The 67417-nt window shown below is 43.7% G+C and overlaps 1 protein-coding gene across 2 annotated transcripts; it reads left to right on the forward strand.

Moving 5' to 3' along the window:
- On the forward strand, nt 13930-38816 carry LOC8076264 (auxin transport protein BIG). Of its 2 annotated transcripts, XM_021465461.1 has the most exons (14): nt 13935-14293; nt 18450-18556; nt 19348-19513; nt 19611-25633; nt 25734-26345; nt 26445-26625; nt 27232-27466; nt 27584-32116; nt 32205-32427; nt 33334-33732; nt 34208-34351; nt 34602-35627; nt 35786-36289; nt 37795-38816. In XM_021465461.1, exons 1-14 carry the CDS (start codon nt 14080-14082, stop codon nt 38602-38604), a joined length of 15177 nt encoding a protein of 5058 aa, XP_021321136.1. In that variant the 5' UTR covers nt 13935-14079; the 3' UTR covers nt 38605-38816. The 2 variants fall into 2 exon arrangements, with proteins under 2 accessions (XP_021321137.1, XP_021321136.1); XM_021465462.1 differs by lacking the exons at nt 35786-36289; nt 37795-38816 and having other exon boundaries at nt 13930-14293; nt 34208-34423; nt 34602-34733.

The following is a 67417-nucleotide window of genomic DNA, read 5'->3' on the forward strand; positions in this document are numbered from 1 at the left end:
AGAAAAAGGATACACGGACGACTTGGTTCGAAACTAGCACAGCTACCGTTCCCCGGCAACGGCGCCAGAAAGCTTGTTGGGTATTTTAAACGCAAACAGAAAAAATCCGCAAGCGCACGGATACCGATGTAGCCTTCACCCGGGAGTATTCCAGAGTATCGATTTTCCACAGGGAACGTGAGTGTACTAATTAAGATCCAAGATCGCCCAAGGATAACTATATGAATATTTTTGGTGGGAAGAGAGGAAGTTTCCTGAGAGTTCTCTAGTTGATCTAAGAATCAAGAATTACTTCAAGATTATCTATATCGGGACATCAGAACACTAACCACGGAAAGAGATGAGAAGGGGGCTAGGAAGCTCCGACTACGGTCCTACAAACACCGATCCGAACGAGGTGGAATACGTCGACCGTTAGGGCTGTCACTACCCTAAGGCTACCACAACAATCCGCAGGATTGGGTGCAATTCCAGGTAATTGCAAGACTAAACACCACGTCTAATCTATTAATTACTACTCTAATGTTTCAAAGATTAGAGCACTTGATGCAAGCGGGAATCCAATAAATAACTTGAATGTAAATAAAAGTAATTAGAGAACTCAGGAGTTATGAATTGAAGAACCTGGAGAACGATGAAGAACGAACCAGATGCTGTAAAAGTATAATGTTGAGGAAGATCCGACAGATCCGGCTCCTCCTCCGCTCTCCTCTTCTCTCTCCCTATTTTCTAGATTACAACTAGAACTAACTAGAACTAGAACTAGAGGAACTAGAACTAGAACTAGATGAACTAGAACTAGATCTAGATGAACTAGAGGTAGAACTAGAAGAACTAGAGGGATCCTCTCTACTTGGATGAAGAATTGAAACCCTAACTTTGATTCTGTAGAAGAGGTATGATCTCCAGGGGCCAGGGGGGTCTGGTTTTATAGTCCCTTCAAGTGAATCTGGGCCGTCAGATCAAACCGACATTGATCGCACGGTTTTCCTTGATCCTTTAGGTCGGTGGAGCATAATACGCGAAACGGGTCCGAATTGGACACTGTAGCTGGGCGGGCGCCGAGGAGAGTTGGGCGGGCGCCCTGCCTCCGAGCCCGATCGGCCTCCCGTTCGTTCCCGTGGCTTCTGGAGTCTTCTAGATGGTAGAAAATTGTGCGGCACGTTAATATCTCTTTGTAAACCCGACGTGTGGGCCTTTCTTCCATATTTCCTGATAACCTCCTGCAGAAATAGACAAACACCAAAACTTGTGGAATTCTATCAGATAAAACCCTAAGTCTAGGTGTTGGTTGCATTTGGATTCTTTTTTATGATTAGTTGATGATTAAATGTGAGCATTAAGGACCGTCAATAATGTGTCATAGCCACGATAAATTCTTAACTCATCTATGAAGTCCAATGACGAGTTTTCTAGTAAATGAAGATTAGAGGCTAGACGAGTGATAAGTGAAGTACATCCTACTGGTCCCTGAAGACTAGGTACACTAAGCCAATGAGAAACTAAAAGTGTAACAGGTGAAGTGGGTACTTTATTAATAGCAGCATATAAAAGTTGCAGATCTCCTACTCTTACTTTCCTAATATCATCATGATAGAAAAGATTGTACCCAAGCCATTTATGGAACATCCTAAGAGTGGGGTGTTCCATGTCACTGGTTCGGGCTTGACTATAAAAATTATCTCTAGATATTTCTCTCCAGAACTGGTGTCTCTCAAAATTGGGTAAGTCGGAGTCAATGTTCAGGATGCATCTTAAAGAGAAACCAAGATGGTCGCTCAGCTCTCTCCAAGACAACATAATCTCCTGTTTGAACATCCGAAAAACAATTCCCCCCTCATAGTATTGTAAAGTGCACAGAAATTCGAAGGTGAGAAGACGAGAACCCAGCTCAGTTATATTCCAAAAATTTGTCCAACCTATCATCTGGAAAATTAAGTCAAATTCAGTGTCCATACCTGTTTCTTGTAGTAAGATTGGATCAAGAGTAGGGGTGTGAATAAAATCTTTGTTCTTCAGTTGCTGATAGACTTCCTTCTCCCTTCGGGTCTTCAGTCCAAGGTCTCCTATCTTGAGAAGGACCTTGACTTGCTGAGCGGATGAAGATGACGGAGCTTGTGTAGGCGTAGGGTCGACGCTCATCTCTGATGGGTGTGAGGAGTGTCGGGCTGAACTCCTTGTACCAATGTTCTTGAGAGTCTTCCCTGCATTCTTCACCTTCTTAAACATCCTGTAAACAAAAGTTGGCAAAAACACAACTAGTGGAAAATGTGAGAGAAAATGTTAGTAGTCAGCTGTCCGAAATGTCAGTAGTCCAGGGGTTAGTCGTTCAAGTTTCTATTTTGGCAGAGCCTCCCCTAAACAACTTTTACTTTCGCTTGGACAGCGGGATCACTACTTACTTGGTGATACTCACTCTCTCACAAAAACTATCAACTTCTTTCCCACTCTTCTCTTTCTCTCTACTCTCTTCTCACTTCACTACAAGAGCTCCTTCTGGAAACTGATACTTGTGTGGTTTTCTGGAGTGCTTGTGTGAAGAAGATGGAGGTAGAAGGTGGCTATATATAGGAGGAAGAGTGGGCAGGGCGGGCGCCCTTGGTAGGTGGGCGGGCGCCCACTTGTGATGCCCATCATGGCTGCCCTTTCTCCACTCCCTTCTCTGCTTAATTCTCACGCAAGATAATGTGTCATGGGTGGTGGTTGGCCGGTGGAAAAGTGTTGTTAGTGGAGGTATGTTGATGGATGAAATAATGTGATGTGATGGGATGTATGTGAGGTGTGGTGTATGACATGTGGGACCCACGGAGTGTGGGTCATGCTTCTAGAAGGTTACTATCATTAAATATAATGCAGGAAAATTTATGAGAATTAAACTTAGTTGAAAAGATAATGGAAAATATTTTTGTGCCTCCACAATAATTAATAAATATGAATTGTTACACACCATGAATATTATTTATATGGGGCTTTTGATTATTATAATAATGCTATGAATAAATGTGACTAATGCAAGATTTAATTATACAAGAATTTAAATATGAGAAAATTAATAATGCGGATAAATATTGATTTACCTCCCGGTGAGGGATTGGGATTTTTAGGTCTCCCAAGCTGGACCTCCAAATCTTTTAATCTTCTGAATTACCTTCCTCTGGAGATGGTGTCTCTAGTGGTTCTTCATGAACTTCCTTCACTGTAGAGTCTCTCTCTGGTCTGGGTTTGAATGTGAAGTGTTCTTCTTGTCCGTTTATGTTGAACTTGATTTCTCCTTTCCCGCCATCAATGTGGGCATTGGCGGTGCTCAGAAATGGCCTTCCAAGGATAATGGACACTTTTGAGTCAGGACTCATGTCCAATACTACGAAGTCTACTGGCACCAGGAAATCTCTGATCTTGACTGAAATGTTCTCGGCGATACCCAATGGGTGTCGTACCGATTGATCCGCTAGTTATAGGCACATTGATGTTGGTTCTAGGGTTGCATGCTCAAGCTTTTTGTAGACTGATGCTGGCATCACACTGACACTTGCTCTGAGATCACAAAGTGCATTGTTGAAGTGTTGGTTTCCGATCGAGCAATCAATAGTGGGACATCTGGGATCTTCCTTCTTCTTTGGTGGTTTATTGAGGATGGCCGCACTACATTCTTCTGTCAGCTTGATAACCTCAGTGTTGGGCAGTGGTCTCTTCTTGTTAAGAATATCTCTGATGTACTTCGCATATGTAGGTACCTGTATGGCATCCAGCAGAGGTATGTTGACATATAATTTCTGAATGACCTCTACAAACTTACCAAGGTGCTCATCCGACTGTAGTCCTCTGTTTCTTCTAGGAAATGGCAAATAGTTGGTGTCGTAAAAATCTGTCCTCATTTCTCCGGTTCTTGGTGGTTGTAGCAGATCTTCTGCTTTAACTGGACTTTCTTCTTCTATCATTGCTGGTTGCACTGGTGCTGATGTTCTTTGTTTCTCTTTTGGGTATGGGGGATCTCAGGTGGCTTTGCCTCCTCTAGTAGTTATATTCTTTACCTGCTCAATGTTAGTAGCAACAGGCAGTGCAGCAGCTATCTTTATTAATTTAAGCTCTACCCTTTTATTAAGAGTTTTGCTCATCAAAGGCAGTTAGTAGAAAATCTATTTTATTGTGTATATCTTTTAGAGATGATTCATCTGTATCTATCCTTTGTTTAACTTCATCATTAATTTTGGTTTGTTGAGCAATTATTTCTTTTAATGAAAAGTTGCTTGAAAGTATTACCTGAATTCATACCTTTGCTATTGGGTTGACTCGAAGTTGGCTGATATTTGTATGTTGTCTCAATGGCCCTTTGATCTTCTTTGAACTTGGCCCTCTGGTCAATCCAATGGAGCAAATTTTCCATCTTGGTTGATAATGCATTTACTTCTTCTAGTATTCCTTCAGTTTGATGACATTGTTGAGCTTTATCTTGGAACCAGCTTTGATTTTCTGCTATCTTATCCAAAAGTATCTCTGCTTTTCCAATTGTAAGCTCCAAGAATGATCCTTTAGCAGATGCATCTAGGCACTCATGAGCCTTCTGGGTTAATCCATGGAAGAAGGTCTGCATAAGTAACCATGTGGCCATTCCATGGTGAGGACAATCTGATATGTATCCTTGAAAACGCTCCCATGCTTCTGAAATGGCTTCTGTCTTCTGCTGTTGGAAACTGACAATATTTCCTCTTAAGCCAGTTGTTTTGCCTATAGGGAAAAACTTTGATAGAAAGGCATCTGACAAGTTCGCCAGTTGTGGATGTTATCTTGATGAGTGTAGAACCACTTCCTCGCAGTTGTTTTGCCTATAGGTATTTATAAATGTAAAGGCTCTCTAGAAAATAATCTATTCTATCCGCAAGCGCACAGATAAAACACCTCATTGTAGCATTTCACTAGGATAAGTATTCCAGGTATCGTTATTTATAATTTTGCTTAAGAGAACAAAAGAGATGAAATTAAGATAAGGACAAAATCTATCAAGGCATAGACTAGGGATAAACTTGCAAGAACATGATTACTAATGAGAAACTCGTCACACAGTCACTTACTTTAGCAGGGGGTAAACCATAAAGATAATGATAATGAATTATAAGTTCAAGGGATAAATAACACAGCGATTAGAAAATAGACTACTCCTCATATTTGTAGGTGATGTCAGATTAGCTAGAGAATGGATTCTAAGTTATCTTCTATCTACTAAGTCATAATCTACTCTAGTTATCTACAAGATCATATATAGCATAAAAGACTCTTCATTCATGTATAAGGAACATTGCTAAAGTAAATCAGAGCATCGCAAGACTTACTCCATAATACCGGTTCTGCCTGTCCTATCAACGGAGGGTGGACTATATAAGAATCAACGAAGCTCTCACTATCGCGAACTACCACACAACCCGGCCAATAGGATACATTTGCAGATAAATAACATCTAAGCACCACGCTCACATGTGATCTATCACCTAACTCTCTCGCGTCAAGAGCTAAGCACTTTGCAAACTTATACATAAACTCATTATCAATCATAACTATATCAAATATAGAACTAGAGCAAACTAAGAACATAATAATTAGAGACATAATGCAATTAGAACAAAGAATTAGAGAAAGATATGAATAATACCAATCTTTATTACCGAAGATCCGAATCCAGAGTGTAGTGCTCTACTTCTCTAATTGCTATCTAATCAAACCTCTAAACTTGAAGGATTAGGGAGTAGCTAATTCTAATTCTCTGTGAGAGAGAAGCTCTAAACCCTAACTTTGATGGCTACCTCTGAATAATGATTTCTTCTCTTCTCCTAGGGTGGAGAGGCCTTGGTTTTATAGTCCTTTCAAGTGAATTTGGGCCGTTGGATCAAACCGACATTGATTGTATGGTTTAGATTGATCCTTTAGGTCGGTGGAGCATAGTCCCGAAACAGAGTCCCGATCCAACTCCTGGCCAGGGCGGGCGCCCAAGGGGGGTGGGCAGGCTTCTGGACTCTTCTAGATTGAAGAAAATTGCGCGGCACGTAATTATCTCGTTGTAAACATGACATGTGGGCCTTCTCTCCATATTCTCTGATAACCCCCTGCAGAAATAGATAAACACCAAAGCTCGTGGAATTCTGTCAGATAAAACCCTAATTCTAGATGTTTGTTTCATATTGATCATTTTCCATGTTTATTTGATTATTAATTTTAGTACTTAAGGACCGTCAACAGCGACGCACAGGCGCTCCGATCTGTTAGTGTTACAATCTCACTTCTACACTTCCTCCTATTTGTTTTTTTTATGCAACTTTTGACATTGGCAAAATGTCGTCTTTTTGTTAGTGCAGCATCTGATGTTGATCCGAACAATGTCGCTGGCCAAAAAACGGCCGAGCCGGCGGTTGTCGTCGAAGACGCCGCCCAGCAGACCACCTAGGAACAAACCGAGGGGCAGCCCACGGTAGTGACTGCGGCGGAGGCTGCCGAGGCGGACCCAGCTCAGGCGAGGACCAGAGCGAGCACCCCTGCAAGGGATGATGGGGCTGCAAGGACGCCTCCCCCGAGCAGTGTCGCGGAGGAGGAAGACAGAGCCCCGACTCCCCCGCCCGCTGAAGAAAGAAGGACCCCAACTCCACCCCGGGAGGAGGCTTCTTCACCAAAGGGCTCCCCTGGTCGGGGTAAGGGTCCTGTGATACCTGTTACTACGGCTGGGGGTAGCGCGGAGGCTGAGGAGGCCCAGGCGACCTCCGACGACGAGGTGGAGGAGATCCAGGGGCGTCCCCAGGATGGTCGCCAACACGTTTACGTGTGGCGCCGACGTGGGGACCACTTCATCGGTCATGAAGAGCTCGTCGAGACCGAGGAGGCAGCGAGAGTAGAGCGCGCTGCCAAGCGGCTCGTTGAAGAAGTCAAGGTAAGTGCTGTTGTGTTCTGCCTGAAATTTGTATGTATTGTCGTTTGCTTCAATATATGTAATTCCTGCAGGGCGCAATGAAAACGGCGAAGTACCGAAAGAGGTGCTTCGACCAGATCGAAGGGATCGTGGCCGAGAATAAGGCCCTAACTGCGGAAGTGGACCGCCTTCGGTCGGATGCCGAAGAGAAGGCAGCCGAGAGGGCGGCGCAAGAAGAGCAGCTGCTCGGTCTCAATGAGCAACTAGTCGACAAGGATCAGGAAAAGAGAGGTAAGTCGCCCGTTCCGAGCAGTTGTATTTAACTGCGTGGTCAGTTAGTTGATCAGAGATTACTTCTGCAGATCTGGAAGAGGAGGTTGAGCGCCTCCGACAAGAAAAGGAGTGGCTCGACCAGGATATTACCGGCGCACTAGAGGTCGGGCGCCAGGCTGGCGAGGAGCTGAAAAACAAGAATCGGGAGTTGGGTAGGAGCCATCTTCGCCCTTTTTGATTACGCAACACTGTTTTTCCCATGTTTATACTGACCCCTGGCTTGATTTTCTTTAAAAATTTTGTCATAGTGCTTAAGGTCAACACCAAGAAGCACTTCGACGAGCTGGTCAAGGACCGGGACTCCTGGAAGACCAATTGTATCAAGATTTGGAAAGGAGTGGCCCCGGTGCTTGACCTGATCAGCCATGAGCTCCCTGAAGACCAGCCCCGCGCACCGAGGATGACCCTGGTCGAGAAGGCGCAGCAAGCGTGGGGTTGGCTTCAGCAGTTCGTCAAGGACGCCGGAGAGTTCGCCGTAGCGCACGTCCTCAGCATGGTACGTGCCCACTACCTTCTGGTCGACTTGTCCTGGCTGGAGAGGGGGTATCCCAAGGAGGTCGGTCCGCAGGAGGCGGATGAACTTCGCGTCGGCCTGCTTGACTTAGGGTCGACAATAATCGGCGACATAAACCTCTGTGGGACGGCGACTCCACTTAATCAGCCTGGATCGGATAGGTCGGCCAGAGAGTTGTCGGGGGCGTCCATTGCGGGAGATGGGCGGTCGACGCCTGCGGTCTCGACCAGCCAGACGCCGGTGGCCCCGACCCCTTCGGCAGTACAGCAGCAGAGCCGTGCGGGTGATCAGCCCGATCAGTAGGCTTTGTAAAAGTAGTCTGTAGTAGTAGACTAGTGACTGCCCAGAGGGGTGTTTTATTGTAAACTTTGTGTATAAAGTTTGTAATAAAACATAATTTATCGTAACCATGGTTTTGAGCGTTGTGAATGTGTTTGAGTGATGTATCACTGAGTCAAGTTGATGGCCCTTGAGGACCTTTGCCCTAGGATGTTGTTGTGGTACTTGTCTAGTAATCTGTGTATGAAAAAGTATGTAGTGAGAAAGATCAAATTTTATTACTCATCAAGAAAGGATTTACAAATGAAATATACTGGAACTTAGGGATAGAAACGGCGCAGTTTGTCTATGTGCCAAGAGTTGGGCAGGCGTGCTCCGTCTGCGTACGCCAGTCTGTAAGATGTAGAGCGTGTGACTTCGGCGACCACAAAGGGTCCTTCCCAAGGTGTGTGTTGACGGTCCTTAAGTACTAAATTTAACCATCAAATAAACATAGAAAAGGATCAATATGCACCAAACATCTAGAATTAGGGTTTTATCTGACAGAATTCCACGAGCTTTGGTGTTTATCTATTTCTACAGGGGTTATCAGAAAATATGGAGAGAAGGCCCACATGTCATGTTTACAACGAGATAATTACGTGCCGCGCAATTTTCCTCAATCTAGAAGAGTCTAGAAGCCACGGGAACGAACGGGAGACCGAACGGGCTCGGGAGCAGGCACTACACCACAACACTTTTTCAGCGTCAGTCATCTGACGCTAAATGATATTTTTTGCGATGCGCGATCTGACGCTAAAGATACGTAACAGTTCATCTGACACGCTAAATCTGTATTTACCGATTTACTGTCTGACGCAATAGGTATCTGTATTTAACGCCGAACCATCTGACGCTAAAACCGTGTATAACGTCGCTCTGTCTGACGCAAAAAAATAAGTGGGGCCAACCTACCTCAAGCGCGCCACTATGCAGCCAGCTTTCAATGAATCGTGTGTAAAATTTGGTAGAGGCCCGCTAAAATTTGGTCTGGCCCATGGCATTACAATGAAAACCCTAGAGGTTTTCCCGATTCCCGCCGGCAGCCGCCACATCTCCACCAAATTGCTGCCCCGGCCTTCATCTCGCCCTGATGCACTGCCCTCCCCATATCTCGCCGCCGCCTCGCTCTCGGCCCGACGCGCCGCCCACCCCTCCCTCCCACCCCACGCCACCACGTCGCTCTTGACCCGCCCGTGCGCAAGAGCTAGGATCCCCTCCTCCCCGTGCGGCGCGTGCTCGCGACACATCCCTGCCGCGCCATCAGCGCGAGGGGTGTTCGAGCGGAGCCTGCGCCGGCTGCCGTCCTTGTCTCGCCCGCTGCCGTCCGTCCCTCCCGCTGCCAATCTTCCTGGTCCTGCCCCACGCCATCTGGAGGAGACAGAGGAAGCCCCGTCTGCTGCTGCTCCCTTCCTGCCTGGCTGCAACTCCTACCTCGAGGACGCGCTGGTGAGAACGCGAGACGAACCTACAGCGGCCCCATGCCCATTGAAGCTGGAGACGAAGATGCAGACACCAGGAAGTCTCACGTGAGGTGAGATAATTTTTTCCCTCCATTCCCCTTCTCCAAGGCTGTAAAATTCGTGATCTAAAGGATCAAGCTCCACCGACCTTGGGCGCCCGCCCACCCCCCTTGGGCGCCCACCCTGGGTTGGACTCCAATCAGAACTCTTTTCGGGGACCAAGCTCCACCGACCTAAAGGATCAAGGAAAACTGTGCGATCAATGTCGGTTTGATCCGATGGCCCAAATTCACTTGAAAGGACTATATAACCAAGGCCTCTCCACCCCTGGGGGAGAGAAGAGAAGAAATCATTATCAGAGGTAGCCATCAAAGTTAGGGTTTAGAGCTTCTCTCCCACAAAGAATTAGAATTAGCTACTCCCTAATCCTTCAAGTTTAGAGGTTTGATTATATAGCAATTAGAGAAGTAGAGCTCTACGCTCTGGATTCGGATCTTCGGTAATAAAGATTGGTATTATTCATATCTTTCTCTAATACTTTGTTCTAATTACATTATGTCTCTATTTATTATGCTCTTAGTTTGCTCTAGTTCTATATTTGATATAGTTATGATTGATAATGAGTTTATGTATAAGTTTGCAAAGCGCTTAGCTCTCGACGCGAGGGAGTTAAGTGGTAGATCACATGTGGGCGTGGTGCTTAGATGTTATTTACCTGTAAATGTATCCTATTGGCCGGGTCGTGTGGTAGTTCGCGATAGTGACAGCTTCGTTGATTCTTATATAGTCCACCCTCTGTTGATAGGACAGGCAGAACTTGTATTGCAGAGTAAGTCTTACGATGTTCTGATTTACTTTAGCAATGTTCCTTATACAAGAATGAAGAGTCTTTTATGCTATACATGATCTTGTAGATAACTAGAGTAGATTGTGACTTAGTAGATAGTAGATAACTTAAAATCCATTCTCTAGCTAATCCGACGTCACCTACATATATGAGGAGTAGTCTATTTTCTAATCGCTGTGTTATTTACCCTTGAACTTATAATTCATTATCATTATCTTTATGGTTTACCTCCTGCTAAAGTAAGTGACTGTGTGACGAGTTTCTCATTAGTAATCATGTTCTTGCAAGTTTATCTCGAGTCTATGCCTTGATAGATTTTGTCCTTATCTTAATTTCATCCCTTGTTCTCTTAAGCAAAATTATAAATAACGATACCTGAAATACTTATCCTGGTGAAATGCTACAATGAGGTGTTTTATCTGTGCGCTTGCGGATAGAATAGATTATTTTCTAGAGAGTCTTTACATTTATAAATACATTTGTACACTCTGGCACCATGCTGGGGATGACAACCTAGTATCTAAGTGGTGTTAGCTAGTGTCAACAGTGTGGATAACTTGTGCATTCCTTCTTGGCTTGTTTTCCACTTGAGTACCAGATCACCGACCACGACGGAGCGGTCTTTGACGTTCCTGTTGTGGAACCGCCTAATGGCTTCAAGATACTTTGTTGTTCGAAGACACGAGATTAGGCGCTTTTCTTCTGTGCAGTTGATTTCGAGTTCTCTGGCGAGGTCAGCCGAAGACTGGTCGAAATTTCAACTCTTGGAGATCCGAAGGTCACGTCGGACGGGAGCACTGCTTCGGTGCCATAAACCATGAAGTAGGGTGATACACCCATGTTGCGAGTGGCCTGTGTTCGGAGACCCCAGACCACAGCAGGTAACTCTTTCATCCAACGTTCTGGTGCTCTGTCGTTCTCAGTGTACAACCTTTTCTTCAAAGCATCAATGATCATTCCGTTTGCTCGCTCCACTTGACCGTTGGCCCGCGGGTGGGCTACCGACACGTACTTTATGACTATGCCTCTGTCATCGCAGAAGTCCCAGAATGTAGTGCCGGTGAACTGGGTGCCTAGGTCAGTAATTATGCTGTTAGAAACCCCGTATCTGTGTATGATTTGATTGAGAAAACTCCACGGCCTTCTCAGAAGTTGCTTTGACCAGTGACATGTACTCGATCCATTTTGAGAATTTGTCGATTAGCACGAATACGAATTTGAAGTTGCCGGGGGCCGGCTTGAATGGCCCGATCATGTCGAGGCCCCAACAGGCGAACGGCCAAGATGATGGAATCGTCTGGATCTCGTGCGCAGGTACGTGAGTTCGCTTGGCAAGGAACTGGCATCCTTCACAATGCCGGACTAGTTTTTCGGCGTCGGTAACTGTCGTTTGCCAGTAGAAACCTGCTCGGAAAGCTTTTCCCGACCAGTGTTCTGGAGGCGGCGTGGTTGCCGCAGGACCCGGCGTGTATGTCGTCCAGTAGCTTGATGCCATCGTCTTGGGATATACACTTCAGCAGTACTTCTGAGCTTACGTTCTTACGCATAAGTTTGCCATTGACCAGTATGTAATTCTTAGACCGCCGAATAAGGCGCTCGTTCTCCGTTTTGTCTTGGAATCCCGACCCGTCCGATAGGTACTTGATGAAAGGAGTGCGCCAGTCATGGCTGCTGGTTGTCGGAGTAGTATCGTCTATGAGCATCGCCTCATTGGATGACTTACCGACCAGGTCCGTACCGACGCTTGGGGTGTGAATATCTTGAACGAAAACACCTTGCGGGATCTGGGCCCGGGATGATCTTATCTTCGACAACGCATCTGCTGCCTGGTTCTTGTCCCGGACCACGTGGATGTATTCGACGCCGTAAAAATTAGATTCCCATTTCCGGATTTCTTTGCAGTAGAGGTCCATCTTCTCGTGAGTTGTATCCCATTCCTTATTTAAGTGGTTGATGACCAGGGCGGAGTCGCCGTGGACGTAAAGACGCTTGACTCCGAGTTCGACAGCCAGTCGGATGCCATGCAAGCATGCTTCGTATTCGGCGACGTTGTTGGATGCCGAGAAGAGAAGCCTAAGGACATAGCGGAGTTTGCCCTTGTTTGGTGATACAAAAAGTATCCCGGCGCCAGTGCTATTGATATTTAGGGACCCGTCGAAGAACATTGACCAGTGGTCGGAGGTATCCGGAGGGGGGGGCTCGTTGAGGTCCGTCCATTCCGCGATGAAGTCGACCATTATCTAGGTGGCCTATTATTATTGATTACCAGGTTATTTATCTAGGTGGTTAGGTTATTATGCAAAGTTTTAAAAAAGTTTAAGTTTTTAGTGGTTTTTAAACTAGTTTAGAATTTTAGAATTTCGGATAGAGCTGCCGTGAAGGACCTTCGGGCATGGCCGTTGGGGCTCGCGGTCGCTGGGGCATGGGCCTTCGGGCCTCCGGGGAGGTTGTGCTAGAGAGCGGCATCAGGGAGGCATCTGCATCGGGATGATTTAACGAGGAGGAAAAAAAAGAAAGAACGTGAGAAGATTGAGAAAGAAGAAAAAAAGAAAAAAAGGACAATCTAGTAATTTGATTCTTTTTTGCCATGTGAAGCTGTCTTGTCAAAAAGATTAGTTCCCAAAAAATTTCAAAATTTTCCGTCGCATCGAATCTTGTGACATATGCATGAAGTATTAAACATAGATGAAAACAAATACTAATTACACAGTTTATCTGTAATTTACGAGATGAATCTTTTGAGTCTAGTTAGTCCATAATTGGACAATATTTGTCAGAAACAAACGAAAGTGCTACAGTAGCCAAAACCAAAATTTTCTCTCAACTGAACAAGGCCCAAAACAGCTCATTTTCTACTAAAAAGCTCTAGTAAAGTTGTTTTTTTAAGGGAGAATTGGCTGTGGGACATGTAGAATAGTGGCCATTTGCCAGCGGACACTAAGAAAAATTAGATTGCTCAAAGACACTCCGTTTCTTGTCAAATTTGCTGGCGGTCACTACGTCTAATCAAACATTATTACAAAATAGATATAAAATCATATCAGTGTTAGAAAATTATACTATAGAGCATGATATGTTAAGCCTAATTAGTCCATGATTTGATAATATGGTGCTACACTAAAGTTACAGTAAATATGTGCTAATAATAGATTACTTAATTAAATTTAATAAATTTATCTCGTGGAGTACCGAGGACTTCTATAAATTATTTTATTGTTACTATCCAAACACTTGATGTGCTATAAAACTTTATAGTTGGGATTTAAGACCTAAGGCCTTGTTTAGTTCGTGATTTTTTTTAATACTATAGTATATTTGTAATTATAGTAATTAGTGTCTAATTATATTTAAAAAATTCATCTCATAAAATATATATATACGGTGCAATTAGATATTTTTTAATCTATATTTAGTGCTCTATATGTCCAAACATTATTATATGTAATGAAGCGAAAAAAACTGAAGAAGCCCTAAGGTGCAAAGGGGATTCTTTGTCCAATGAAATCTACCCTTACTCACGAAGGAAGACAAAACCAAAAAGCAATTTGTGGTATGATGATAAAATAAAAAAACCACTCGTAGCATCACCTTCCTCCGGTAGTCGCATGCTCTCTCCTCTCCTCTTACTCTATGACACAAAACCCTCTCATCACAAAGGGCGTAGATCCGAGGCCTGCTCCTCTCTCTGTATAGGGGCCGCTGCCGATCGCAGACCATGGCGGTGGCTGAGATCTCGGCGATGCTGGACCTCCTAGTTACTTCCGGGGAGCCGGAGCCGCCGGTGCGCCGCCTCCTGTCGCCCGCAGCGCGCCCGGGGCTGGAGGCCCTAGCGGGGGCCCTCGCCGCCGGCCAGTGGGCTGACCCAGCCGCCGCCCGCACCGTTCTCGCTGCCGCCCGGGCCGTCGTGTTTGCTGTCCTCCCTGCCTCAGGTGTGCTCCCCGATCCCGCCCGCTAATTCCTTCCCGTCTGTCCATCGATTCCGTGGAGCATGGTGGTGGGTGGTGGCTGTGGAGTGTGGACCATGGGTGGTGGCTTTGCTGCTACTATCGCGATTTATAACTGTTGGGGTGTTATACTAGACGTGATGTTGCTGCTTTACCTTTTATTGTGTGATCTTAAATTGTTTATGGTTATTAGAGAGTAAGAAAAGTATCGCCTTCTGTTTGATCGATGAAAGCTTGATATTCATTCTTGTGGAGCAACTTAGATACCCTAATTGATTAATTGATTCGTTTACTTTGGATTTTGATAGGATGTTTTAGTTGCTGATGAAAGCTTCATATTCATTCTTGTGGAGCAACTTACATATCCTTAATTGATTAATTGATTCATTTACTTTTGATTTTTATAGGACGTTTTAGTTGCTTTGTTTCTCGTTTGTATTTTGATATGATGTTTTAGTTGCCTCATTTCTCTTTTGGAATTTGATATGATGTTAGTCTATAATTCTATAGAGCAGACTGCACCCTCTCTTTTTTATTAAGAGGATGCAGGGCTCGAACCTGGGTCTAACCGGTCACCCACGAGAGCACCTGCAATTCTATAACATTTTAATATTGTTTATAGTTCAAAGCTGTTTCACTTATAGCTCAAGCTTTTCTTCAGTTAATATTTAGTATCAGTCTCAAATTGTTTGTTAGTAAGGTTTAGGCATCCTGAATTTTTTTTTTCTGTTTCACTCTTTTAGGGCATGGTCCACATGCATTCTGCTTCAGTCTGTCATGTTTGTGTGATGTGAGGTTTAATGGTTTATAGTTTTGCTTGTTCTTTGTCATCATTGGGTGTCATGAGGTCATGAATGCTTCCTTTTTCTCTATACATTTTTGTGAGTATTTTGATACTATGACTATGAAGAGACCCATTAGAGCTAGTTTTAGTCACTTGAGAACTTTATGCACAGTTGCACTAAAAATGCATGCTTCATGCATGGATCAGGTTCACTATACTTCTCCCTGTGGTTGACGAATCATTATTTACCTTTACCTAATATTGGACTGGTGGTTGCTTGGTTAGCAGGATGAGTTCTCAGTGGTACAGTGGCTGAACTGCATCATCAGCAGTCAGTGTAGATTGGACACATTTTTTCTTTACCTATATTTATCATTTGGTAGAAGATGATGCAATGGTGATCCGTGGTTCCCATTTCTTGCCAACTATGGAGCTAGGTGTTTAGATTTTGGAGCACTGCAGTAACTAGCAAGACTAAAATCCTGTTTTTAGACTGATTATTCAGCAGCTTCCCACAAAAAAAAAGCTTCCAGGAAGCTGAACAAGTTGCTTCTATTGTGCTTTTTTTTGGTCCCAACGCTCCTCAGAGATGATCTGGACTCTGGCTTTTCGTAGAAACAGTCCCCAGGCAGCTTCTTAGCTTTTTCCACCAGTCCTGCACACAGCCGCGTGCCATCCGCCTCCTCCAACCGTGCTAGACTCTGCCTCCTCCCACCGCACCGGCCTCCGGCTCTGCCTCCAGTACCCTGTTCGTGCCACTTCCCATCAGCCTCACTGTGTCCAGCAAGTGGTTTGGAACTATCATTTTGAAACCCATCAGCCTCAGTGCCTCCAGATATGCAATGAGTTTCCTCATGTTTCCCTTGTTCCAGTGTGATCTCTATCATCTTGAAACCCTAAGACTTCTAATGTTTGGAGAGAACTTTTGAGATTTGGATTGAACCTTGCAATTTTTTTGTCACCCTTTCAGCATTGTTTTAAGCTTGTGGATTAGCCCCTTGGTGACCTGAGCCTTGTTTACTTTGCGGTATACCTGTCACTGGGCATCCAATGTCCATCCCCAAATCCGTATCCAGGCTAAACGGGTAGGGTATGGATAAAAAATCTTTCACCCATTAGAAATGGGTAGGATATGGGCGTACCCACTTGTAAGAGGGTATGGGGAGGGGAAAACCCATTTTATCTGGTCACTTTCAATTCTCGACCTAGTTCCTGCTGCCGTTGCCTGCATGCAAGGGAAGTGTCGCGTCGCCGCTCCTCAAGCTCTCAGAAACAATGTTTTCTGGTCGGCTGGTCGATCCTGGTCGACCTGGGACCGACCAGGCGATTAATCGCGATTAATCAGCGACCAGGTCGATTAATCGACCCTGGTCGTCCCCCTGGTCGTCCCTGGTCGTCCAGGCATATCAGCTGGTCGACCTATATATATACCTCTATATATACACTATATTATACACAATAAAGGAAGCATCAAGACTGCATTACTGTAAACCAACATTCCTCTTCATCTTCAACTCTTTTTGATGTAAACCAACATCTCCTTCTTAACTATTTCTGGAGAACTGGGACAACCAACAGCATCTCCATACCCCCCACATATCTGCCCAGTCAAAAAAGCCCAAAAACAGAGCACACAGCCTGGTCGTCCATGTCCTAATCGGACGATTAATCGCGATAAGTGGACGAATAATCGGACGACCAGGTTTCTGGTCGACCTGGTCGGGTCGGACCTCCTAATCGAGCACTCCTGACCGACCAGGACGATTAATCGCGATTAATCGGACGACCTGAAAACATTGCTCAGAAAATGGAACGCTGGCTGCACCCAGGCACATCAACTTGTTGGTGAAGGGGTACGTGAGGGCTTTGACCAGGAGAGCATCGACAGCATGCTGGACACCATGTTGTCGGACTTCGATGCCTTGGTGATGGGCTTTGTCCCCAACGCTGCCAGCGACCCTTTCCTTTCAAGAAGAGCATGCTGTCCATATGCGCCTGGGCGTGGCACTGGAGGTGGCCCGGATAATCTTCCTGGACGACCAGCGGGGGTTCCTCGACGCTGGGACCATGCCGTGCACCGTCGTCCAGGTGAAGGCCGAGTTCGTGACACCCCCGGAGTGGCGGAGTACATGAAGCACATGATGACAATGGAGGTGGTCGTTATCAACACCATGGGCCACTTTCTTCAGCTTGTCATGCTGCAAGCAGCTGCTCAGTGAGCTCCAGTGCTGCTCCCTGCTGTGTACAGCATGGCAGCGGGGTTGACTGGCTTATCAAGAATGCCAAGGATGCCATCGATAAGCTTGAAACGTTGCCCATAACCACAAGTGCCAATGCTGCCATTGCCTTGACACACCCCGATTCTGCCAAGAACTTCGACAAGCAGGCACAGGCCACCATTGTTGCTGGACACTAGCGCTACCCAATTACCCATATGCCATAGGTATCGGGGAAACGGGTGTGGACAAATTTGGGGAGAGTGTAAAATGGGTAGCTGGGATATGGATTTCGGTGTGGTTAAAGGATGGGTTGTCCAAATCCTCCCCAATGGCAGGTATACTTTGCGGTTCCATCTGTTTCTGCTCTCTTATCCTTTAGTGAGGGCCTATGGTTTTGTGTTTTGGATACTTCTCTGCTTCTTCCTAGAAGAAACACTGATATTTATTGCATTCCTGTACCTTACTTTGAGCACGTGGATTGTTGCCTTCTTGGTTGTGCTCTTCAGTATGGTGTATCTTGCTGCTTCTGGAGGTCTTGTTTTTCTTTTGTCTATGTTGCACTTAGTATTTAATATCCGTCTTAGGCAGTGGGTTTATCTTGTGATGTATCATTTCTCCTCCCTAGCAGTCTGTATCACTTCATTGATTGATGAGAAATGTATAAAGTAGTTCTGTAAATAGATTGTTATATCATATATGGTGCTCCAGACTGGAGTATTGATTATGGAGATCTTGATAGGATTCTCGATGAGATACTAGGAAGCAATCTCTATTGCATTCCATGTCACTCACTCCCTTGATATTGGGCATGCTCTTAGTAGCATAGCAACCTTCTGAATGACACTGAAAGCACTGAAGCTTCAACTCCTTTCTGATGCTTGGTGTTGAATAAATAAAATGGTAGAACTTGTACACCATTGTTGCAAAGTTGCCTTTCTTTGAAATCATTTTCTTTTTCTTGCCTATGATTACTGGAGTACTCATTCACACTTATTAGATAGTAATTGATAGATTTTTCCCCAATATTATTGCCTTTTTTCTGCTGTTTCCTGTCCTTCTTTAACCATTAGAGGTCTAGTGTAGGTTATGATTTGATCTGTTCTCACTTCTATTTTCTATTCTCACCTTTTGTTATCAGTGGAGCAAGTGGAGCCAACAGTTGTGGAGATTGTGGAGAGATCTTTGGAATTTTGTCTATTACATCTAGAAAAATCATCGTATGTGGGTGACGACTTTGGCTTACTGGTAAGTTCTATTGGCTTGGTTTTAAATAGTTGGGGCTATCATTCTGAGTTTGAGTATGCATTTGGCACCCTGGTGGCTGGTGCCCTGCTTATCCACACCGTTGGATTGAATTCTGAAAAGCTGCTCAAACAGACACTAACAACAGCAGACAGCTGGGCATCCAAGAAAAAAATTGAAATATGTACTCGTATAACTTCTGTGAATCAAAATGATGTGCTTATGTTTTTATATGGGGTTCATTCTTCTATGTTGAACTACTCATGGTATAGTTCCATAATTTTCAGTTGCACACCATGGTACCTGCGTTCCATATACATATAGCATGATGGCTATAAGGCACATATGATTTTGTAAGGCCCAATAATATGGAAACCATAACGTGGAGCTTTGTAATACATTAATTAAAGCACAATGTGATCTGGAATACAAAGTTATATTACAAAAAAACCAGGTATACACCAATCTGCAACACAACATCATCTGCTTCTACACAGAAATCCAATTACAACCAGTTCTATCTGCTGTAAATATTCTTTTTTTACTATGCCACAATTAACCAGTTTTTCGTTAAAGTTGACTGGGCAATTGCATGCAACGGCTGAGATAGAGAGGGCGCCAGCCCCCTTGGGCACCACACCATTTTTGTCTGAGTTTCCAACCTTCAAAATGTACAAGATGTTTATCTTAAGAATAATTTGATGGGCTGCTACCATTTTGTTTCCATCTTTGTTGAGCCGCTTAGAAGTCTGTTGCATTATTTATTTCTTAACAATTATGTCACATGTTTGTAGAATGAGGTTGCCTGTTTTGTGGAATCCGTACTGCTTAATGGTACTCTCAACAAGGCATCCTCATTGGAACCCAGCATTATAAATGACATCATTGCACAGTGGACACCTGTGCAAGCTGAAACTGAGCGCATGAGCCCACAAGAGAAATATTTCTGCTATCTAAAAGGTAAACTCCTGGGGTCTTTCCCATGCGAAGGGAATCAATGTTTTGTACAGCTTTTCATTTGATGAGTTCTCACTTATCTTTAATTCTTCGTTACCAGGCTTCAACTGCTCGAAAAGTGAAGATGACCTTAAGCGGTTTTGTTTGGCCTTATTACCAGAATACTTGCAGCGAGATTATGTTACTTTAGAGAATACCCAATCATGCAGTGCAGTGTCTCCAAATGCCATGGTGCCATTAGCGCAGCATTTTGCTGTTGCTCACTTACGTTGTATGCCGCGCCTTCTTACACTGGTGCATAAGCTTTGCCAGTTTCCTGCTTTGGAAATGGTTGAAGATATAAACATTGACTTGAGGTTGTCTTTCACCCAAAGAATTTTGAAGTTAGTCTGTGGTCTCACTATGGAGTTCCCCCCTGATGCCTCTGATGCCATGTTGTTATCCTCGGTAGCAAGATGTGCTGATAGTCTTCCAGCCTTGTTCAGACTGAAGTTCAAGTTCTCTAATCATGACAAAGTCTTTTCTGTAGATGGTGTTGGCACTATCTTGCTGCAGATACTGGAAGAATTTCTACAGGTAATGCAAAACATTAGTGTTTGCAACAGTAATATCTGTTGTACAGTTAAAGTATGCATTCTTTCATCCATGCTGGAAATCTTCAATCCTAATATATGGAGATATGAAAAATGTGGTACTTGCTTGGTGCCTCCTTTAGCTTACTCTCCTCATGTTGTTCAATTTGTGCTGAAACTTTTTAAAGACGCCAAACGATGGACAAGTCGTGTTGACAAGGACAAACCAGACAAAGATGTCATGGATTATTCATGCAACAAAGATACAAGTGACCTGTCTTGTCATATCCGTTCGGAGGAGGTACCATTGCTTAAGAAATATACATGTGAGGAGTATCTATGGCTTATTTTCCCTTCAGGACATCAATGGTTGAGTGGTTTAGTACATCTCACTTTTTTCCTCCATGAAGAAGGACTGAAATCATTCACAAGTGAGAAGCAACATCTGAGTTGCCCAAAACAAGCTGTTGTGTCAGAATTGGAGTCTGTGGCAAGTCATGAGGAAGATGCACTTTTTGGGAATCTATTTGCTGAAGTACGTCCTGCAGGATTAAATGAAAGTCTTGAACAGTCAACATCTCTTGGGAGCAGTCCATCAAACAGCCAGCAGGGGTTTATTCAGTTAGCTGCTGATCTGATGTGCTTTATGGAAACATCCATCTTGTCTCCAGAGTGGTCCAGTGCTATATATATGGATGCTTGCAGAAAATTCAGTACCTGTCATCTAGATCAACTTCTTTCAATACTTAAGTGCCAAGCTTGCTTCCCTGATGAAAGCAGCACTGGAAATATGATGTCTTCTTCTGAAAATAAATTACCACACATTAATGCAGCTTGTTTTGAACTTCTACAAACGTTTCTTGTTTGTGATGAATGTCCTGCTTCTTTAAGGGAATATCTTGTGGAAAAAGTGTTTAATGTTGAAAGTGGGAAGTATACCTATAACCACTATACACTTGCTCTCGTTGTGCATGCTATGAGTTACACATCAAACTCAGGTTTTAGTCTGGGAAGAAAGATTTTTGTTCAGTATGTTACTTATCTTTTGGAGAAGGCAAATGATACATCATCCAGCTCATTAAATATTAGTGATTTCTGTGCAAGTCTCCCGTGTCCTTTTCATCTGGAAATTGTTTTGGCAGCATTCCATTTAACCACAGAGTCAGAAAAGGCTGATTTGGTCAAAATTGTACTCTCTTCCCTAGAAAAAATGAAACAGCCTGTGTCTGGTGTAACTGTGGCTGGGCTGACAAGATGGGCATTGCTCCTATCAAGGCTTCTGCTTGTCCTGCGTCATATGTTGCTGTACCCCTTCACACACCCATCATGGTTATTTACAAGGTTAAGATCCAGATTGTGGGATATCCAGTTGAAGGAAGGCCAGTCACGTTCCACGAATAACTGCTTACCATCCCTTGCCACTGTTATTGTTGAGGAATTGTTTGGTGGTTCAGTCAAAAAGAGTTCTGTAGCTAGTAACTTGCTCCCTCAGTTAATTGATGTTACTCCAGTTCATGCCGAGTTCTATTTTGATAAAGCTGCTGTTGAAACTTTGGGCTTGAACTTGGCTTATTTGGGTGCAACTATGTCACAAATCCTTGGTTCTTGGAGTGGTAGGAGCCCTGAAGTTGCTGATGATCTCATTGTGGAAAGATATATATTTTTGATTTGCTGGAGTACTCTCTCTGGTATATGCTGTCAAGGCAACGATTCTGTTCCGAATAATTATTACCTGGAGCCTGACCTTGCCGATGTCAATGCCTTCCTAACATTTGCTCTTAGTATCAGCAGTGGTGCTTCATCTCATGTTGGTGTTGATCTACCTGCGTTAATATTTCAACTCCTAAAGTTATTGCACTCTGATATTCTTGGTTCAAGTACACTGGAGAATTGGGATTTCCCCAGGAAAGGAGCATGGATTTCCTTTATTCTCTCTCACATTAATTCTGTTCTTCGGATGCAGCAGACAGGTGGAGAATCTGAGGTGGATTCACACAGAATACATGAGGTTCATGGTGAGGACCTATTTACTTGTGGGAAGAATTTGTCAATCTACATAACTGAGAACAGTGGACACTGTTTGGATATCCTATCTTCTCTTCTGGAGATCTATCTTCGTACTTTTAAGAAAGCTTATCTGTCATTTCTTGAAAGGTCTTCCTTGGATACTTGTTATCCTTCCCTGCTGCTCAAGCATTCTGTCTTTGACAAATCCAAGCACCATCTTCTTTTTGAGAAATCTGGTTCATATTTGGAAATGCTGGAATCCATATGTAAGGTTTCATCAAGGATAGATAGAGTCACCACAAAGCTAGGTGAAGGGCAGAGAAAATATTATTTCCAGAAGTGCTTGTTACATGGATTTCCATTGGATTACATTTCTAGCAACAGTGCTCTCCTTTCTTGCATTTTGGTGATAAATGAGATCATGCAAACCTTTACTGGATGTATAAAGGTTGCACAACCAGGGGACAGAGACCAAGTTGATGAGGGTGCTATTTCCAAATTGCTTGGTATGGTGATGGAAGTTAGATCAGATCATATATTTGGACCTGTTCATGGAGACTGTGATAATATATTTATGAGTCTAATTAACAACAGGAATGATCTTGCGAGATACAGTGAATTGTTTGTCCTGAAGCAGCTAGAAGGTTTCCTGGCTGACATAAACTTGAATGGTAGCATGGATAGCGGGGTGAAAGAGATTTTGGTTTCTACAGTTGTTGATGTAGTGGAGGACCTTCAATCTAAATCAGAGGTGTTTAAATTTTTCCTTGGTGATGCAGAAGGAGCTCCTGAAGGAGCAAGCCGTATTTTTGCATCTGGGCGTGCTGATATGTCAGTCTTTATTGATGTTTTGGATTGCAAATCTGAGCAGGTTAATTTGAAGATTATCCACTTATTGACTGATATATTAAGCAATGGTTTTTGTCCTGGTCTTAAAGAGAAGTTGCAAAACAAATTTATTGGAATGGATGTGCCCTGCTTTTCATCGTGGTTAGAATGTATAATATTGGGGCCCTCTGTAAAAGCTGAAAGCACAATTGTTACAGTTAATCCTGCAATTAGAGAACTGACAGTGGATTTCTTTAAGCATCTCATTGGTCCTCCATATGAAACATTGAACAAAGAATTTCAGCATCACCTTTTCAACTCTTTGCTACCATTACTTGATCAAGCATTTTTGTCACATGACCTCCAGATTGCTAGAGCATATTTCCATTTTCTTGTTCAACTATCAAGTGAGGAATCACACTTCAAGCACTTGTTTGAAAACACTCTGATGCTGATGGAGACAATGGTTGAGGATGAGGGTAAACTGCAAACTTTGAAGTTTCTGTTTTCTTTTGTGGAGGCAGTGTTCGGTGATACTGGACTAAGTAGAAGTGAGCTTAAGAGACTTTCATCAAAAACTCCTGGAAGCAGTTTTGGGTCAGGATCTCTCATCCTAAAAGAGTTGAAAAATTCAGAAAATCTTGTCATTCGCACGAATCAAGTAAGTAATACTGCTGTTGATTGTGATGCTAGCTCTGGTGAGGAAGACGAAGATGATGGTACATCTGATGGGGAATTAGGCAGCATTGATAGAGATGACGAAGACGATGGAAACAGTGATAAAGCTCTAGCGTCAAAAGTGTGCACATTTACATCCAGTGGCAGTAATTTCATGGAACAGCATTGGTACTTCTGCTATACATGTGACTTAACAGTTTCCAAAGGCTGCTGTTCAGTCTGTGCCAAGGTGTGTCATCGAGGGCATCGTGTTGTTTACTCCAGATCAAGCCGTTTCTTCTGCGACTGTGGGGCTGGAGGTGTGAGAGGTAGCAGCTGTCAGTGTCTGAAACCTCGGAAATTCACTGGCACCTCTACTGTACCACCGCCTGCTGCTAGCAGCTTCCACCCCATATTGCCATATCACGAGGATGTGGAGCAGGTTCTGGATAGTGGTTCTGATTTTGAAGATGACATTTCTACTGATGCTGATAATACCATGAAGCTATCTGTGCCAAATGAATTCAGCAATGGGCTTCCTTTATTTCTTAAAAATCAGGATATTGAGGTAAGGGTGCTTGAAATCTGCAAAAAATTGCTGCCTACTATACTCAGCCAAAGGGAATTGAATCTTTTGAAAGACAGGAAAGTTTTGTTAGGAGGTGATGTGCTGGTGTCACATTCCTTTGATTTCTTCCAACTAAAGAAAGTATTTAAAAGTGGATCACTGGACCTGAAGATAAAAGCTGATTATCCAAATTCTAGGGAGCTAAAGTCACATCTTGCTAATGGTTCTCTTGCTAAATTATTGCTCAGTATCAGCACTCGAGGTAAGCTTGCTGTTGGAGAAGGCGATAAAGTTGCTATATTTGACGTGGGACAAATCATTGGACAGCCTACTGCAGTACCTATTACTGCAGACAAAACCAATGTGAAGCCCCTTTCCAGGAATATTGTTCGCTTTGAAATTGTCCATTTAGTTTACAATCCATTGGTGGACCATTACCTTGCTGTTGCTGGATATGAGGACTGCCAAGTACTAACATTAAATAGTCGTGGTGAAGTAACTGATCGCCTTGCCATAGAACTTGCTCTGGAAGGAGCATATATTCGTCGTTTGGAATGGGTTCAAGGTTCTCAGGTACAGCTCATGGTAGTAACAAACCTGTTTGTGAAGATATATGATCTCTCACAGGATAATATTAGCCCCATGCATTATTTTACTGTAGCTGATGATGTGATAGTTGATGCAAGCCTCGTCCCCTCCTCAATGGGGAAATTGGTGCTACTTGTTCTATCTGAAGGGGGTCTTTTATATAGGCTGAATATTACATTGGTGGGCGATGTTGGTGCCAAGATATTGACTGAAACAGTCTTGGTTGAAGATGTCATATCCATGCATAAAGGGTTGTCATTGTACTTCTCATCAACCTACAGGCTTCTTTTTGTATCTCATCAAGATGGCACAACCTTCATGGGGCGCTTGAATGCTGATTCTTCATCAATAACGGAATTATCATATATAAGTGAGGATCATGATGGTAAATCCAAGCCAGCCGGGCTTTACTGCTGGAGAGAGCTAGTATCTGGCAGTGGTATCCTTACCTGCCTATCGAAATTTAAATCAAATGCTCCTCTTGTGGTGTCGTTGGGTCCTCATGAGTTGGTTGCACAAAACATGAGGCACAGTACTGGTGCAAATTCCTCAGTGGTTGGTGTTGCTGCCTATAAGCCTTTATCCAAAGATAAAACACATTGTCTTCTTTTGTATGATGATGGAAGCCTTCATATTTACTCTCATACACCTAGTGGAGGTGATGGTTCGACGAACCTTACAACAGAGCAAACAAAGAAACTGGGCAGCAGTATACTCAGCAGTAGAGCTTACACTGGCACAAAACCAGAATTTCCACTTGATTTCTTTGAGAAGACAACTTGCCTTACATGTGATGTTAAGTTTAATAGTGAAACAACCAAGAGTGGTGATTCTGAAAGCATTAAACAACGATTGACATCAGATGATGGGTATTTAGAGAGTCTGACACCTGCTGGCTTCAAGGTAGGATGTTCTGGTTTGTTTATACTGTGATTTTGTTTTATGTACTGGCCTAAACCAATTGATGTAGAATAACATTTGGCACTCCATTTTTTGTTTGTAGGTGGTTATTTCGAATCCTAACCCTGATATAGTCATGGTTGGTTGCCGGATCCATGTGGGCAACACATCTGCTAGCAGCATTCCTTCTGAGATCACAATTTTTCATAGAGTCATTAAGCTTGATGAAGGCATGAGATCATGGTATGATATACCATTTACTACTGCTGAATCACTTCTGGCGGACGAAGAGTTCACAATTACTGTTGGTCAAACGTTCGATGGTTCATCTATACCTAGGATAGATTGTATTGAAATTTATGGTCGAGCCAAAGATGAATTTGGATGGAAAGAAAAAATGGACGCTGCGCTTGATATGGAAGCACTGGGTGGTAATGCTACTGGTGGTAGATCAGGAAAGAGACCCCAAAACGTGAAGGCTGCTCCTATCCAGGAGCAAGTTCTGGCAGATGCCCTTAGGATTCTCTCACGCATATACCTGCTATGCCAACCAAGCTGCTTTACTGACATGGTTGATGTAGGCATGGAACTTGATAATATGAAGTGCCGATCTTTATTGGAAACCATTTTTCAAAGTGACAGGGAACCTCTGCTACATTCTGCTGCATGTCGTGTCCTTCAGGCTGTGTTCCCAAAGAAGGACATGTACTATCAAGTAAATGCCAGTTTGTCTATTATCTTATTGCCCATGGGCGGGTCCATTTCTCCCTCTGTTCCACCATTTTTGGTTTACTTATGGATTATGTTTGTGCAGGTTAAGGACACCATGCGTCTCCTTGGGGTAATAAAATCACTCCCAGCAATAACTTCAAGAATTGGAGTTGGAGGCGCTGCATCTAGCTGGGTGATAAAAGAATTTATAGCCCAGATCCATACAGTTTCCAAAGTTGCATTGCATAGGAAATCAAACCTGGCCTCTTTTCTTGAAACTCACGGTATTAATTGTACTTCTGTTTGTTTAACCAAATTTGTATTGCTTGACTATTGCATGTTGACTTTTAGAAGGGATATCTAACTACTGCTGTCTGCATGTTGATTTCAGGATTAGATATTTATATTAATTTTTACCAATCAGCATAATGGTATAGGCTGCATTTATGTGGCCCCTATGTGCACATAAAAATGTAGTGGTATTTCTCAATGTGTCAATTATTTGTCTTCTTTTGCTGTATTTGTATTTGCCTCCTTTATTTCTGTTTTGGAGATAACCTGCTTGCTTAGTTAAGTCTTGTAAGAAGGTTGGCTAAATGATTCTGAAGGCTATCCTTCTTGTCTGCTGGTTAGCATGTGTAAACATGAGTACTTTTACAGTTTAAATTATATGAAACTGCAAAGATGTCACAGCAATTATTCTGCTGCTGCTTTTGTTGTTTTTGATGTGCAACTTTGTCAACTTGCGTTGTGGACTCCTTTATTGGGCAACTTGACTCTCCGACGTACATTTGTATCTACTAGTTTGAGCATAGAAAATGTGAAGCATTTCTAATTTCAAATATTTTCTAACATAAAAATATCTATTATAATGACTATATATTGTGCAGGTACAGAACTAGTTGATGGTCTTATGCAAGTTTTCTGGGGTATCTTAGATTTAGACAGGCCAGACACACAGACGATAAATAGTCTTGTTGTGCCCTGTGTGGAATTTATTTATAGCTACGCTGAATGCCTGGCTCTTCATTCCAATGAAAATCCTAGAGTTTCAGTGGGACCTGCAGTTGCTCTGCTGAAGAAGCTGCTCTTTGCACCATATGAAGCAGTACAGACTTCTAGCAGGTGGTTTTGTCTTCTTTTGTTTATAAATTAATTAGAGTACCACTATTAACATTTGCTAGATTTCCTTTGGTTTTTGTTATACCATTTTCTCAGCTGTGTTTTATTGCTGGTTTTCAGTTTGGCTATCTCATCCCGATTTCTCCAAGTCCCTTTCCCCAAGCAGACAATGATAGCTAATGATGATGCTCCTGAAAACCAAGCTAAAGCAAGTGCTTCTGTTATGAATTCCACCAGTGCAAACTCTCAGGTCATGGTTGAAGAAGATCCTGCCACATCATCAGTGCAATACTGTTGTGATGGCTGTTCCACCGTTCCAATACTTCGGCAAAGGTGGCACTGTAGCGTATGTCCAGATTTTGACCTATGTGAAACTTGCTATGAGATACTTGATGCAGATCGCCTACCAGCACCACATTCAAAAGATCATCGCATGTCAGCAATACCAATTGAAGTTGATACATTTGGAGGCGAAGGCAGTGAAATCCATTTCTCTGTCGATGAGCTAGCGGATTCTGGTGTTCTTCATGCTGATAGGAGTGTTCAGACCTCCCCATCATCAATTCATGTATATGAGTCTGCAGACTTACCTGAGACTATTACAGACCAGACAACTGTTTCGATTTCTGCATCAAAACGTGCCATTAACTCCCTGGTACTTAACCATCTAATTGAAGAGCTTAGAGGCTGGATGGGGACCACTGCTGGTACCCGAGCCATACCTTTAATGCAGTTGTTCTACAGGCTTTCTTCTGCAGTTGGTGGTCCTTTCATGGATAGTTCAAAGCCAGAAAATTTGGATTTGGAGAAGTTTGTGAAGTGGCTTATGGATGAAGTCAATGTAAATAAACCGTTCCCTGCCAGAACGCGATGCACTTTTGGAGAAGTATCGATCCTTGTTTTCATGTTCTTCACACTTATGTTCCGCAACTGGCATCAGCCTGGGAGTGATAATTCTCATTCAAAGTCAAGTGGGAGCTCTGATTTGGCAGAGAAAGGTCCTGCTCAGGTTCTGGCATCAACAACAATAACTCTCCCGTCATCCAGTGCTGACCAGGATAAAAATGAGTTTGCTTCCCAGTTAGTCCGTGCCTGTTCTGCCCTCAGGCAGCAGACATTTTTGAATTATCTTATGGATATTCTGCAGCAACTTGTTCATGTTTTCAAGTCATCATCCTTAAATGGAGAAGCTGGTTCTTCTGGTTCAGGCTGTGGATCCCTATTGACAATAAGAAGAGAGCTGCCAGCTGGAAATTTCTCTCCCTTTTTTTCAGATTCATACGCTAAATCTCATCCAACTGATCTGTTCATGGACTACTACAAATTATTGTTGGAGAATACTTTCCGGCTTGTATATAGTATGGTTCGACCAGAGAAGGAGAAGTCTGCTGAGAAGGATAGATGCTACAAGGTTCCCAACACCAAGGATCTAAAGTTGGATGGATATCAAGATGTGCTTTGCAGCTATATTAGCAATCCTCATACTACATTTGTTCGGAGGTATGCAAGGAGGCTCTTCCTTCATTTATGTGGCAGCAAGACTCACTACTATAGTGTGAGGGATTCGTGGCAATACTCCCATGAAGTTAAGAAACTTAATAAGATCATAAACAAGTCTGGAGGTTTCCGAAATCCTGTGCCTTATGAGAGAAGTGTTAAGCTCATAAAATGTTTGTCGACTCTTTGTGATGTGGCTGCGGCAAGGCCAAAGAATTGGCAAAAGTTCTGCTTGAAGCACATGGATCTTCTTCCATTTCTCATGGACAATTTTTACCATTTCAGTGAAGAGTGTGTTATTCAGACTCTCAAGCTTCTAAATTTGGCTTTCTATTCTGGAAAAGATGCCAATCATAATGCACAAAAAACAGAGAATGCTGATCTCGGGGGTTCTACGAGAACTACCTCGCAGTCTTCAGATTTGAAAAAGAAGCGGAAGGCTGATGATTGTTCTGAAGGTTCCTCAGAAAAATCTTGCGTGGACATGGAACAGGCTGTAGAGATGTTCAGTGACAAGAAAGGTGACATGTTGAAGCACTTTATTGACATATTCTTGCTAGAATGGAACTCAACAGGTGTCCGTCATGAGGCTAAATGTGTTCTCTTTGGAGTGTGGTACCATGCAAAAAACCCACTTAGGGAGGCAATGCTATCGATTCTTCTACAGAAGGTGATACATCTTCCCATATATGGACAAAACATTGTTGAGTACACTGACCTCATGACCTGTTTACTTGGGAAAGTGAATGACTTGAGTGCAAAGCAGAATGACTCTGAACTTGTGAATAAATGTTTGACATCTGAGGTCATAAGCTGCATCTTTGACACGCTCCATTCTCAGAATGAGCTATTGGCAAATCATCCAAATTCTCGTATATACAACACGCTGAGTTGCTTAGTGGAGTTTGATGGCTATTACTTAGAGAGTGAGCCTTGTGTTACCTGCAGCTGTCCAGATGTTCCGTATTCAAGGACGAAGCTCGAAACCCTCAAGTCCGAGACCAAATTTACTGACAACAGAATTATAATAAAATGCACTGGAAGCTTTACTATACAGTCAGTTACAATGAATGTTTATGATGCTCGTAAGTCTAAATCGGTGAAAGTACTCAACCTGTATTACAACAACAGGCCTGTGACTGACTTGTCAGAATTGAAGAATAATTGGACTCTCTGGAAGCGTGCTAAGAGCTGCCATCTTACATTTAATCAGACAGAATTGAAGGTTGAATTTCCCATTCCGATTACAGCATGCAATTTCATGATTGAGCTTGATTCATTTTATGAGAATCTTCAAGCTTCGTCCCTTGAATCACTGCAGTGCCCACGGTGTAGCAGGTCTGTCACTGATAAGCACGGCATATGTAGTAATTGCCATGAAAATGCATATCAGTGCCGGCAGTGTAGAAATATTAACTATGAAAATCTTGATTCTTTCCTCTGCAATGAGTGTGGATACAGCAAATATGGCCGTTTTGAATTCCACTTCATGGCAAAACCCAGTTTTTCATTTGACGACATGGAAAATGATGACGACATGAGAAAAGGATTGGCAGCAATAGAGTCAGAATCGGAAAATGCTCATAGGCGGTACCAGCAACTGATGGGATTTAAAAAGCCTCTCATCAAACTTGTGTCAAGCATAGGTGAACACGAGATAGACTCGCAGCAGAAGGATGCTGTTCAGCAGATGATGGTGTCCTTGCCTGGGCCCACATGCAAGGTAAATCGCAAGATTGCACTTCTTGGTGTTCTATATGGTGAAAAATGCAAAGCAGCTTTTGATTCTGTGAGCAAAAGTGTTCAGACATTGCAAGGGCAGCGCCGTGTTTTAATGACATATCTGCACCAGAAAAGTTCTAGTGATACCAATGCATTACCAGCCTTTTCAATACCAAGGTCTCCAAATAGTTGTTATGGGTGTAGTACTACATTTGTTACACAATGCTTAGAGTTATTACAAGTGCTTTCAAAACATGAATACTGCAGGAAGCAGCTTGTTAGTGCTGGAATTTTATCAGAGTTATTTGAAAACAACATTCATCAGGGCCCTAGGACAGCACGCACTCTTGCTAGGGCTGTGCTATCTTCATTCTCTGAAAGTGATGAAGATGCGGTTCAGGAATTAAACAACTTGATTCAGAAGAAGGTGATGTATTGTCTTGAGCACCATCGTTCCATGGACATTGCACAATCAACACGAGAAGAGTTACTGCTGCTATCAGAGACTTGTGCTCTTGTGGATGAGTTTTGGGAGGCAAGATTACGTGTCACCTTTCAACTGTTGTTCTCTTCTATTAAGGTTGGAGCAAAACATCCTGCAATTTCGGAACATATTATTCTTCCTTGTTTGAGGATAATTTCTCAGGCTTGCACGCCTCCAAAATCTGATGGTGGGGACAAAGAGTCGGGTTTGGGAGTATCTAGCTTGACATTGCACTCTAAGAACGATGATACAACTGGTAACACATCTAATAATCCCAGTGCTAAGATTCAGTCAGATATATCTGGAAAAATTCATGGTGGAAGTCGAAGAGGCCAGGATATTCCACTTCTGAGCTATTCTGAATGGGAGAATGGTGCATCATATTTAGATTTCGTCCGGAGGCAGTACAAAGTATCCCAAGCAGTGAAAGGATCTGTTCAGAAGGCACGTCATGATTCGTATAAGTCCGATTATCTGGTTCTCAAATATGGACTCAGATGGAAGCGTCGTGCATGTCTGGAGTCAAGTAAGAGTGACTTCTCAAAATTTGCCTTGGGTTACTGGGTGTCAGACTTGATCTTAAGTTCGTGTTCCCAGTCAATAAGATCTGAGATATGCACTCTCATAAGCTTGCTATGCCCATCAAACACTCCTAGACAATTTCAGTTATTGAACTTGCTCATGTCACTACTTCCTCGAACACTCTCAGCTGGTGACAGTGCAGCAGAGTACTTTGAGTTACTTGGGACCATGATTGATTCAGAGTCTTCTCGTCTTTTCCTAACTGTTCGTGGTTGTTTGACAACGTTATGTTCTTTGATAACAAAAGAAGTGTCCAATGTTGAATCACAGGAGAGAAGCCTAAGCATTGATATATCACAGGGATTCATTCTCCATAAGCTTGTTGAGCTCCTGAACAAGTTCCTTGAAATTCCCAATATCAGAGGAAGGTAAAATTCTTGTTTGTGCTCCTAATTAAGCTACCAATATGCCTGGTTACTTTTCGATGTCCTTACCCTTTTTTCCCTCATACTACAGGTTTATGAGTGATAGGTTACTATCTGAAGTGCTGGAAGCTTTTCTGGTGATCCGTGGGCTTGTTGTGCAAAAGACAAAGCTAATAAATGACTGCAATCGTCTTTTGAAAGACCTTCTTGATAGTTTGCTTGTTGAGAGTACTGAAAACAAACGTCAATTTATTCGTGCTTGCATCTCTGGATTGCAGAAGCATGTGAAGGAAAAAAAGAGACGGACGTCTTTGGTACGAGCACATTCTATTTTTTATTATTATAAATTATTTGGATATTGTGCTTATAGTTTGATGATAGCAACTCTAAACATATTATGCATACTACCCATTTCAGAATGTATGGTGTATTAGGATTCATAAAAGTTAAATATTGTAAACTTGAATGTAGGGTGAATTAGAATTCGTAAATTGTAAAAGTTAAACATTGTAAACTTTGGTCATCAATTAGTCAAACTATATGTAACTTTACTGCACATCTCGATTTGTATTTAACATCTTTTAGTAAGATGTTGGTTTGTAGTAGATGATAATGATAATATAATTGTACAAGGTATTAATGGTTAAAGTACTTCTTGAAAATGTTAGAAATGCAGCAGCTATAGGATGAGCAGAGGTGAATAGAGTAGCTGGAGTTTAGGAGGCAGGTTCTGTTTGAAGCAAACTAGCTCGCTTTCATTGCATATAGTCAGGGACAGCTTTACTACTCTTACTGCCTAAATAAAAGAACCGACCTACATATGTTGGCAGCTAGTAATGTCGGCAAGGTAACACATACAAGTGGGTCAAAGTACTTTAGGTTCATTGTATAGGAAAAGTAAACTTGGTACATAAGAAAGCATCCCAACTACTACAGCATATTCTAACTGCATAAAGTAGATACCAGGCATATTCTAGATGCTAAGATAGAAGCTGGGTACAGCTTTAACAGAGATAACTAGGTTACTTAGATAGAAGCACTAAGGCTTAACTCTCAAGTAAAAGACCATATACTACTAGTACTATCTAGATAATCAGTAGACGAAAGGATTATATGTGACAAAAAACTCTCAAATCGTAATGCACCTTATAACAAGAAATGGAGGGAATAATTTATTTATTATCTTGTTGTTTTGTCTTATCAAAAACTCTCTTTTGCAGTTTATTGTGGAGCAACTCTGCAATCTGATTTGCCCTGTGAAACCAGAGCCTGTTTATCTCTTGATACTGAACAAGGCACATACTCAAGAGGAGTTCATCAGGGGTTCTATGACAAAGAACCCATACTCCAGTGTGGATGTTGGCCCTCTAATGCGGGATGTGAAAAACAAAATATGTAACCAGCTTGATTTAATTGGACTTTTGGAGGATGATTATGGTATGGAATTATTAGTTGGTGGTAGTATAATCTCACTCGATCTGAGCATTTCCCAAGTCTATGAGCAAGTATGGAGGAAGAACCATGGTCAAACTCAACATTCTTTGTCCAATGTCAGCGCAATAACTGCTGCTTCATCTATCAGAGATTGCCCGCCAATGACAGTGACCTACAGACTGCAGGTTAGCTATGGGGATCAAGGTTTCTGTTTTCTTTATTTTAATATTTTGTTTTATTATCACCTATTTGGTCCAAAGGAACCTTGATGCTTGTGTATAAGAACTGTTTGTTAGCGGCGAATAACCTAAACTAGTTCAATGTCCACTAGTACTTGGAACTTCTGTGTGTCACTTATTTGCTATATTGATGTGCATCCACATATACTCAATAAGACGCTGATTTCTTGCGGGCCTGCATACAGATTTGTCAAATCCTGTCACACCTTATGTTTTTAAAATAAAATTGTTGTACTATAATAAACTAATCTGGAGGAGAGTGTTTTTCTTTCTGTTACTTAGTATTTATTGTGCCTGTTGTGATTCTTTGCATCTTTGGGTTAAGCACTTTCAGACAATTCATGATGGATTCATAGATGTTCTGACTTTACTAACATTGGTTCAGTGTAATGTTCATAAGACATTTGTATTTTATGATCAGGGTTTAGATGGTGAAGCTACTGAGCCTATGATTAAAGAGCTGGATGAGGAAAGGGAGGAATCACAAGATCCTGAAATTGAGTTTGCTATAGCAGGTGCTGTTAGGGAATGTGGAGGCCTTGAGATTATTTTGAGCATGATTCAGGTATGCACTTTTAAGTTTATGCATTGAGTTGGTTACCTTACCTTCCTTGAGATTATTTTGAGCATGATTCAGGTATGCACTTTTAAGTTTACACATTGAGTTGGTTACCTTACCTTCATGCCTTGCTCTCCAATCTGTTGAGCAGCTATCCATATGAACTTTAAAACAAAGTGAATTTTGTGTTCCAGTTTTGTTAACAAGGCTTGAGATTGACCACTTTTGTATTAATGTTCTTATGTTTTTTTGGCAGAGCCTACGTGATGATGAGTTCAGATCTAATCAAGAAGAGTTGGCTTCTGTTCTTAACCTTCTCAAGTATTGTTGCAAAATCCGTGAAAATAGATGTGCCCTATTACGTCTGGGTGCTTTAGGTTTGCTGCTTGAGACAGCTAGACGTGCATTTTCTGCGGATGCAATGGAACCAGCTGAAGGTATTCTACTAATTGTAGAAAGTCTTACTATGGAAGCTAATGAGAGTGACATAAGCATCGCCCAAAGTGTTTTTACAACTAGTATTGAGGCCACTGGTGCTGGTGAGGAGGCCAGGAAAATTGTTCTCATGTTTTTGGATAGAATATGTCATCCTTCAGGTGCCAAAAAATCAAACAAGCAGCAAAGGAATGAGGAGATGGTGGCAAGAATCCTGCCGTATTTGACCTATGGGGAGCCAGCAGCTATGGAAGCTCTTATTCAACATTTTGAGCCCTACCTTAGGGACTGGACTGAATTTGATCGATTGCAGAAGCAACATGAAGATAATCCAAAAGATGATAATATAAGCCAAAAGGCGTCAACACAGCGATCTGCTGTCGAAAACTTTGTTCGTGTATCAGAGTCACTCAAGACTAGTTCGTGTGGTGAGAGGCTGAAGGATATTATTCTGGAGAAGGGCATTACGAAAGCTGCTGTTGAGCATGTGAAGGAAAGCTTTGCTTCTGCAGGACAGACTGGCTTTAGAACAAGTGAAGAATGGACAGCTGGCTTAAAACTGCCATCTATTCCACCCATTTTGTCAATGTTGAAGGGGCTGGCCAAGGGCCATCTGTCTACACAGAAATGCATTGATGAAGAAGGCATATTACCGCTGCTCCATGCTTTGGAAGGGGTGCCTGGTGAAAATGAAATTGGTGCAAGAGCAGAAAATCTTTTGGATACGCTAGCCAATAATGAAAATAATGGCGATGGTTTCCTAGGAGAGAAGATTCAAGAGCTGCGACATGCTACAAGGGATGAGATGCGTCGCCGTGCTCTTGAGAGAAGAGCGATGCTACTAAAGGTAAGTCTTATAGTTTCATCAGCTGCCATGTTTCTGATGTTATCCATCCTGTTTCAGAAGTTCTATTCTGCAGATGTTTCTAATTATAATAACTGTTAGGTCCATGGTTCTACATATGCATATTTTAATGGGCACTGACCTTTTTTCCCCTATATCAGGGAATGGGAATGCGTCAAGAATTTGCTTCTGATGGAGTTAGACGTATTGTTGTATCTCAGCCTACGATTGAAGGTTTGGATGATGTGGAAGAAGAGGAGGATGGTGTAGCGTGTATGGTTTGTAGAGAAGGGTACACCTTAAGACCAACAGACATGTTGGGAGTCTATGCATTCAGTAAACGAGTGAACTTAGGTGCAACAAGTTCTGGTAGTGGCCGTGGGGACTGTGTTTACACCACTGTTAGCCACTTCAACATCATACACTACCAATGCCATCAGGAAGCTAAACGTGCTGATGCTGCACTGAAGAATCCAAAAAAGGAATGGGATGGTGCTACCTTGCGGAACAATGAGACATTGTGTAATTGTATCTTTCCATTGAGGGGGCGATCTGTTCCTCTTGGGCAGTACACTAGGTGTGTTGATCAGTACTGGGACCAATTGAATTCACTTGGACGAGCTGATGGGAGTCGTCTCCGTTTGTTGACATATGACATTGTGCTGGTACGTAATGCTAAATTTTTGTTTTAAGATAATGCAAAAATTCTAATAATACATTTCATTGTAATTCAATTGCTATGGACTGCACTTCGTATTATTTCCTAGATTTTGCTTTACTTCATGCCCTTTTTAAAATTCTCTTGCTGAGAAGAAATATAGCATGCCAGGTTCTAAGATAATGCAGGCCTTTTTTTTGTCCATGAGAAATCAATTATTGCATTGACAAAGCTTTTTTTTTTTTTATGAATATTTTGAAAGTTGGATAGCATATTGCTTATTCTTGTTTCTTTTATTATCAGTTCCAGAAATCGTTGACCACTCATGGTATTCAAATTTCAGCGATTTCTCGTCAATAATCATTCATCATAAGTGCCTCTATATCATTAGATCGTGTTACTAATACACAGATCAAAAGTAGTTTCAAATTAAAAGATGTTTTGGTTTTTCTAGATACATTCGATTTTACTTTGCATCCAAACATAGGGTGTATTTAGTTTGAGAGGCTAGATGGGGTATGGTCATATGGCCATCCATGGGTTTCGGGATATGGTTATCAATGCTGCATGTTTGGTTGGATTGATTGGCCGAGGCATTTTTCTGTTCGATTATATGGATGAAAGTGGATGGTATAAATTCACTTGACTAATTGTATTTATATTTTTTGAAAATGACAGCTATACTAATAAATATGCACTAACACTAATTTTGTCATGATAATAGCTAATTAAAAACAAAATATGTTAATTAGCACCACTATTATCCTAATTGGCATATAAAACATGCACATCAAAATTAATATTGCCATCATAATTACTAAGCAATAATATAACATACTAATAACCCTTAATTATTTACTAATGGCAAAGATTAGAAAACATGGATAAGCTCTCTTGCCAATTTTTTGTTAGGGAGTATCTATATTCAACTCGCCCATGAACCAAACACAGGCTTGTCTATGGACCGCCATCTCCCATCCAGGGATATCCATCAAATTAAGCGCACCCATAGTAACCCTGGATGGACATTCTTTTGCACAAACCTAGGTGACATTCTTTTGGGGACGGAGGGAGTACATCTTAACCCCTACTCTGTCCATTTCAAATTATAAGACATTTTAACTTTCTTAAGTTTGAGTATGTTTGTAGAAAATATTAACAACATTTATATCTCCAAATAAATTTGTTATGAAAATATATTCAATGATTAATCTAATGATACTTATTATGTATCATAAACATTAATAATCTCTTGTATATGCTTGGTTAAAGTTGAAAAATGTTTGACTCCTTTGGGAGTGAGAATGACACTCTTTGTGGGAAGTCTGTGTGGGATGGATGGAGTATTTGAATCCATCTTGATATCTAAAGCAGAACAGATAGTACTTTGGTCTATAAAATAAATTTCAAAGTATCACCCGCAGATTACTTTGCTCAGCACGATTTTTTGGATTATTTATTCATATTACACATAATTGTTCTCATATAAGATGGTGCTTTTGGCTCCTCCAGATGCTAGCGAGGTTTGCAACAGGCGCTTCCTTTAGCACAGACTGCAAAGGTGGGGGAAGGGAAAGCAACTCCCGGTTTCTTCCATTCATGGTCCAGATGGCTTCTTATCTTGCAGATGGAAGTGCTAACCAGCAGCGTCATGTAATGGCCAAGGCTGTCACGACATACTTGTCCGGCTCTGCATCAACACTGGATTCTCCTATTCGAGTTTCAGCATCTGTCTCTGGGTCCCGTGGTGGTTCAGGGTCCTCCGAGGAGACTGTACAGTTCATGATGGTTTATTCCCTTCTGTCAGAGTCATACGAGAGTTGGCTCCAACACCGCCCTGTGTTCCTACAGAGGGGCATCTACCACGCCTACATGCAACATAAGCACGGGCGGTCAACCCTCAAGCTGTCATCAGATTCGTCATCATTGGCTGTTCGGTCAGACGAAGGTTCATCCTCTGATACAAGTGACGAGAAGCTTTTCGCTATCGTTCAGCCGATGCTTGTGTACACTGGCTTGATTGAGCAGCTACAGCAGTTCTTCAAGAAGGGAAAATCATCCAGCATGAGCAAGATGGGTGAGGAAGATGAATCTGCTGGCAGCCTTGAGAAATGGGAGATCCAGATGAAAGAGAAGCTGGACAACATGAAGGAGATGGTGGGGCTGTCCAAGAACCTGCTCTCCTGGCTTGAAGACATGACCTCATCAGATGATATGCAGGAGGCCTTTGATGTCATGGGGGCATTGACGGATGTATTTTCGAGTGGTTATGCGACATGCGAAGATTTTGTCCGGGCTGCCATGCATGCCGGCAGGAGCTGAGCGTGAGAATGGAATGGAGGTTCCAGGGTGTGTTGATATGTATACGCCTTGTTAGATCAACAGGCTCTATTCAGCCCAGATGTTTGTAGCATTTTGCCATAATGTGTCCCGACGTAAGGAGAATATGTCCCTATGTTGTGAATTATACAAATTCTCCATTCACCAGTAGAAAAGTTACAATTCCATGAATGCGGTCAGATTTGTTTTTTTTTCCTGTTATCTCACATGATGCAGCTGTTAATTAAAGGTGGAAAAAGATGGTTCAGCTTCAGCCCTCGGACTCGCTCATCCTTTTGCGCGAGCTGCTGCCACTACGCGAGTGGGTGGCTCCCCTGGACAGCCACGCCGTCGCAGGGTGAGGCTACGACGAGCAACGAGAGTAGGCTCCCGCATGCGTCGCCATTGTCGTCTCGCTTCAGTCCATGCCATGCGCCGGCGCCCTACTCCAAGCTGCAGCTGCGCTGTGCGCCCGTCATCCTACCCCAAGCCGCTTGCCGCGACCGCGAGCAGTAGAGTCGTAAACATTCCTACATGTTCGTGTGGCTTATTTTCTTTCCACGGGAGAGTAGTAAACAATTCTGTACTACATACATGAAGAGGTAGGAATCTTACCGTGTGTTTGGTTGCGGGATGGGTACGGGATGGGTAGGTTGGGTTGGATCCAACTCTTATTTTTGTGAGGTGCCAACCTATTCATTATTTGGTTACAACTATGATTTTGGACATGATTTTGGGGACAGATCGAACTCTCATCTCTTGTTTGGTTGAAGAAATTGGAAAAAAACGGGTTGGATGGTACGATAACAGTGTTAGTGAGAGCACTTTTTATTAAAGACCCTAAGTTTTTCAGAAATTAGACAAGGCCAGATCTGTAAAACCTATGAGTCATGACACTTTTGCATAAAGGTCTAGAAAGTAAAACTAAATTACGCTGGTGGCCTTTATCTTCTACCTCCGTTCGAGGCAGAGCAGAGGCGGCTGCGCGGGCGAGCTCTGTCGTGGGCGCGAGCCCCCGCCGCGGGCGAGCTCTGTCGTGGGCGCGAGCTCCGGGCACGGGCGAGCTCCGGCCATGGGCGAGCTTCGGGTGCGGGCGTGACTGACGTTGTCGGCGTCTGGACTCGGGGTCCGGACACTAACGAGTGATGAATCCGCGTGCCCCCTTAACCCACATGGTGATGCAAAAACACAGGGGGTTTATACTGGATCGGGCCAAAGGTGCCCTACGTCCAGTGAGAAGGTCGGAGCCTGTATTGCCGGAGGGGTGCCGTGTGGGCTGGCCTGCTGTTGGGCTTGCGCGCAGGGTGAGGTAGCAGGCCGGGAGGGGAAGGGGTTGGGCCTCTCTACTGGATCGGGCCAAAGGTGCCCTACGTCCAGTGAGAAGGTCGGAACCTGTATTGCCGGAGGGGTGCCGTGTGGGCTGGCCTGCTGTTGGGCTTGCGCGCAGGGTGAGGTAGCAGGCCGGGAGGGGAAGGGGTTGGGCCTCTCGGGCCAAAAAAACAGAGAGAGGGATAGGTTTTCTCTTTTCTTTTGTTTTTTTAATTCTTTTCTTTCAAGCCATTTTTTAAATCATTCTAAAAACATTTTGAACTTTTGACAAAGTCACTCATCTGAATAAATAAAATGCAAATGCTCCAAAAGTGAATACACAACCATGTTGCTAAATCCTATGATAAATTTTATTTTAATGAAAAATATTATTTTCCTATGTTTCATGAGCACAAAAATTCATAAATAAATCATTTCAGCTCTATTTCCAAGGAAACAATTTTTAAGGTGTTACATGCACCTATTCATGCATGACAAGGGTTATAAGCATAAAGGATGCATATGTCATGCAAGTATGGTCATGATGGTTGATGATGGATGACATGTAAACAAGTAGTAAAAAACATGACCGGTTACTTGGAACAAAACTTCCTCTAGCCTATTGAGTATGTGCATACTTCTTCTCCAGTAGAGGAGCTATACTTACAGACTACACATATGAACAACCACATATGGGCAGTGAGGTTGCCCAAGCACTAAGTAGCAATGACAAGTTTCAGTCATAATTCGAGCATCCTACACAGAATTTAAGTGATCTAAGACATTTTGGAAAGCTTATGAAATCAGCTACAGTTCATCTTTAGACATATCAGGTTGATTCCCAATGTAAAATGATCACATTAACAAGGGTCCAGATCTGCTCTGGAAATTTGAGAGAGCAAGCACTTTAAAGCTTGAACTTGCAACGGCTATAACTCTTAAACCCTTTAATCAAATGTTCTGAAAATTTAACACCAGAAATGGGTAGGTTAGCTATAAGTTTATTATAAACAAGAGCTTCAGTAAACATCCTCTTCATGCAATTCCATTGAAGTTTTACAAGCTATCCAGAAACTGCTCCATAGGGACCATAAATAGTAAAAATAATATTTCACTCTTTATGAGAAATTAACATTGGTCCGAACCAAGTTCAAAAACAGTTAGAGTATATCTAAGAAGCATCATAAAACTTCATGGTAAGGCCAAAACTCACTTTTATTATACCTTTTTCTATTTATTTATTATTTAAGGTGAACTAACAAGTATACAGTATAAGTATTTAGAAAATTAAAAAAAAATTACGGCAAGTGACTCATGCTTTAAAAAGGCTACTGTAAAAGTTTCATTGCATTTGGACATGTAGGACACGGTGTGCAAAAATGACAAGCCAGCAGAGGGGAGAAGGGCATAAATTAGAAACCCTAGTGAATAATGTGAAACAACAGATTCCAGATTCTTCACGGCTTCTTATTGACACAAGAACACTACTCAGCAAGTTTCACCTTAAGAGGAGCCATAAACAAATTAATACAATTACCACAAGAATCTCCTAATTCAACAAGTGGAAATTATAACTCCATCATACAACATCCAAAAATCATGAGAAATTGACCAGAGCCTTTTCATAGCATAAATAGCAACCCATAAAATTTTCATGACCTTAGAGCCTCTTCATAGCATAAATAGCAACCCATAAAATTTTCATGACCTTTGAGCCCACAGATCTAGAGATATAATTTTCCACTTTTTATTAGGGAATAAAAAGAATAATTAATAATTAAACATTTCTGCATAACACATGGCATGTTCTATATTTTTAGTAAAAACTACGCTATCTCATGAACACTAAAAAATTGGAATCATACCAGTAGGACGTACCAAACTCGAGTTACGATTTTTGCAAGATCCACACCAAATAAAAGGAAGAAAACATAGAGAGACCACTAACAGGTAGACCCCGCGGTCAACGGGACCCACGCTTCAGTCACAGTGTAAATAGAGGCGGCGCTTGACCACTGGAGAACTCAACGACGGCGAGGTCCCGGGGGTGGCTGTGAGCACCATTGTGCTCTCCGCACTCTCCTGCGTCGATTGACCCCCTTTTCTCTTACTCTACTGCACCCTAGGTATCTTGACCACGCTCATGGCAGCACGACGGTAGTGCAGGGCTGACTGCCAGTGTGCTCAGTCTCCGGCGAGGCAGTCGAGGTTCACACCGAGGTTCATCGACACGAGAGGAAGCTAGGGGAGAAGGAATGGAGGGGTGAAATGGACCAGAAAGGTCTGGCCACGTTGCTGGTGGTCAAGGCGGTTCTCCAGCGAGGTGATCGCGAGGGCGGAGAAGGCAATGCAGCCTCACCGATGCTCGGTGAGCTCAGCGGAGGTGATGATAGTGTAGAGGTGACACTAGCGGAGCTCTAGGTAGGATGGCATGGCCAGAGGCAGGTTGGTTGGTGCAGGTGAGCTCGCCGATGTCGCGGTAGCGCTGCATGGAGCTGGATGAGGGCGCACGAGAGAGAGCGGAGATGGATTTGGGAGACGCATGCTCCACTCGGAGGTGTCGTGGTGGCTAATAGAGCACGCCCGGCCTGACCAACGGGGCCAACGTCAACATACGGATGCCATCGGGCGTCACACGCAGCGAGCGCATGGTGGCTGGTTGGCACTGCTGCTGCTCCCCATTCCCCATTCAGGCCGACTGAAATCCAATTTTTGGCCCCGATCAACTCCTAAACTGCTTGGTGATTTTGCCAGCCAATTGCTCTATGTGTGGAGCTATGTGAGTACTACAAGTTTTCTCAAAGGATCATACCTTGATTTGGCCTAGATTTTAAACTATGAGCTCCCAAAGTACCCTTCAGACAAACTATGCTGATTCCAGACTTAGCAAAATGTCTAAGTGTTGGAAAGAGCCCCCAATTTTGCATTGTGTGCAAATTTTAGTCAGTTCTGCACATTTTCCTGAAGTGACCCTAAAACAACTTTTGTTGCCTATGAAATTTATTACAACTTTTCTTAAGGGTGCATAACATGCAAGAAATCTAACAATGATTTCATAAAAGGTCTCTGAAGAGCAATCTAGTTAGTCAAACTTGGTCAAACTAGAGCAACCATGACCTAGGGGCATCTTTGGGCTAAACACATAACATGAACATTGTTCCAAAAGACATTCTAAGCATAGCTAAGTTATTTAGTAAGACTATAAACACCCATTTGCATTGGTTACACATTATCATACACATTTTGCAAGCACCAAAGTAAACCTACCACACGAGGTAGACATTACATGACACATGACCATGTCATGATTCTTATGAGTGAAGGTGATAATGCTCGTGCTAACGCAATGCAAATGCTTAACATGCAAAGTTAACACTATAAGTGTTAGAGGGTAGTATTAGGACAAACTAAGGAAAAGAAACATCATGCAATTGCCTACGGTAGCAAAACTTTAACAGGGCCACAACTTAATTACGCCACTACCGAAATGGAGCTTCTTGTTGTAGTCTTTGCTATTGACAAATTTTGGTCATATTTGGTGGGTGCAAAAATAACTGTTTACAAAGATCACATGCCACTTTAATACTTGCTTACTAAAAAAGATGATATACCACATTTAATCCGATGGATCCTACTACTCCAAGAATTTGATTTGGAAATAAAAGATAAAAAGGAGTAGAAAATACGGTAGCCGATCATTTATCGTGTATGCCTATCACTGACATGCAGGAAACACTAATCAACGATTTCCTATGCAATGACATGCTCCTCAGGGTGCCGAACCACAATCCTTGGTATGCAAACAATGTAAATTTTATGGTTTTAGTATATGTACCACTAGGGGAGAACAAAAAGAAACTGCTAGTAGAGAGCTGGCGACATCTCTGCGATAATCCATACCTATGTAGAATTTGCGCTGATGGTTTGCTAAGGAGATGCGTGCCTGCAATCGAAGGAAGGCAGATCATCGAGAAGTGTCACTCAGCACCATACGGATGGCACTATGGAGCATTCCATACAAAAGCAAAGATATGGCAATGTGGATTCATCTGGCCCACAATGTATGAGGACACTAAAGAATTTGTCCATCTATGCCGCAAATGCCAACTCCAAGGGGGCATCATCTCCCAAAATTCAATGCCCCTACACTATAACCTTCAAATATAAATATTTGATATGTGGGGCATTGATTTCATGGGACCTTTCATGAAGTCTCATGACTGCGAATACATCTTGGTGGCTGTGGTTTACATATCCAAGTGGGTAGAAGCACTACCCTACAGAGTAGCCAACTCTAAGAGTGCACGAAGGATGTTCAACGAGGTGATGTTCCCCTAGTATGGGACACCAAGGATGGTAATAAGTGATGGAGGACCCCATTTTATAGATAAAACCTTCAGAGCCTTCCTTCATGAGCTTGGAGCCATGCACAACATCCATAATTGCTTTGGACGAGAGCTAACTTGAATGACTTTGGAATCAAATTCAAGCGTGTGCCTTTGCTATGTGATAATGAGAGTGCAATCAAGATGACACAAAACCTAGTTTAACATTCAAGAACCAAGCACATTGATATAAGGCACAATTTTATAAGGGACCATCATAAAAAGGGTGATATTAGCATTGAAAACATTGGCATCAAAGATCAACTAGCTAACATCTTCACAAAGCCACTTGATGAGAAGAGATTTTGCAAGTTGAGGAAAGAATTGAACATACTTGACTTCTCCAACTTGAAACGAGTGCACCCCCATATATTTACTTGACATGCCTCTCCTCCAACAAAGCAAGGTAAAGTTGGTTGACATAGCATTCATGCTTTGCTAAGGACATGATTAGAACATATAGACATGTTTGCATGACAAATAGGCTCATCCATGAAAATCAAAAAGAATTTGATGTATGTATGATACCACTATTGTTTCTATGTTTGATTGATCTAGTGGTAGCATATGACATGTCGGTGAGCCTGTATGTCTAGTGTTTTGAAAATGAGCTTATGATGTGTAATTCAACATGGTCAAGACAACTCTTATACTTCATGAGGTGTGAAAAAGATTATCCTTGGATCAAACCGAATTACATGTTCTAGGCAAGTGATCTAGATTGAACCACAATTTGACCCTAACTTTGATTGACTTAATTATCACTAAAAGTGAACCTTTTTGGTCGTTGATGACAAAGGAGGAGAGAAACAAAGATAATCAATTAAAAGAAAAACAAATAAGTGATCAAGGGAGAGACATTGGAAAATGGAAAGGAATCAATTAAAACTTGAGCACACAAATAGGGGGAGCAAGCTCATGAACCATTTGTTACATTTGTATGTGCACTAACATGATGTTTTTGTTAGAAATATGCTATAGAAGTAATCATAGAGATGATGATATTATGATTGTATCCATGACATATATTATGAGTTCAATGAATATCCATTATAGACAAACTTGTATCGATTGACAATTAAGTGAATTATTTGTGAAACTCTTTTACTTGTATGGTTATTCTATATTAGTCCCTGGTTAGAGTTCATGTGAGGACACACATGAAAATTAGATTAGGACATGTATTAGTTGATGACTATGTTTCACAAGTCACAGACATTGGGATGTCAAACTAATAATGTGGGCACATGTATGACATGGGGACTGACCCAACCTGAGATGTTCTTATTATCTCTTATGCATCATGTATGTTATGTCCTTAGACCTGAGATTGTCGTATGTTCTCAAGATGTGAAACTACCTACTTAGGGACTATTAGATGCTACTCCGTAAAAGGGTAGTTATAAATGTGGTCTTTGGGTTTGTCGAGAAACATGCTGTCGGCGTCTAGACTCGTCGTCTAGACACAAACGAGTATAAGTATGCGTGTCTCCCTAAACCCGGATGGTGATGCAAGTGAACACAGAGAATTTATACTGGTTCGGGCTAAGGATACCCTACGTCCAGTGTGAGATCGAGGGTCTGTATTGCCTTGCACCCAAAGGTGCTTGTAGTAGGGGTGTACAAGCAGGTCGCGAGAGAGGGCTAAGTCCCAAGTCTTGACTTTGTGTGGTGGACAGAGCGCGACTTGCTACTCTGTGCGTGAACTCGCTTGGAGTGGTGTTTGTGTGTTGCTTGAGTCTTGATTGTGTGGATTGTTGGCCGTGTCTTGCATGTGAGCCTGGCTCCCCTTTTATAGTCTCAAGGGGGACACAGGATTTTACATGTGTGACTGGTGATCTTCCTCTGGTGAGTGGCAGAGCCACAGTCCCGACCCTGTAGAAGCTTGTCCGTCTCGTCCTTGAGGCATGGCTGACAGTATGGTTGGTCCTGTGACGGGTTACCGAACCCTGTTGAAGTCGTGGGGGTCGGATCGGTGTCACTGTTGCATGTTCTGTAACAGTGGGAGAAGACAACTAATAGTGACACTAGTTAATCTCTCCCATTCCTCTTTTACTGTGAGGTGGTACACCACAGTGAAAGAGGTAAGGTAGCATAGTGAAAGAGGTAAGGCTACAGTGGCCGGGGTGGTTGGAATAGTCGCCACCATGCCCTGCCGTGGTATGGGGTCACTGCGTCCGTCACATCGTGGGTACGGGCGCCGTGCGTTGGAAGCCTTGCTCTGAGACAGGGGCTCAGGCGAGGCAGCGTTGGCGCCCAAGCCTAAGAGGGGTCGGGTGAGGCGGAACTTATGCCCGAGGCCAAGGGGTCGGGCGAGCCGGGGCTTACGCCCGAGGCCAAGGGGTCAGGCGAGCCGGAGCCTGCGCCTGAGTCCTGGTGATCGTGGATGGTTTGCTTTGTCTTTTGTGATTTTTATTATTCTAATTTGGGTATCCCTTTTTATGGTACCCAACAGTAGCCCCCGAGCCTTTGAAGGGGTGAAGTCACCCTTTCAAAGGTTCTCTTTGATTCGGAGCTTCTTATTTCCTTCGGGGGGTGCACGAGAGCGCACCCGCCGGGTGTAGCCCCCGAGCCTTTTGGAGAAATTGTGTTATTCCTTCAAAGGCTTTTATCCCTGAGTGTTGCAGTCGAGAGTATTCGAGGGGTAGGTTGCGTGTTCTTTACACGCAACGCCTGTTCCCATCATGCGAGGAAGCCCCCGAGCCCTTTCCCCACAAGGGTCGATCAGGTTCTTTCTCGTCTTGTAGTTACGTCCCTCATTCATCCTTTCGCTCGGAGGAGGGGTGGTAGCGCCGTACTACCCTCGATGGGTGAATATCGACGTTCCTTGGGAGCTACAAGCGGGTAAATCCAAGTGGATGTCCGAGTCCCATTCGATAGGGGTCGGCTGGTGGCCCTATGGGCACATCTCAAAATACCCGAGGGTAGTCACGGTGGATGTCGGAACCGTTCGCTAGATTCCAAGGGCTCAGTGCCTCCCTCGATGGGATCCCACTCGCGTGACACCCGCATGGGTCTCGGATATGACTGGCAAAGATGCGCCGACCCTCTGAGGGGCTCGGACCGTGGCCTCTATTGTGCTCATCTTAAGTCATCCCTTGGTCGGTCGTCGTGAGGCGACTGTTCGAACCCACTTAGTGGGTCAGTCTAGCTACCTCTGGAACGTAGGTGGCCATGGCCTGGGGATTCCTACCTTGAAAGGTTTCAGTTTGATTATAGTATCGGGGTTGGGCGAGACGGAATCTGCGCCCGACGGAAACCGCCTTGCAATTCTGCTCGGGGTCAGCAGGGGGTCGGGCGAGACGGATTCTGCGCCCGATGGAGACCGCCCTGCGACTCCGCTCGGGGTCAGCAGGGGGTCGGGCGCCGCTTGTCTTGGAAGGAACCGCACTGACATAACTTTTCAGGGCGCCCCTTTTGAGGTGACCTGCGTGGGGAGTCGAAACGGCCATACCGTTGTGCTCTGACCGGATGCGACGCTTCACTTGCGAAATTAATGCGCGCGTGCAGCGGGCGCGGAAATCAGGAGAAGTGGGCGCTTCAAATTTTTCACCTGGTCAGGGGCGGGCGACGGTTGCTCTTTCCCCATCGATCTTCTGGGAGGTGTGCCCACGGCGCGCTCCTTCTATAAAAGCAGCCACGGGGGTCCTGATTCCTTTCCTCCTGCACTCGCACAAAAACGCTCTTGCCTCCTATTCTTCTTGCCACCGTCTTCTCCACTCCACCCCGCAAGCGCCCTACTCCGCTCGCAGCCGTGGCCGGCGACGATGCGTGGCCCCCCAGCAACGTGGCAAGGTCCGCGCAGGACGCGCGAGTGAAGGGCAGGCTCCTCCGCCCCATCACTGATGAGGGATTGTCGGAGTGGATGTATCCCCTGGTGAGCGATAGGGAGCCAAACCCGCCTTCGGGCTATGTGGTCTGCTTCCTCTCGTTCCTGGACCGGGGGTTCGGCACTCCCGCCGGCTGGCTCATCCGGGCGATTCTCCACTACTACGGGGTGGAGCTGCACAACCTCAACCCCAACTCAGTGATGTAGGCGGCTGTTTTCGCCACGGTGTGCGAGGGGTTCCTGGGGTCCCTGCCCACTAAAACCTCTGGCTCCACCTCTTCAAGGCGGACATGTCCACCCACTACGAGGGAGGGGAGAAGATTCCCCTGCGGGTTGGCGGTTGCACGCTACAGCTCTACCAGGCGCGGTCCCAACAATACATCTGGAGCAGTATGCCTACGTGGTACCGGGGGTGGCAGAACGGATGGTTCTACCTCCGGAACAACGGCGGGCTGCTCCTGGGGTATACCGGGAAGATGGTGACGGAGTGCCCCACGAAGTGGGCGTGGGGCGCCCCTGCGGAGGAGCAGAAGAGGCTCGGCCCCCTTCTTGCGAGGCTCGAGAAGCTGCGTCAGGCCAGGGTCACCGCAGCCACGGTGGCAACGGCGTTCCACAAGCAAAGCCTGCTTCCGCTTGCGCAGCGTCAGGCGTTCATGTTCGAGATGACCAAGATGTCCGCAAGGTCGGGACACGGATGCTGGAGGCGTCGGTGTCAGCGACGGATATAGCCACCTGGGTGTCGAGGACCACGCACCCGGACCTGAAGGATTCCCGGGTGGTTCCAATGCGCCCTAAGAAGGGCTACATTTCTCTAGTAAGATGCCGCCTTTTTCTTTTATTTTGCGCTTGTTTTTCCTCTTCCCTACCTTAGCCTTGATTGCCGCCCGTTTGCAGGGAATGGGGATCGTCAAGGACTCCCTGCCCCAGTCCCAGAGGACAAGGAGCTCCGGGCCAAGAATCAGGCCCGGAACAAGGAGCAGAAGAAGGCGAAGGAGGACAAGAAGGAGAAGAGCGCGAGGAAAGCACAGCGCCGTGAGACTTCTGCCAAGAATCGCCGCGAGGCTAAGAAGGCAGGACTCCCTCCGCCCAATTCTCCCAAGACTCCGGTCTCGGAGGTAGAGGGTGGGGGAGAGAACACGCATTGGCTCGATGAGCTCGAGGTGGAGGAGGACGACATGATCCCCCCTGTCAGCGGGGGGATCGAGAGACCGGAGGGGTCGAAGGCCCGAGGGGGGTCGGAGGCTCCCGAGGGGTCCCAGCACCGGGGGGGGGGCGAACGGACCGCCCCCCATATTATTGTGGACGATGAAGAGGACGGCGCCCCTCAAGAGGGCTCTGTCCCCTCGGGTCGCCAGGAGGGGGAAAGGGCGTCGGGTGGTGGACTTGAAGTGCCCCCCACAGCCGGCGGCGCCGGAGGACCCGACAGAACCCCGCCATCGTCAGGGGCGGAGGTGGGAGGCTCGGCGGAGGTGCCGCGAGCCGAGACCACCGTCGCAGCCCCCGCGTCGACCGTTGAGGAGACGGGGGTCCATCTGATGACCCTTGGCGTTGGGGGAGGCGCTAAGGGAGCTCCAAGCTCCCAGAAAAGTGCTGCTCCTCGGGCGAGGTATGTGTAGGCCTTTTGATCTTGCTTTTGGTTTTTTTGTTTTTCTCTTTCTTTTAATTCGTGTTATCGCCTCATCAGCCGGAAGCACAAGGTGGCCTCGGTGGGGCAGGCTCCCCTGAAGGCCGTGAAGAGGGGGGCGCAGTCGACCCTAGGGTCAGTGAGGCCCAAGTCGCCGCCCCCCTGAACCGTGAGGAGGGCGAGCTCCACCAGTGAAAGCCCTAGTTTGGTTTTGGATAATTGATGAAACCCTAGTACTAACCTCTATACTAAGTGTGTGTAGACTTAATGAGGTTGGTACATGCCAAGTGATGGAGCAAGTAATGATCATGGTGATGATGGTGATGACCACAAGATGATCAATTGCTCAACTTGGAAAAGAAGAAAGAGAAAAACAAAACCCTATGGAGATCAAGGCAAAGGTATTGCTTAGGGTTTTGGTTTTGGTGATCAAGACACCATAGAGGGTGTGATCACATTTAGGATAGATAGCCGTACTATAAAGAGGGGAATTCTTTGGCTAAGCGGTTATCAAGTGCCACTAGGTGTCATTGTTCATGTGCATGCATTTAGAACCTAGTGAGCTAACTTAACTCCTTCAAAGAAAATGTTTGTGAAAATGCTAACACACGTGCACTTGTTGGTACACACGTTGTGGTGTTGGCACACTTTGAGAAGGAGGTGGAGTTTGAAGGGTAGAGAGAGGATGGGTTCCTCTCTCCCTCCCGCCGAGCTTGCGAGGCGGGATTCGGTGCTTTTCGAGAAAATGAAGTGCATATTTTCTACTGCGCCGGAGGGAAATTTGGAGTAGTCGCGGGAGTGTTTCTCGCTGAGAAAACACTCACCGGACGCTGGCTTCTGGAGCACCGGACGCTGCGTCTGAGCGTCCGGTGCAGACAGTGCCTGGCCCAGTTAGGGTAAGGCACCGGACGATACGCACCGGACGCTGGCTTGAGCGTCCGGTGGTGCGCGTCCGGTGTGAGGGCGTTTTGCAACCCTCTCTGCGCATGAGTCCGGTGAGCACCGGATGCTCAGGGTGCGTCCGGTGGCTTGCGTCCGGTGACCGTGCGAGTTTGCGGAGCTGTCTGCGCATGAGTCCGGTGTGCACCGGACGCGTCCGGTGCCCACCTGCTCAGCGTCCGGTGCACAGCAGGTGACCGTTAGACTCTGACACGAGCGTTTCGAAAGGTGACACGTGGCTGACTTAGGAGCACCGGACGCTGGTGTTGAGCGTCCGGTGCCCCTTTAGGAGCGTCCGGTGACCCCGAGTTAGACCTAGTGAGAGAGCCAACGACTCTATTTGTTTGAGGGGTGTATAAATAGTTGTTGACCGGCTTAGGGCACACACCCTTGGCATTCTAACATACTTGACATCCTTGTGAGCCTAAGCAAACACCTCCCACTCATCTCCTTCATAGATTATACATCTTTGTGAGATTGGGAGTGATTCCAAGTGCATTTGCTTGAGTGATTGCATCTAGTGGCACTTGGGGATCGTTCTAGCTGCGGTTTTCTTGTTACTCTTGGTGGTTGCCGCCACCTAGACGGCTTGGAGCAGCGGAGGAGCTTTGGCACGAGTTGGTGATTGTTCGTGGCCATCTCCCGGTGATTGTGAGGGGTCTTGTACCTTCCCCGGCGGAGAGCCGAAAGGTAACTCTAGTGGATTGCTCGTGTCATTGAGCTACCTCACTTGTGGGTAGGTTCTTGTGGTGTCCTAGTGAGGACGAGGTTCGTGCTACACCTCTTAGCCACCGAACCACCAAGTGTTGGTCGACACAACGGGGACGTAGCGTGCCGGAAAGCACGTGAACCTCGGGAGAAAAATCTTGTGTCCCATTGTGTTTGTTGATTGGATTTCTCCCGGTGACTGGACTTCATAATATTGTGATTGGTTCATCCCCTCTACTCGGTGGTATAAAGTTTAAACACTCTCTCTTACTTTCTTGCAAACTAGAGTAGCTTACTTCTTGTATAGAAACTTTAGGTAGCTCTCTAGTGTAAGTAGAGACTTAGCTCTTGTGTGCATAGTGATCATAGCAACTAGAATTGCTGGGTAGGTGGCTTGCAAACACCCCTTTAGAGCTAGAGCAAAAAGCTTCGCTTTGTTATATACTAACCTCTTGCTCTAGTGTTTTTGTAGAATTTTTAAATAGGCTATTCACCCCCCTCTAGCCATATTAGGACCTTTCAAGTGGTATCGAAGCCGTGGTCACCGTTGGTGAAGGCTTAACAACCTCGGTGCTCAAATTATGGCTCAAATAGTGTTCAACCATGTTGGGTGCAAACCACCGTTCTTTGATGGCACAAGCTCTTTTGACTATTGGAAGAGAAAAATGAAAATGTACCTTGGATCAATCAATGATAGAGTGTGGGAAGTAACAGAGAATGATTTTGTGATCCTTGACCCCGCCAACCCCACCGACAATGAGAGAGCCAACAAACAATGCAATACTATGGCTCTCAACACAATTTACAATGGCATTGATTCAAAAGTGTTTGAACAAGTCAAAGATCTTGAGAAAGCAAGTGAAGTGTGGACAAGATTAGAAGAAACATATGAGGACACTACAACAGTAAAAAGTGCCAAATTGTATATGCTCAAGGACAAGCTATCCAACTTCAAAATGAAGGATGATGAGTCCATACCGGAGATGTTCTATGGGCTCCAAGTCATCATCAATGATCTCAAGGGCCTAGGTGAGAAAGTGAAGGATGAGGACTTTATTCACAAGTTCTTGATGTGCTTGCCCAAGAGGTTCTAGACATTGAGAACAATCATCTTTAGAGGTGGATTGACCGGTGTATCTCCAAATAATGATGATGATGAGGTCATGAAGAAGGATGATGATGACAAGAAGAAGAAGAGTGTAGCATTCAAAGCTAGCTCTTCTTCCAAGAGCAAGAACAAGGGCAAGGCCAAGAAGGAAGAATCAAGTGATGAGGAGTGCTCTAATGATGATAGTGATGATGAAGCACTAGCACTCTTCGTCCGCAAGTTTGGCAAGATGATGAAGAAGAAGGGCTACCATACAAGAAAGAGAAGGGACAACTCCAAGAACAAGGAATATGTGAGGCTATGCTACAAGTGCAAGAGCCCCGATTATATTGTGGCGGATTGTCCATACAATAGTGATCATGATGAGCATGAGAAGAAGAACAAGAAGGAGAAGAAAGAAAAGAAAGAGAAGAAGATGGTCTTCAAGAAGAAGAAGAAGGGTGGATCCTATGTTGTGACATGGGATAGTGATGCCTCTTCGGATGATGATTCTAGTGATGATGACAAGGCATCCAAGAAGAAGGCGCTTGCAAGCATTGCTATCAACAAGCCATCACTCTTTGACACTCCTTCATGCTTCATGGCCAAGGGCCACAAGGTACAATATGATGAGAGTGAAAGTGAAAGTGAAAATGAACATGATAGTGATAGTGATGATGAAAATGAATTCACTAATGAACAACTCATGGACATGTTAGAGCAAGCCGATTCACTTATTCAATCTAAAAACAAGAAGTGCAAAGAATTGGCCAAGAAGTTAAAAGCTCTTGAGCAATCCTTTGATGAGCTCAATGCTAATCATGAGAGGCTAGTGGAAGCCCATGAAAAGCTTGGCAAAGCTCACACCAAGCTTGAGAAAGCTCACTCCTTGTTGTTAGAAGAGAACAAGGAAAAGGTTGTTGTATCATGTGATGTGGGCACAACATGTGACTTAATTAAAGAATCACCCAACCCACCTATTGTTGTTGCTACTAACTCTTCTTGTAGGTCTTCATCCACCACCACCAACTCTACCTCCACTTCTAGTGTTAGTGTCACTTGTGACACCTCACTAAAGGTTGAGAATGAGACTCTCAAGAGAGAGGTGGATGAGCTCACTCACGCCCTAGGCAAGGCCTATGGTGGGGAGGCCCGCTTGCTAAAATGCTTGGGTAGCCAAAGGTTTTCTCTCAACAAAGAGGGATTAGGCTATACCCCCAAGAAAGGCAAGGCGGCTTTTGCAACTCACAAGCCTAGCTTTGTGAAGGGCAATTGTCGGTATTGCAATAGATGCAAGCAAGTTGGGCACCTAGAGCATAATTGCAACAAAATAAACAAGAACAAGAAAAATGCTAATGTACCTTACATTCCTTTTGATTCTTGTTATGTGCTTACCAAGGGTGAGAAGGGTGTGCATGCTAAGTTTGTTGGTACACCAATTGTGGGTCCAAAGAAGAAGGCCATTTGGGTACAAAAAGCTTAGTCACTAACCTCCAAGGACCCAAACAAGTATGGGTACCTAAGAAACATTGATTTGTTTTGTAGGTAAACTATAAAGCCGGAGGAAGGCATTGGGTGCTTGATAGTGGGTGCACACAACACATGACCGGTGATTCAAGAATGTTCAACTCAATCAATCCAAATGATGACAATGGTGTTGATAGTATCACATTTGGTGACAATGGCAAAGGCAAGGTCAAAGGGCTTGGTAAAATTGCTATATCCAATGATTTGAGCATTTCCAATGTGCTACTAGTAGAGAGCTTGAACTTCAACTTGCTATCCGTAGCTCAACTTTGTGATCTTGGTTTCAAATGCATATTTGGAGTTGATGATGTAGAGATCATAAGTGTAGATGGCTCTAACTTGATCTTCAAAGGCTTTAGATATGAGAATCTATACTTGGTTGATTTCAATGCTAGTGAAGCTCAATTGTCAACATGCTTGCTCACTAAATCTAGCATGGGTTGGTTATGGCATAGAAGGCTTGGTCATGTTGGAATGAAACAATTAAACAAGTTAGTCAAGCATGATCTTGTTAGAGGATTGAAAGATGTCACATTTGAGAAAGACAAGCTTTGTAGTGCATGTCAAGCCGGAAAACAAGTTGGCAACACTCATCCAAAGAAGAGCATCATGAGTACATGCAAAGCATTTGAGTTGTTGCACATGGACTTATTTGGACCAACCACATACACAAGCATTGGTGGAAACAAATATGGATTTGTGATAGTGGATGATTTCACAAGATACACATGGGTATTCTTTCTTAGTGACAAGAGTGATGCTTTTGCAACCTTCAAATCATTTGTCAAGAGAATACACAATGAGTTTGAAACAACCATCAAGAAAGTGAGAAGTGACAATGGAAGTGAATTCAAGAATACAAGAGTTGATGAGCTTTGTGATGAATTTGGCATTAGGCATCAATTCTCGGCCAAGTATACTCCATAATCAAATGGTCTTGTTGAGAGGAAGAATAGAACCTTGATTGACATGGCAAGATCAATGTTGAGTGAATACAATGTGAGTCATTCTTTTTGGGCCGAAGCAATCAACACGGCTTGCTACTATAGCAACCGACTCTATTGTCACCCAATGATGGAGAAGACTCCATATGAGCTTTTGAATGGAAGAAAGCCCAACATTGCATACTTTCGGGTTTTTGGTTGCAAATGCTACATATTGAAGAAAGGCACTAGATTGAGTAAATTTGAAAAGAAATGTGATGAAGGTTTCTTGCTTGGTTACTCCACTACTAGCAAAGCTTATAGAGTTTGGAATTTGGCTAGTGGTACTCTTGAAGAAGTGCATGATGTTGAATTTGATGAAACCAATGGCTCTCAAGAGGAAGATGAGAATCTAGATGATGTGAGAGGCACTCAATTGGCCGATGCAATGAAGAATATGGATATTGGTGATTTAAGGCCTAGAGAGGTGATTGATGTTGAAGATGACAAAGATCAAGTGCTTCCTACCTCTAATGTGCAAGCTAGTGGTTCTCATGATCAAAATCAAGCTAGTACAAGTGGTACTCAAGTGCAAGATCAACAAGCTAGTACATCATCTCATGATCACCCAAGTGCAAGCAATCAAGTGCAAATACTCCAACCAACAAACATTGCAAGAGATCATCCATTGGATCATATCATAGGTGATATTCAAAGAGGAGTGCAAACTAGATCAAGACTAGCATCATTTTGTGAGCATTTCTCCTTTGTGTCTCACATTGAGCCAAAGAATATTGATGAAGCATTGAGAGATGTTGATTGGGTCAATGCTATGCATGAAGAGCTTAACAATTTCAAGAGAAATCAAGTATGGGAATTAGTTGAGAGACCTAGTGATCATAATGTCATTGGCACTAGATGGGTTTTTCACAACAAGCAAGATCAAGATGGGATAGTTGTAAGGAACAAAGCAAGATTGGTAGCACAAGGCTATACTCAAGTTGAAGGTCTTGACTTTGGTGAAACATATGCCCCGGTTGCAAGATTGGAAGCAATTAGGATCTTGTTGGCCTATGCTTGTGCTCATAACATCAAGCTATACCAAATGGATGTCAAAAGTGCATTTCTCAATGGCTATATCAATGAAGAAGTTTATGTTGAGCAACCTCCCGGTTTCGAAGATGACAAGAAACCCAACCATGTTTACAAGCTAAGAAAGGCATTGTATGGTTTGAAGCAAGCACCTAGAGCATGGTATGAGAGATTGAGAGATTTCTTACTCTCTAAAGGTTTCAAGATGGGCAAGGTTGACACCACTCTCTTCACCAAGAAGATTGGCAAAGACTTGTTTGTGTTGCAAATCTATGTTGATGATATCATATTTGGATCAACCAATCAAGAATTTTGTGAGGAGTTTGGTAACATGATGGCTAATGAGTTTGAGATGTCAATGATTGGAGAACTTAGTTACTTCCTTGGTCTTCAAATCAAGCAATTGAAAAATGGCACATTTGTGAGTCAAGGCAAGTACATAAAAGACATGCTCAAGAAGTTTGGTATGGATGATGCAAAATCAATTAGCACACCAATGGGAACAAATGGAAGCCTAGACAGTGATACAAGTGGAAATATGGTGGATCAAAAGTTGTATCGGTCCATGATTGGAAGCCTACTCTATGTGACCGCATCAAGACCGGATGTCATGTTTAGTGTATGCATGTGTGCAAGATTTCAAGCCTCACCAAGAGAAAGTCATTTGAAAGCAACAAAGAGAATATTGAGGTACTTGAAGCATACACAAAATGTTGGTTTATGGTATCCCAAAGGTGCAAAGTTTGAACTTGTTGGATATTCCGACTCGGACTATGCGGGATGCAAAGTTGAAAGAAGAAGCACATCGGGCACATGTCAATTGTTGGGAAGATCACTTGTCTCATGGTCATCCAAGAAACAAAATAGTGTTGCACTATCAACCGCCGAAGCGGAGTATATTGCGGCCGGTAGTTGTTGTGCACAAATCCTATGGATGAAGGCAACTTTGAAGGATTTTGGTATCAATTTCAAACAAGTGCCATTGCTGTGTGACAATGAAAGTGCCGTGAAGCTCACCAACAATCCGGTTCAACACTCAAGAACAAAGCATATAGATGTCCGCCATCATTTCATAAGAGATCACCAACAAAAAGGGGACATTTGCATTGAGAGTATTGGCACCGATGATCAACTTGCCGATATATTCACCAAGCCACTTGATGAGAAGAGATTTTGCAAGCTAAGGAATGAATTGAACATACTTGACTTCTCAAATATGTGTTGATGCATCCCCACTTTATGACATGCCTCTCCTTCGAGCAAACCAAGGTAAAATTGTTTGACATGTCATCCTTCCTATGCTAAGGACTTGTGTAGTGCATCTAGTCATTCCGTACATATCTTAGGATCATTCATAAAAATCAAATGAATTTGATGCTTATATGGTACCACTATTGCCTCTATGCTTGATTTGATCTAGTGGTAGCATATGACATGTTTGTGTGCTTGCAATCCTAATGTTTGATCTAGAATATGAGCTATAAGTGTTTAACTCAACATGGTACAAGATAACCCTTATTTGGAGGTGTGAAGAAGCTTGTCCTTGGATCAAACCGAGTTAAATATCTTAGGCAAGTAATCTAGATTGGACCAATTTGGGAAAATGATCTCACTTCACATGGTTTCACCCTAACCTATCTAAAATTTGAGCTCACCTTTTGTGGTCTTTGATGACAAAGGGGGAGAGAATTTCCCAAAGATTTAAGATAGGAGAGTAACATAATAAAAGAAGGGGATCAATTAAAATTTAAAATTTTGAAGCACACAAGTAGGGGGAGCAAGCTCATAAACTTGTATGTTGCATTTGAATATGCATCACATATGTATGCTTGCATTTGCATTAGCTTTAGAAGCTTTCTCTCCGATGCTTTGCTTGTGTGATGTATGCTAGTTGTAGGCTTGATTGATGAAATGAAGAACTAGCATGCGTAGATAGTGTAACTAGACTTTTAAGTTGTTTCACAAGTGGTACTAGAACCTTGTTTATAATGTTGATCTCTTGGGGTGTTCTAGTTTTGTGAATGTCTAGTTACTAATGGTGCTAAGGATGGTGTATATTGGCAACTCCGATTGGTATCACGCTTCAAAGGTCCATTCTTTACACCTTAGCATCATTTGGTAGAAATTGACTCCTATATTTCCTATTCAAGCATATGTGCAAGTTTTCAAATCCAAACTCTTAGCACATATGTAGGGGGAGCAATTGCTACCAATTTGGGTTTATGAAACTTGTCCATAACCTTTGCACATGGTAAAATGCTTGGGCAAGCAACATGAATCCTAGAAAATTTTATTGAAAATCTTTGTAAAAAGGGTTGTCATCAATTACCAAAAAGGGGGAGATTGAAAGCCCTAGTTTGGTTTTGGATAATTGATGAAACCCTAGTACTAACCTCTATACTAAGTGTGTGTAGACTTAATGAGGTTGGTACATGCCAAGTGATGGAGCAAGTTGTTGATGCAAAACTGGTCTGCAAACACAAAGGGCTAATACCCGATTCAAACGTTAAGGCGTGCCAGCCGATTTGACCTTGCTATCGGCAAAGGTGATAACTCGAATACTTTAGTCCTGACAACAGCGATGCGCCCGGATGTCACGGCTAAGAGGTACTCACGCGGAACTTGAGAACTCGCCGAGCTTAAGTCGACGAATTCCTAAGAACTCGTAACAAAAGGAAAAAGTTTGACGAAGTCGTCGAAAAGTAAATACTGGAATATGAGTAAAAACGTGTGTTTGATTTCTTGATTGATTCTTACAAGGCCCTAGGGTCTATATTTATACCCTGCTCAAAGAGCTACAACCAGACACGATTAGAATTCGAATTCCAAATTACACGGAATCCGTATACAAAACGATGCAAATAATTAAGGAAATAACAAAACTATCCCTCGTAACAAACCGAAACTCCTCCACATAACGACCGGCAGCTTCCAGACTCCTCCTTTGCATCATCGACAGATCCTTTGCCATAGTCATCGGCAGACTTTCTTATCTAGCCATCGGCACCATATTACTGCCTGTCACATTCAACTTCTCCCTCATCGGCAACCATCCTCATCGGCAACCCGCTGTTGACACTTCTTAACGCAACCACCGGATATCGGCGACGGCGCCAGAAGTGCCCTGGTAGGGTAACTCTATTTACTATTGGATAATTCCGCAAGCGCACAGAATGTACCGCTGTAGCACTTCACCAAGGAGTATTCCAAGGTATCGTAATTTATATTTTCCCAAGGGAAAGCGGCTAAGTGTGTTTAACAAAAAGGGGAATGAGATTCCTTGAGTTATCTAGTATCAACTAGTGAATAAGGGTGGTAAATAACGAATAGGAAGGGTAGTGGTGAATCCAAGGTCCTATGCTAAAGGTAAATGGTAGAGTTAGCTAGGTGGGAGGACAACGAGTGAGTAAAGGACTCCTATGTATCTAACTTGACTTCTGTGACTTACTTTAATAGATAATTGTCTTAACTACGCTAGAGCCTTACTAACTGTGTGCGAGGGATAGCCGAGCTGGTAAGACGCTTAGAAGGTTTTTCACCTAACCCCTTACCGAAAGCGACTATTGGGCTTATGGACGCCTTACCTTTTAAGAACTAGCCTGTACGTGAGGAGAACCTAATGCCGCCCACGATCTGTCACCTACTAGGGAGTGCGCTCCTACTTTCCGTTCAAGCCAGCGGTAATCAAAGGTAATCTTAATTATGAGCACCACGCTCACACTTAATCCTACAACGCTAACTAGTTGCAGCTAGCTAGAGCTCCTATACAAGATAGGACGATGATGCACACACAGGAGTGGTTACAGGTCACTAACTTCACTAAGACAACTATATTACTAAAGTAAATGCACAACAAGACTAAAAGACTTGCACTAAGTAAGAACTCAGTAAAGTAAAGTAAGAATAATATATTAATAAAAGGAAAGTCTTACAAAAGTAGAAAGGTACAAGAGCTATACCAGACTCTCCAGAAGACGACTCCGGAGACCCCGAGCTTCGCTCGACTCGACTCTAACTCCCACTCTAGACTAACTACTACTCTACTTGTATGTTTGGAACTTGTAATGCACTTGGCCTTGGAATTGCACACTTGAAATGAAGGATGGAGGCTGCCTTTTATAGAGGGAGATGGAGTAGGGGTTACTCCATCGCCACGTCATCGATCCGCGTGACATCTTCTCTCCACCCTTGGATCAAACCGACCTCACAACCGCCATTTGATCAACGGCAGGGGCAAATCAACATGTGGGACATGTGGGGAAGGTCGGTGGGAGGCCACCGACCCTGGAACCGCCTTTGATGTGGGGTCGGGCGACCCCACTTCTGGGCCTCTGGGCCCACCAGCAGTGTCCACAGGGGTCCCTTATGTCGGTGGACTAGGTGGCACACCTGGGTCCCACCAAAGAGGGGTCGGGCGACCCCCTCCCTGTGGGCCCAGGGTGTCACCTGTTGTCCCCTCGATCTCCTCTTGATGATTCTGATGTTGGCTTTGTCAAATAATGTCTTGAATTTGTTGTTCCTGCATAAACAAGCTAAGAGTACAAGTGGAACTAGTTATGGATAAAATATGTTCATGTCATGTCGTTTCCCCTTGCAACCGAGGCATGTTGACGGTGTTTTGTATGTTGATTTCTATGGTATATCCACCGTCAACACCCGCTTTGTAAACATCGTACTGCCACCTTATCCTGCCATCCTAGACACATGCCCAAAAACGGTGTCAACACATGCCCCCCAGTTTCGGAGTATAAAACTATTAATGCTCCAAAATTCTCTGCAGTAATGATGCTTTCTCCCGCAATTAATGCTCCTAATCTGGTAACCGACAACCTCAATCTGGACAACTCTGATCCTAATCCTCCGCAGATTCCTCGAAATCCCCAACTTCCTAAACGGGCATATTTCTCAGTCGTACATCGGCAACAATACCGTTACAAAGATCTGCCGGTGCTCTGACCAGGATATTCGCAAAAACGATTACTTCCCCTCTATCCACCCATCGGCAAGATGACCGTTATAGAATATCGCCGATGGACCGACCAGGAGATCTCGCACAGTAAAATATCTTCAGATAATGACCGCTTCCCGTCAAATCACCTGCACAATCCCTGGATTACCGTGCGAACAGTTACCATATCCACCTGAGCACCCTCGGGTTTCTCGGATGCGGCAAAGAAATAAGTCGGATTTGCCCTTGCCCATCTTGTCCTATAAATAGTTCCTTCTTGGGTACTCCTTCCCCATCACACCATTCTACTACCCAACTTTACTTTTCCAGCGGCGGCGCCATTTACACCCTTCAAGACCTCCGACAAGCACTTCTCTTCATCAACTTCGGTGCCCTCCAACGTCCTCTTCACGACAAGATGGCCATTGGCTTCGTCGTCCCTGAGGTCAGATCTCCATCTCATCTTCTGTATTTTTTTTATTCCTGTTCATCCGCGATTCATCTTATTGAATATTCTCCTTTTCCTTTTTCTTTGTATTTTTATTCCCCCAAAATCACTAGGAGTTGTCCAATAAAATTGTCATCCCCACCGATCAACCACACCTTCAATGTCTCGGCCCTCTAGGGGATTCAGATCCAACCAACCTTATCAACGCAGAAACCAATAGGATCCCCTTTAGAGCTGAAAACTTTTCTTTAGATCTGTGGAAAGACACTTTTCGCTCTTGGCCCAGCCCTACCGTAGGGTGGAAAGACTGGTTCTTGAGGGTCAACAATTCTTATGAAGTCCAGTGGGGTGAAAGGAAGCTAGCCCAATGCATCAGGCTATCCATTGCCGATATGCACAGGAACGAGTCACTGCTGATAGCTGCGTCCTACTTTTGGTCAGACACCCTCAATGCTTTTGTTTTTGGCCACGGCCCTGCTTCTCCTACCCTTGCCGATGTAGCCATGCTCACTGGGCTAGATATATCTTCTGCCGATAGCACCCACTTTTTTGATACTGCCCCCAGTGCCAAAGTGGAGACTCGCGCTATCGGCGGTTGGTCAGGGTACATTCAGAAGTACCGCGGGAGAGGGCCTGTCACCATAAAGGAGCAAACCACCTTTCTGAACATGTGGCTGGACAAGTTTGTATTCTGTGGTCGATCGACAGGACCGACTTCTGTCTATCTATCGGCAGCAGAGAGACTGGCTAACGGTGGCCAATTTCCTCTCGGCCGATACTTGCTTGGCGCTGTTTACCACCTTCTCCATCAGGTAGCCCAGAAACTCCTACTTGGCCAATCCATCGGCAACTTGGGAGGCCCCTGGTGGTTTATTAATATGTGGCTCAATCTGCACCTGCATAAGCGCCTTGATTTCAACTTGTTCTCACAGCACTTCCCAAGAGATATAGCCAAAAATCATGTGTTGGGTGAAGAGGAATCGTCAACGCGTGCTCCTTGTATGTGGATTTCTATGGTATATCCACCGTCAACAAGATCCCCCAAGCTTAACCTTTGCTCGTCCCGAGCAAACAATCAAACTTAGCCTCGGTGGATCAGGTATTGTTACTATGTTCACATTTCAAGAGTACCATGTGTACAACAAAGTTCTTCTCCTTGCATGAAAAATTTAGCTATGTAAACTTACCCCTATTACCTTAGTCCCTTATGGGGCTTATGGCTTTTCCTTTGTCTTAGGTGGTTGAGAGACAGAACAGTTTGACTTGAGCACTAACTTTCTCATTCTTAGCAAGTTTCATATCAGAGGTTTTGTGATATTTTCAAAAGAAAGCTTAAATGTTCCTCTTATGGTTCTCTCATGTCACTCAAATGGTGTATGATTCCTCACCAAGGCATATGGTAAGAGTTGCCTTCTCTATTTCATCCTATTTCTAAAAGGCTTATGTGGAGTTCAAGGTAGGGATGAAAGGAGATAGCATACTTACTTTGCATGTATTGCGAAGTCAAAGCTCGGATCCTTGAAGAGAAGTGTCATACTCCCAGATCAAGATGTGCAAGTGTGGACTAGGTTGCTCCTTTATTTGATAGACTCTCTATGTATTGAGACATGGCTAGCATTTTTTTTCTTCTTTTTTTTTATATATATGGGCTTTCATGTGCTCAATTTTCTTTTTCTGTGGACTTGCACATGTCCATCTTTTTATTTCATTTTGCCTAGCCTTTTGATGTCTCATTTACCAAATAATGCTTAGAGAGATGTTCTAACATTTAGAGTATGGAGCAACCTATTTAGTGGATGCGAAATACATGTGGTTGCGTACTTCCAGTGTAGAAGCAGCATATATATATGTGGTGTGTACGTGATCTTGATCTTAGGAGCATGAAAAGTCTCTTAACAAGGGTCAACAAGACTTGACGACACTCAACACAAAGCAAATAGCTTATGTGGAAAGGTTGCAATTATGTAAAGTAGATATGGCTGTGGTAGGAATTCATCACCATTGAGGAACAATTAAGGTTTTGATCATTTTAAGAATAAATCTCTGATAATCATGCATGCTTAGAAAAATATTATAGTAGCTCTTGTCTTACTATCTCATGTCCCACAATAACTTAGACTTAGTTCTAGCACTTGCAACCCACAAAGTTTTTAGGTTCATGGCAGTTTAAGTGAGCTAAGTGATCCATACTTAGAGAAATACTAAGTTGTATACTAGGCACTAGAGAAACATTAACAAGCAACTAGTCATAATTTCCATGAGGGATATAAACATACATGAAGCATATATGCTAAAGGGAAATGCTAATAAATATTTATTTTATTTTATTTTAAGTAAGAATGATAAAATGCATGAAAATAAATAGGATAGAATACTTACCTTAGTGGGGGAGAGGATCTCCCTCAAGCTAGATCTTCGCTCACTGTGGTGGCGGGAAATTCTGGTACCATCCAGCCCAGCGTTGTGCGTCTTCCTCTCGCACACGTCGGATATGTTGGCCGTTTTGTAACGCCAGTTGCAATGTTGCTTCTTGCCCAATCTGCAATTCGCCCATGTCATTAATGAGACTGTCCATACCTGTGGGCTGGTGACGCCTAGCCCTGTCCCTTGGGCGTGGAGTGCGTTGTGGAGGTAGACCCATGGAGTCTGAAGCATCCACTGACATCGCTTCATCGCCCTCTTCAACGTCATGGTGCGAGGATCCTCCTTGCTCCATCTGGGCGGCTTGCATCATCCTTCTTGTCACCCTGCGTGTCCCTGCAACATCTGGACTTGCCACTCGGGCTAGTCTAATGGTAAGTGTGCGGACCCCATACAACCGGCGCCTCGCACATGGGAGAGGAATTTCGGTTGTATAGCCCGGATAAATCATTTTAAGTTCACCATTTGGATCTCTTATGAGCATGTTAGCATTGATAAAGAAGTTCTCATCTACCACTCCTCTAACATAGCCAATGTCTTCAAAATAATGTGATTCAAGTAATCCAAAAGTATCGGCTATTCGAGTAATAAAGGATGTGAAATAGATGGGCTTCCCATACTCAATAGAGTTAAGCCAATAGTTCACTAGCAGTTTCACAGGGGAGACCTTGATTTTACTAACCATGGCATAGAGAATTTTAAGTTCATCATCAATTAAAGTATCAGTTCCCATGCCAGGATATAGAGTGCACATGATCCAGAAGTGAAGAAAGCGCAAGGTTGGATTATGGATTTCAATGGGAGTAGGATTTGAACAATCATTAGAGCCAGAAATTGCTTTCCAGAATCTAAATTTATCGAACATTCTAGTGGCATGATCTAGATCAAGTTCACATTCATGTTCACACCCTAAAGCAGTGTTTAGCAAACTCCAATTTAATTGATGTTCTTGCTCACACATGCGAAAAGATATTCCATTATTTGTGAGTTTTAGGGTGCATAGAAATTCCTTAGCAAGCAATTCTTTTCCAAATTCAGGCACTTGCCAAAAACTACTCCAACCAATTGCTCTAAACACCTTATCGAATTCAACATCCATACCTGTGCGGGCCAAAAGGTCCGGATCGATGATGCTAGTGTGTAGGAAGAGACCCTCTCGGATGATGTAGTACTTTTGCAACTCTTCTTGGCTTAACATGAGGCCGCTCTCGGGCTCTCTCATCCTTGATGGAGGCTCGTAGGGTACCATCCCATGGTAACCTTCTTCTTCCTCCCTTCCATGAGCATGGTCAGAGCCTTGAGAAGAGCTCTCACCCTTTGCTTTCTTGAACTTGCCGAAGATATGCTTCTTCATCCTCCTACACAAGTGAGGCAAACCAAGCTCCTACTACTACTACTATGCAAGGGGAATCTTTTTGGGTTTTTGTTTTGATGACTATTTCTAAACTAAACTTGAGAAATGGCTTGTAACAAAGAGAGAAGAGAAAGGATTGTGAGCTCGAAATGGTTCTGGTGGTTTTGGGTGTGGAGTTGAGCTCACAATGCTGTGTTATTTATAGGGGGAGAAGGGCAAGTAGTGGACCCACAATATAGGGGTCGGCCGACCCCCCCTAGAAGCACTTTGAATTTGAGTTTAGCTTTATACAGGGAACCATTCTGCATGCTTTCAAGATTTTGTAGAGATGGTCCAAAAATGGGGGTCGGCTGACCCCCATCCTAGCCCCTCCTCCACTTTAAACATTGTGTCGTTGATTGTCCGGAAAAGTAAAGGCTAGGTGTGGACCAAAAGTTTTCAAATTGTTTATGAGATTCCCTGTTTTAGTGCTTTGTGAAAGGTAAAAGATGAATGGCAAAAGTGGAGACATGTCTAAAGTGATTCCTATGGACCATGGGAGCACTCAAGCATGCCTAGGTGACCACTTTGCAGAAGTTAAGCTAGTGGAGTGGTCCCAAAAGAATCAAAGATGAAAGGAGCATCTTATGACTAAAGTAAAGGATCAAGGGACCACTCTTTTTCAAACTTTAGCTAGTGTTACAAGCATAGGACTCCATTGTGATTCAAATGGTGGCCAGCAGGAGGCAAGTGGGGCCAATATGGGGGTCGGCCGACCCCCACATTGGAGCTCCCAGAGCATCCAAGTGCTGGGTTGGAACCTCTATGACTAGCAAGGTTGAAATGTGGTGAAGTGGGCCCCAAGGTGGGGTCGGGCGACCCCCCTTTGGGAGCTCCAGCAGCTCAAATTTTTATGACAAGTTATTCTCAAGATTTTATTTATTATGGCTAAACATTTTGTCGAAATAAGATATGCAAAATTCAAAGTAAGAATGCAATTGAAAAGTGAATAGTAGAAATTGAAATGCAGAAAATAAATATGGGATAACTACTGATTTACCTTATCAGCAAGGGCTCCATGTTTTAGGTCCGTAGAGCAGGACCTCTCCATCTTGTTCATCCTTCGGGTGCATCAGATGGTCCCGGAGACGTGGACCTTGATTGCACCTCTTTCTCCCGCCATACTTGCTTGGTATTGATTTTTGGTTCAGCGGGTTCCTCTTCTTTCTTTTCGGCCCTTTTGGCCGACTTACCTCTCTTGTCCCTTCGGCGTCGGATGTGGCGAGGCTTAGTCGGAGGTTCTTTGTCCTTCACCTGCATGTTAGCTTTATAACCATTGAATGGACATTTTACCTTCCATCCTGGGAATTGGAGGTGAATCTGGCCGGACCCCACATAGATGACTGCATTGACCGTGTTGAGGAATGGCCTTCCCAAGATGATCGAGACATCATTATTGGATCCCATATCCAAAATGATGAAGTCGGCAGGGACGTAGTCGTCTTGGACCTTTACCAATATGTCCCTTGCCAACCCCTCAGGGAACCTGATCGTCTGATCTGCCATCTGCAAACGAACAAATGTGGGGTGCAAAGGCCCCCCTAGCAAATTATCATAAGTTACCTTGGCCATGATGTTGACACCCGATCCAAGGTCGCAGAAGGCGTTGTGGAAGATTTGCGGTCCGATCTCACAGGTGATGGTCGGCAGGCCTGGGTCGTCCTTCTTGATGATGAAGGGCGAATCCAGAAGATAGCTCCAGTTGGATTGTACCGGAGGCTTACCGAACCTCGTAGTAACTAGTTTAACTCCTTCAATTGGGTCCTCAGGTTTCCCTGGGATCTTACCTTGCTCGAAGGATGGGACAGCTGCTGCTAATTGAGCTAATTGTGTTTCTAGCATTTTGTTAAAGCTCAACTGATTTTTCATAGCAGAGTTAAAGCTATCCAACTTTTCACTTAAGTTTTCAAGGATCTTATCATTAGCCATCATTTTCTTGTTAATGCTATCATTGATTTTAGATTGGCCTAAGACAAGATCTCTAAGAGAAGGTTGGTTACCAAAAGAATTATTGAAATTTTGATTGTAACCATTACCTTGATTACCTTGGTAGAAGGGGCGCGAGTTCCATTGCTGTTGTTGGGGCCGGTACCCATTGTTGTTGTTGTTGATGAAGCTCACTTCCTCCTTTGTTTCGGGACAATTGTTTCCCGAATGATCATCTCCTCCGCACACTTCGCACCA

Source organism: Sorghum bicolor, chromosome 7 (assembly GCF_000003195.3).
Source record: "Sorghum bicolor cultivar BTx623 chromosome 7, Sorghum_bicolor_NCBIv3, whole genome shotgun sequence".
Classification (NCBI taxonomy): domain Eukaryota; kingdom Viridiplantae; phylum Streptophyta; class Magnoliopsida; order Poales; family Poaceae; genus Sorghum; species Sorghum bicolor.

What these genes read in the sequence shown, in the direction of transcription:
- LOC8076264 (XM_021465461.1), top strand. Translation starts at nt 14,080, where the DNA reads ATGGCGGTGGCTGAGATCTCGGCGATGCTGGACCTCCTAGTTACTTCC. An exon ending in TGACACCTGCTGGCTTCAAG is followed by an intron (nt 25,634 to 25,733) that starts GTAGGATGTTCT and finishes TTTTGTTTGTAG; the next exon opens with GTGGTTATTTCGAATCCTAA. An exon ending in AGAAGGACATGTACTATCAA is followed by an intron (nt 26,346 to 26,444) that starts GTAAATGCCAGT and finishes ATGTTTGTGCAG; the next exon opens with GTTAAGGACACCATGCGTCT.